The 54,487-nt window shown below is 38.8% G+C and overlaps 1 protein-coding gene across 1 annotated transcript; it reads right to left on the minus strand.

Annotated features, from left to right (window-relative positions):
- Positions 1-2,916: 2,916 nt before the first annotated feature.
- Positions 2,917-53,275, minus strand: CPPED1 (calcineurin like phosphoesterase domain containing 1). Its single transcript, XM_086759793.1, has 4 exons — positions 52,978-53,275; positions 41,900-42,118; positions 20,625-21,047; positions 2,917-3,739 (listed from the first exon to the last, which is right to left on the minus strand). The coding sequence occupies exons 1-4, from the start codon at positions 53,039-53,041 to the stop codon at positions 3,513-3,515; spliced, it is 933 nt and encodes a 310-aa protein (XP_086615919.1). The 5' UTR covers positions 53,042-53,275; the 3' UTR covers positions 2,917-3,512.
- Between the last annotated feature and the right edge of the window lie 1,212 nt (positions 53,276-54,487).

Raw genomic sequence — 54,487 nt, forward strand, 5'->3', positions numbered from 1 at the left:
GGTCTCCACCTCAGATTGTACTTAATTATGTTGTATTTGGTTACTTTCACAGCTTGCTCTGGTGTTCTAATATGAATTTTCCACATTTAATGAGAGTCATCAGGGGTTATTTCAGCCTTTTAGCTGCCCACAGGAAATCAAAATGAATTGTGGTCACTTCCCCCCATTTCTGCCCAGCCCTTTGAGGCCACAGAAACGCATAAGGCCTCACTTCTCCATGGCATCAGCAGGTTGAACTTTTAGTGACATCTTGCTTTAAAGTCAGCCATATGCTGACAGAGAGTTACAATTACCAGCCCTGCTGGAGATGATAAAAAAAAAAAATCATGTCCTCAACATCAAAAGATGTTTTCTTAAATGATAATTAGAGTCTCCATGGGTGGATTGTTTCATAATTTAACATAATGTGAACTATTTTTCTTTACATAGACAAGATGAGGCACTGTGACCACAAGGACCTCTGCCATTTCAAATTAGTTAAGGAATCAGTATTAATTCTAAGTAGCTAATTAAGCTAAGAAAAGTAATCAAACAAAATTTCGTTTATGCGTCTAAAAAAGCACATTCCAACACTTTTTTTTTTTTTTTTTTTTTTTAACTCTTTGCTGCATACAGTAATGTCCAGCAACAGGCTATGGCTAAAAAGCCATCCCACGATTGCATTATAGAAACGAGGATGTGTTTTCATCTGAGTTATACATGACTGCATCTACTTCATACGAATGAGGAATTGGGTGGAAGTTCTTATTTTGATTGACAATTCAGAAATGTTTTGAAACCACGTGCATTCCTAGAGAAATAGATTTTATTTATTTTCCAGCTGTCTTAGATAAAGAGTTTAATAGGTGTGCTAACTTAGCCTACACTTGTCAAACGAAGACAATGGCAAAATGAACAACTAATGAAACCCTGGATACTCCTCCCCCTTTTGGGCGAGTGCAGGGAATTCCTAATTCACTGAAATGAGGCGTGGGCTCAGAAAGGTCAAAGCACCACAGCAGCCAGTCCCTCCTGTCAGCTAACACCATGTTCATCAGAATGTCATCCAGGCTACAAAGTAATAGTTACGCACACAACTTGCTCATCTCTGGCATTTTAATTTTCTTCCTTTTGAAAACGTGCAAGGTAAGAACTAAAATAAATGTGTTCCATGTTTCAGATATAAAACTCGGAGAATATTTTTTTTCTTCCTGTGAAGTTAATTACATTTGTCATCAAGTCTTTAAGAATATACCTGGGTTCTTCTACTTTACCGTCTGGTTCAGGAGACAGTAACAGAAAGTAACAGAAAGCACACTGCTTAGTGATTACCTATCCTCACATCAGGCGGGGCAAAGCCAGGCCAGAGCCTACGTAACCTGTGCAGCTGCACACCACCAGAAGCCTGTACAGGACAAGAAGGCATTTAACAAAAATCAGCAGCCAGCTTTACTATCTTACAGCACTCCAAACTGAAGACAAATCTGGTAATGTTTTTTTGTTGTTGTTGTTGTTTTAACACATGAATATAACAAGTTACTCTTAGAAATAACTAAATCAAGGAAGAATTGGGGATATAAAGAAACATTTTTTTTTAATTGAACTTCAGCTTTGTACTTATGTGATAATTTCATGACAAATGCCATAGAATTTCTTATGATGAAATAACACTCAAAAAAGTGGAAAAAAAATCTAAAATAAGAATTAAATTTATGCTTATATAAACATTCATTTTGTATATTGGTACACAGTAACTCTGAAAATAAAATCTTAGAACACTATATACCACTACTGTTAGCTGTTTGATACTGTGGAAAGACTTTCACCCGAAGTTACACGTCCATCTCCCAAGCTTCACACATTTAGTGTAAATTATGTCCTTTAATAACAGGCATATTAAGTAACTGTTTGTTTAACCTCTTCACCATTCAGCGTTACAGTATTGCGCTGGAGCAGAAAGACTATTCCATGCTCAGAGTATCTCGGGTCCCTCTGTTGATCTGCAGTCTTACAATTTAAACTAGCGTAAAAGGTTTAAGTCTCAGAAAGACTGTTCTTCCCTCTGCAAAACACAAACTCATAAACGAGCATCATAGCATTCTTGAAATTCTTAAGTAGCTGTCATTACAAACTAGCTCGCAGCTATACAAGACCACATTTTTAAAGTGGTCAATGGCTTAAAAGATATCTAAGTACACAGATTTTTAAAACCAGTATCTGAACTAATGGGTGCTTAACTTGTACTGAAACTGCCATCTGGGTACTTAGGTACCTACCTATTTCAGAATAATTTAGCCTTAGATACTCATTCTCATTTCCCAGATGTTCCCTTGAAAGTGAGACTGTGAAAACGTTCAACTAAGTGAAACTAGGCAGAGAATAACAGCAAAATGATTTTATTTCTTTCTGAATCAAACATTACCTGTGCTGGGGTTATTGTCATGGGACAGTAGTCCACCTTTGGTCCTGTCCATCTGCAGGTCTGCTGTTTCACTGGTGCACGGAAATGCTATAGAAGTAATTTTAGAATCTCATGAGCCCCACAAATCAAGCTTTAAGGAGCCTCCTAGATAAACTGTTGTGACTAAAATGTAATGAAACCGGCTCTTCAGCATAGCATTTAATCTCTCTCTCACCATATTTAAATATCTGTAATATCCTTTAGGGATTTATGTTTGTGAGTATACAGAAGAACTGACAGAATGCAGTACTTTTAGAGGCAGTATTGTTTCTGTTCTTCCCTCTTCAGGTGTTAAGCTGCGCTATCTCTATTTCTCAATAACCCATGGCAGGGATTAGAATGTGTTCGACTAAATACATTAAAAAAATAAAAAAAAAGGTATGTGTTAATTGCAGGAAGACTTTTTGTTTTAATTTAACAGGAAACAAATCAGATCTACTTGCAAAAAAAAAAAATATGTGGATTGCAGCACATCATTAATTTTATATCATTTATCTTAAAAGACTTATTTCAGTGAAGAAAAGAAACTTTTTTTAGGATTTTCACCATTCGCTATTGTATAGTATTACATTAAGGCACACTTAAATTGCATTTGAGAATCAAAGCTCTCCCGTTGTCTAGGAATCAACGAAAAAATGCCACATTTATATTGAGCAGACTGTAACAGAAATGACTAAATTTATTGATTTTTAAAATACCCTCTGAAATATAAACTAAAGTAGACTTGAGTTAAAGGGTTATCTAGAAGCTACAACTCTCACTATGTGATACACTTTCTCTCTAATAAGAAAGTCTTACCTAAGAGCAAAGTAAAAATTCTCAGAACAGTTTTTTTCTAAAGATACATTACCATATTAGTTCTGCTATTCCATAGTCCTCATAGGTAATTTTAAAAAGGAGGAATATGTCAATGACCTTCTTGTTATTTAGGATGCTAATACATTGAGAGCTGTTCTGGGGCACAGGTCACCATCAGAAATCTGTATCTTCAGCTTGGGGAAACTTTCTGAAACTGTTTCTATATGTCTAATATGGGAAAAAAAAATATCACATCATTTGACACAGCCTAATTTTACTTAGCAAGCATAGCTAGCATCTCTTGCTCTATGCCTTGGCTGCTCAGTGCATTTAAACTGTAGTATCTATGAACAATCTTTTCATCTGTGACAACCACCACTCGAAGGCCATGCGTATCTTCTCCCAGCTGGCATCCTATTGCTGATGAAACCACCATTTCCAGTCCTTTGTAGGACCCTCCAGCATTCCTGTGGTAATGTCCAGAAAATACAGCTTTAATGCCTGTTTAAAAAAAAAAAAAAAAAAAAAAAGAGGAGTATATATTTAGTTAGTAGTTGCACTTTATCTTTAAAATATGTTTACAGTAAAAGCTCCTGCTGAGATTACCTGCTGAAGCTTACACAGCTGCTGGAGTTGTAGAGAAAGCTGAATAGCACATGCAGCTACAGGTGTCACATTTACCTTGTGTCCTGGTTCTGGCTGGGACAGGAGCTGGAGCTGGCGGCCCCTGTGGCTGGGGACACAGCTGGGGTAGGTTACCAATTAGCCCCCAGCTGGGACAGGTTACCCAAATGAGCCCCAGGGCTGCTCCACACCCTGTGACCCCCCTGCTCAGTGCATAAAGTGGGGAGGGGGCTGAGGGGAGGTTCCTGCTGCTGGGGAGGGAGCTGGGCATCAGGATCCGTGGTGAGCTGTTGTACTGTAAGTTACCTGCTTCAGTATTTGCTGTTATTAATTTTGTTTGTTTGTTTTCCATCTCGTTTTTGGTTTCTTCTTTTGTTCTCTTAAACTCTGCACGGCTTGGTCCCGAGCAGGGCTAAACTATGACACCTTTGTTCTTTAATGGTTCATAAAGCATAATATGAAAAGTAAACCCATTTACCTAAACTTTTATTTTAAATAATTAGTAAACAGCAATAAATAATTCTAATAGTAATAAATAATTAGTAAAAACTTGATTCTGCTCCACTAGCTCTGTTTAGGGTTACTGGATTCCAACTTCTTCATGCTTACTCTAAAGTGTGTTTGTCATCTTGTTACTCCTTTGGCTAGAAGGACGGAACACTTTAGATGACACTGATTAAAATTAGAAAAAGTTTCAGTAATAGGTAACTGCTACCAAAACCTGAGTTGAAAGCCAAGGATTGTGGAGCTCTATTTGTCAATTAACATGCAGAAAAATCAGTAAGAAGAGCTTAAACATGTTTATCCAAGGCTAGTGACCTAAAAAAAATTAAAACAAACCTGCAAAACAAACAAAACCCAAAAACTTGCAAGACAAACAAATAAAAAACATAAATGAGAAGATAATTTGTAATCTTTTCTCAAAAACTTTGGGGTGTTATCACAGATGGAATACAGCCAGGTACATCAAAGAAACGGAATAAGCAGAAGAAGTTGTGAGTTATAATAAGAAGAGGAGAAAGATGAGAGCAGCCAAAAAAGGAAAGGCTGACAACCTGCAAGAGGAGTCAGGCTTGGTAATGACATGAATTAACATTTAACCAGTATGGAGTACAAACAAGGCAGGTTTATTCTGATTTCCTGTGTATTTTTAATTACTTAAGGCTGTTTTGGTTCTTTCTTTTTAAAAAAAATAGATTATTTATATTTTGGACTGTATTTGGGTTAAAATTCAATGCATTATAAACTTGAAAGAAATATATGTGATGTGCTGCAGGAGACAACACTGTGCTATATTGAAAATTTCTGGGTGGGTATCATCCAGGCTTGGTCAGGAGCAGAAGAAAAGCTGAATGACAAGTAGCAGCAGGTAAAGAGGACAAACATCCTTCGTATTTAAGGCTTTATAATGTACTTTGAAATCCTTGGCTGAATCATTGTTTAACTGAGTAGCCAAACAGATGTTTAAATAAGTTCAACCATTCTTCCCCTTCTCTCAGAATACAATAATATAAGAAAAAAATTAAGTTTGCAAATGCTGTTTGATTTTTGACCCAACTTCTAAAGATGATCCGTGTGCCAAGTCTGCTTTCCTGCCATGCTGCTCAGTAGCTATGGGATTTTTACAGAAATTTTGGAACAATTTCAAATTAAATGCGATTGTGTCATCTTCACATCCAAACCAGTAATTTCTACTTTTTGTTTCTTCTTCCTTGAAAATATAAACAAATAAGTTGGTAGAACCTGTGTTCACTACTCTTAATGGCTTTTCTGATTGTCTTTACAGGTCAAACTCATGCTACCAAATAGTTTATTTTCCCCTTCCCGTTTAATGTTTTATACATTTTAATAAAATGGTTTTATGACTACAAAATAATGAAACCTTGTTCAGTCTCATGAGTCGCATGCAAAGTAGGTATCTTTCCTGTCAAAGTTTGTGAAACTATTAAAAACAGAGTTGAAAACCTACCTTCTTCCTAGGAGAGAACCTAGTGTCACAGACAAGCATTCACTTCCAGGTTATGCCAGCATCCTTCACCATTTAGCTGTTCTATGTGTTGCTGACAGATACAGCTGACATCATAGTCAACAGCATTTGTAGTTCAGCAAAAAGTTATTAATCAGCTTTCTTGCTAATTTAAGATGGTGCATATTTTATTTTGAATGAAAATATGGGGTCAGTATAAATAGCTAGTTTTATAAACAGGTTTTGGGATTAATTTTTGGCATGCTCTGTCTAATATCCTTGGATTTCAGACCATTTCAGCTTCCTGAAGCTGCAGCTAATGTATTTTATGCTGTTGTGAAACAGAAAAATTACTGGACCAGATGTCTGAAAATACTAGGAATTTTGTTGCTTATCCAAAACATGTACAAAATATAAAACTAATGTACAGAAAGTGTTTAGATCTGGTGTTGATTTACAATACTATTAATGACAATTCAAAAATGTTCAAATGCACCTGAAGGATTTAAGTATAATTTATCTACTGAAATACAATAGGTTGTGTGCTCCTTAATTATAATAACAACTTGACAGTTCTACATAAAGTATCTGAAAAAAAATTTTAAAACCCCACTAAGTTTTCCCTGGCAACTATGGCTAGATAGCCAGCAACTTATCAAAATAACAGGCTACTTTATGAAACTGAATTTTTCCTATTAGTTTGCTACACTGGCTAAAAATCTGCTGTGCTATAACATAAAAATATTTCGCTGGCACTAATCTATAGATGCTGTACCTTGCTGAACATAATTTGTGTTTATATTGAAAAGTAAACCAAGAAGCCAAGGTCTAAACACTTGCCTGTTCCTGTGGAGGACAGCAGAGAAGAGTGAGCCTGGCACACACGGGGACACGTGCCAGCCGTCTCGGGCTCCCTGACGGCACTCCCTGCCTCTGCACGCAGCCAGGGTCTTGCTCACCACCCCAGGCTCAGCACTATCCTTAAATACGCAGCACTGAGCATTGCCTTGTCAACCATTATTTTTATCATTACATGATAGTGAGAAAGCCTATAAAGATACACCGGGACAGACATTGTGACAGCCACACCAAACCTCATTTGTTATTTTTCATATATTCCAGCAATCTGCCATTCTGTGCTTAATACAAGAGATAACGCAAGCTGAGTCCTCTTTAGGTGGCAGGCCAGAGAATGGGCAATTTGTGAGGTACTATCACCTTAAATGACATCATTGAAAAACAAAAGTTAGCAACAACTGATTTTTGCCTTCAGACAGCAGAAATTCTGGGCAAGACCGAGGCAATTTAAAGGCGGAAAGCTGTGATTGGGAACACGCTGTAACGTCACAAGGAAATCTTTACTTCTCTAGCCAGAAAAACCTTCCACCCTTTCTCCTGCAGTAGACTTGGACCTCTTTCACAGTGATTAAAGAAAAGGGAAGTAGGTGAACCTGACTTTAGACAGTTGGCCACATCAATCCTTCGCTTTTGTGGGAAGGAGTGATTTGAAGACTGATATAAAATACATAAACTAGGCTCAAAGTATAGTTAAAAATTAAGCAGCTTGGAAAGCAAAATATGAATTATTCTGCTATGTGCCTCGTAAAAGCTACACAGGCTTTCATATTTCAAAATCCAAACTTTTTTTTCAAATAGCAAGTGGCTCAAGGTGGAAAAAAGAGAATGAAGTTGGAGTAGTGCTAGATGGCCACTGTCAGCTAGAACTTGTATGTTATCCTTTTTTAGTTTATCAGTACTAATTCTCTTTGCTCAGTGTAACTTGCTCATCTGTCTGGTGTATGTTACACTCGTAAGTCAGCATAATAACTTTAACAGCTTGAACCTAGCACAACAGTTCAGTTCTAGTGGTTTGTGGTTGTTTATTTTTTTTATTTTTTTTTTAAATCTTGCAAGAAACCCAATCAGGATCTCTCCAAGGTGATGGTGGGATATAAAAGCCCTGTGGCATAATGGGCTCTTTGCAGAGATGCTGTACATTCTAGATATTATTTGGTTCCTTAAAATCATAACAAAGATGTTTCACAACTCATGCTACAGCCAATTTGAGAGTGAGCAGTCATTTCTCAACTCCTACCATGTTGCAGCTTGTTACAGTGACTGTCTAATGTAACATGCTTAAGCAGTTCAAGCAGCAGCAGTTTCTTTCTCGCTATACGCACAACCATCCAGACCAGAAGGCTGCACTTGCCGCTTCCACCATCACCCTCTCTGCAGTGACACGCAGAAGGTGTCCAGCTAGAGCTGCTTATGGCACAGCTGGTCATTCTCTTCTTGTTTGCTAATACAGAGAGCAAAACCAAACACTGTGAGACCTCTATGTATGACATCCTGCTCATTAAAATGGGAGCCACCTTGCCTTGTGGCACTAGCTGTAAAATACCCTTACCAGCTTCCAATAAGTGACAGTGCTACTACAGTAACAATTTCTTTTCAACATTTTCCACTTTTTTTTTTTCCCTGCAAGTAAGCAAAACTACTTTAGTCTCTGAAAAAGTTAGGGAAAAATAACAATCATAAAACCATAGTGAGGTGTAAACCCAAGTAAGCGACACACTTTCAGTGAGAGAAATAAACGCTTCTTAAGGGAAAAGCTGCTTTACTGGAAGCATCTCTGCTCCTAAAGTAGCATCTTCCCACATCCAGAGACTTTAACCTTTGGAGTTAAAGAGGAAGAGAAGCCAAGACTTTGTGCCATCATATATGTAAACCAAACCCTGACATACAGTTTCAGTGTAACTAGAAAGAGGATACAAAAGTAATAAAGCAACTTTAGTTATGATATAAGAAAAACAAAGCTCCCCTTGCCTGAGAATTCAAGAGAAGATCTTGAGAAGCCCATCCTAGACAGCAGACAGACACCAGGTAAAAAGTTTGTCCCACAAATCATGCAGCTTTTTTCTTTGGCAAATAGTGCACCTTCTCCACAGTTACCTTTAACATCTGCTAACCGCCAGCATTCATAAAGGTGTTTCAGTATGGAACTGAAATAAGTGATTTGTAAGCAGTGCAAATACGATACCTGACACCAGGGAAGTGATTTAAAACCTCTTTTATCTCCTCTTGGCTATGGGAGGCAGAGTCTGCCTAAACAAGCTGATGTTTATGGGTACTCTTCATCCAGATTCCCCCTTTTAGCATATGTGTGTCATTCAGATCCTAATTGCACCCGACAGGTGTTCAGTGCTGAGGTGCCCATGTGGATGTAGCTGCTCAGCATCAGCCTCTGCTAGAATTCTGTATCTGCTTTAGATACTTCCCAGTGAAAATTCTGCCAGATGTCAGTTTTCAGGTACTTATTTTCAGTGCTAGTATTAATTCTTGTTATTGTTGTGTTAGAATATGTTACATCCTGAACAAAGGAACAAACAGGTCACTGTTGTGTATTAACAGAAGTCTAACCCATGTTGTTTTTCTTCAATAGCACTTTTTTGTTCACTCAACTGTATTCCACTCCCCTTTGTTAGTTAGCATAAGAAGGAAATCTGAACCAGTCAATGTAATAATACAAAGATGACAAGCAGGCAATTTACTTTGCTCTTGCTTTTGATCTTAAACATAAAAAGAATCTTAGAGATGTATGCACTCAAATTTAATTTATTCATTTCAGATGTTTTCCTGAAGTAGTGCTGTCAAGTTGCTAGCAACCCCTCCCCACCTCCCTTTTTATTTCCTAAATTCTGTGAGAAGAGAGCAGTGTCCTGGCAGGCCTCGTTTTTACAGCCTGCTCTAAGGTATCCTCAGGTCAGTTAAATGCATCCAGCTTTACACAAAAAGATACAGTGCCTTCCCACTTAAAAAAAAAAACAAAAAAAAAAACCAAACAACCAAAAAAACCCAAAAAGGTAGAGTAGTACTTTGGTTTCAATCCCTGGTTTCTGAAATAGCAATTGGGAAAAGCCATATACACAAAAGCTGTATGAAATCCTGAAAAACTACTGTGCAAATAAATGTCCAAATGATGGCACCTTCACAAGCATTCATTACTTCATTTTGTATGAAATACGTTGTGATTTGAATTTAAATGTGACTGGCAGTTTCACAGTATCCATCAACCAAAAAAAAGAAGGCTCCATTACTGCAAGACATTATTAGCACCTAATGGATTATTCATTAAAAGAAAAAAAAAGGGATGAACATCAGAATAAAATAAAAACCAAACAAAAACGAAAAAAACCAACCCAAACCTGTGCAGATAGTTACTATTAAAAAAAAACCAAAACAAACCACATGCCCTGTCTCTGTGATCATCATCATCTGATGTCAGACTGCATAGCAATACAACAGTTAACATCTACTGGGGAAAAAAGGCCTGAAACGGCAACATTAATTTTTGATCAGAACAGGACTGGAAGCCTCAGGATGGGCACCATCAGTGCTGGGCACCAGGTTTTGCTCTGTTCTAAAACTGTACTTGGATCAGGGAAACACCTCAAACCAACAAGGTTCATGCCTGCACACCAAACATAAGCTTTCAGAATCAGTCTGCAAAAAAATCAGTGTCATTAAAAAAAAAAAATGTTTAAATACAGAAATTGATTCTGATTTTGTAAACCAAAGATGTTCTGCCAGCATGCAATGTAACCATCGTTCTCTGATCAAGCACAAAGAGTTCTTTTTCGTTCTGGTCTGACAAAGCTGAATCTGAAGGTCAAAAAGATTGACTGTTTCCAAAGATCTGATCATAACTCTTTCCCTGTAGATTAACGCATTCCTACTAAACAATGAAATACCTGTTACGGTACAAATACTGTGAGTCCAAAGCAGCCTGTTTGCCATAAATAATTCATGACATAACAACCAGCCAACGCATGGATTGGTCAAGAGTCAGCTCAAGAGATGTAAGATGTGTTGATAAGCCTTAGACTCTTCACTAGCTTGACCATGAAATGAGTTAAATACTTTGGTTTTACGTTAATTCACACACTGCACTATGTTAGTTCAGACTGTAAGGCTACACAGGGGCTTTGGCAAGGCAAGAGGTAAGTGCTGAGGAGGGTCATTAATAGCTCATGTAATGCAGCATGCTACCTTTGATGCTATCATCTGTATGTTCGTTCATAAGAATCTTTAAAGCACAACTCATTTTAAAAAAAAAATTCAAACAGAATTAATACTTTAAATTGGATACTTTTTCCAAGTCAAAAACCATGATACTTTTTGTTCATGGTATTTTGCAGACATTTCTCAACAGAAAATTCAAACACACCTCTGAAGACTTCTTCCCCTGCCTCCCTTATTTCCAGTGTCTGCTTTCCAAAGCCAGCTCACCAAATAAGTAGTCATCACAAGAGCTTCAGCAAGCTCTTGCTGTTTTTCTTTCCAATTTTCTCTTGGTTCTCTCTTCAAGTGTTGTGAACCAAACCAGGACATGGTATTAAAAAGGGCTTTTCCTAGAGAGGTGGTGTCATTGGTACTGTTGAACTGACTCACTGGCCTAACAGGGAGAGCGATTTAAACAAGTATCTGAGATTTGCTTTGGATGCTTCATGGAAAAGATTGGTACAGAAATGGATGACCAGAACAACCAGGTCTATAGCAACCACATCTATACAACCATCACATCCTTCCAGACTGCAGTAGCTCTGATTTAGAAGAAATTATTCTTTGTAAGGATGACCATTTTATAGCACTTCTGAGTTCCCAAACAACCCAAAGCAGAAAAATGTTCTGAAAGAAACTGAGTCCTACATGAGATTCACCACCTCTCTCAGGTCTGGTGATACTGCATAAAAATGTAAAAGAACATTTTATCCTAGTGTTGTTAGCATGCTGTTGATTTTACTTCTGACAAGACTTGGATGAGAAAATAAACAGTTCGCTACATGAAAAGAAGCTACATACTGCCTATCCTCCACAAGGCAGACCACAGTTGGTCTGTTAGCAGGAGAATCTGAGGTTATTTTACGGAATTTTAGAAGTGTAGCAGCTTCTTGTCACAAATTATAGTTTATCACTCACAGAAATCCTTCTAAACGATAGTTCTGTGGCACCAGGGAAAAGGGTCAGCATGATTTTGACATAATTGCACTGTAAGAGAACAAAGGCATTTAGCTGTGTTGCATGGATAATTCCCCGAGAGTGATTACATCCCAGTCTTGGCTTATTGTGCAGTGGCAGTCCCGTAATTCCCAGGCTCTTCTCCCTTACTTTACTTTGTACTCTACTGCTGTTGTATTCTGTAGCACAGAAAAATACAAGGATGTGTTAGACTGGGCATGTTTTCAGCTCCATTTGGGGCAGAAAAGAAAGGGGACTATGGCCTCTATGGCCTGCCTTCTCTGTGTGGACCAACAGCCACCCACATCTTTTTCAGTCACTGTTTTGACCAGCCTTTATCTTTAAGGAACAGTGAAGTAACTTAAAAATGTCTCTAATTTACAAGTGAGATGCTAGCCAAGTCACCTTCTTGCTTTATTAAACAGACAACAAGGTACATCCTGTAACATGCTACTGAACTGTAAATTTTTAAAATTTTTTTATTTTTTCCCCTTTTTCTCTGTGTTCTGTTCTCTTACCATATAAACGTTATTCTTAGAAATACAATGGCTGGCATTCTATCTGTCGCTGTTAAAGAAGGACTGAGGGGAGAGAACACCTTCATGTATGAGCAAGAGGGTTGGCCATGTCCCCTCTCCCTGTGCGAGAAATCACCTCCAGGCAACCAAGACCATGTCTGTGTAGGGGCATTTGGGATAATCTGACACCTGACCCCAGGAGAGGTGACAGCACGCATAGGATGCATGTGCTTTCAAAGATCCTGGTTTAAAAAAAAAAAAACAAAAACAAAAAAACCAACAAAAAACAACCAACAACAAAACAACAACAACAAAAACCCCCAGTAAAATCAAGTGTGCTCTTTGGAAGATCACTCAGAAAGCTTACGCTGTTGAAGTATTGTCATACCACTCCGTCTTCCCACAGAGTGGTATTTCAATAACAATGTGAAGGAGAGCTTTGCTTTTTGCTGGCAAGATTTCCTCTGCCAAATTGTGAATGTTGTCACAAGTCTCCAGCTTCTGGTACTCTGAGCTCTTACAGAGGCAGAGTTCAACAGCTTATAAGAATAAAAGAACTGTATGCACTTGCAGTGATTACAAAAATCCAAATAGGTTAAAATAGGATGGAAAATAATGCACCCACTTTTATCTTGAAATATTAAAAATAATTTCATAAAGAAACATGCACCTAGAAAACAATTTCTCACACAATCAGATCATAAGGGCTGCAATTCAGACGTGAACTAGTTTAAATTCCAGAGGTGTCTAACTCTAATTTCTACAATTACACTCACTTAACATGGCTTGCTTCTAAAAACCCCTGGATTCAGAAGAAGCCGTTTTCCAGCTGTAGTTCCTAACGTACAAAAACCGTTTTGAGACAGGTTTGCTGTGTCCAAAATGTGACTGGCCTAGCCTCAGTTGGAAATCAAACTGCTCAACCCAGCACTATGGACAGTGTAAAAATATGGGAAGAAAATTACCAATATAAAAATAAACCGAAGAAAAGCACGCAGATTTTCCAAATTAGGAAGAGAATGCCTGGAATAATCAGCATAGGCAATCAGTAGCTGTTTTATTTAGACTGTGCCTTCAATTAAATAAATGCTTTTCTCAGCAAAAGCAAATGAGACTGTAAGAGAAGGAGAAGGCTAAATTAGTGCAATATGAATGATATAATAAATATGTAATGGGTACAGTACAGACCTTGCTTCTCCTCCCATGAACTCTGTAGAGAATTTGGGGAAAAAAGTGGTTCTGACTGAGCAATGAAATTTATCACATGGTCCAGACTATCACCCTTTAAGTGCTGAGTAATGAACTATTTTTTTACAGTAACTGCAGACATGAATCAACGTTCAGTGCATTTCATGTACAGATTTATGGCTCTCAATGCAGACTACAGGTGAAGGTCAAAATAAACAAAAGGAAGCATTTCTTCACATACCTGAAGTGAAACATGAAACTCCCTCCCACAGACCATTGTGAAAGTTGAGAGTTTTCAAAAATAACTGAACAAATCCACAAAAGAATCAATAAATTGCACTATACTTATAACATTTAATATGATACAGTAAGTCCCCAAAAGAAAAATTCTTGGAAATAGGAAGAGTACTTGGAAGAAATACCATTATGCGCATTTCTGTCTTGTGCTCTTCCCAAGGGTCTGGCTAGTAGGAGAGGCAGGAGACCGGGCTATAGGGATCATCATTCTGGTCTAGTTACTCTGCTTTTATGTTAGCTGTTCAAGTTTAATGATAAAGTTAGGTTTAGAATTATGCTTATGTAAAAAACACTGCTTCACTGGCCAAGCCTCTCATTCAGTCAAGGACTGAAGAAAGGATACACTAGGAAAAGCTGATCGTGTGTATATATATACACACACACATATATACACACACACACACATATATGTGCCCGAAAACTGCAGGAGGTGGAGAGGAGCAGCAGTAGAGCCAAAATGGAAGCAAAGACGTAGAGAAGCAGTTCTGTATAGAAATGAAATTGTATTGAAGGAAAAACCTGAATGTTACCAACACTACCGTACCTTTCAGAGTTTTCATAGAACAAAATAAGTAGTATCCAGGCACAGGGACATGCTACTATAACAGACGTGTGTGTGTGTGTTTGTATACCCACACACACGTGTGTAGACTTATTTTTTAAAAGGCAATGTTTCTGGCAAATATAACCATTTAAGTCACAAGGATAAACTGATCTTGAGCACTTCCCCTGGAGTATCAGGCACCAACGGGCTTTTCTTTCTTCCTTTCACTTGCAGCACACAGCTGCTTTCTGAAGTGCTGAACAACGTGCTCAGTTCAACAGTATACCTGTTCTCAGAACTATTTTGCGCTCCAAAATGATGTTCTTTCAGCTTCTCTACAAGAACACACATTAACCACTGGCTTTTTTCACCATACCTTTTTTCTCCCCTGGACAGGTGGTGTATGTAATTTTTTTCAAGAGTCCAGTGCTACAAAGCGCATGGTAATATTTAGTAGTCTTTGTAAACAAAATCTCTCTGTGGAACCGAATTGGTTTTATCTCATTGCAATTTGAGAGTGTGCACATCACCCCATCTGCCAAGCAGGAGTTAAAGCAGCAAACAAAGATGTGAAAGCATCAGTCACAGTGCTGTTAACAGAACTGTTCAGTGCTCAGGTAATTCTCAGACCTCGTTCTTCAAAAAACCCCCAATCATTTCCCACGAATGGAGCTCCAGTAGAAGGAAACAGTCCCACTGCTAAGTGTTGGGGATCAACACCCTCCATTTCATAACCTCTTCAGTCAATCTTAAACAACAACATTATAGAATTATTCAGTGTAGCCCTCTGGAAGCTCTGTGTTATCCTACCTTCATCATCAGAGCAGTTGTGTGAATAAAATAGAACTGAAAAATTAGAATTTACAGCGCATAGCACCATAAGCATCTTAATAAAAATAACCCTTTTACTGTTGTCTGCAAACTTGATCTTACAAACTTGCAGGAAAACTCTTCCTTAAATTTGCTTTGTAGACTAAAGAATGCAGAGGTTGATGCAACTGGCAGCCAGTGTAAGTGGGCTGACAAGACACTAGTTTAAAAAGCAAATCTATGTCAAAAGTATTTCTATACAGGACAACCCTGAATACAGCTCCATAGAGAAGGATCTTAGTCTCTGTTGTTTTTCCTGTATAATCAGAGGAGAAACAACAGGCACAGCCAGAGGGCGGCTGCAGATCACCTAATCAAAGAGCTGGTCTAAATACGCCCTTAGAAGTGCTCTCTGCAGAAGGTCACTCTGTGCTTCAAGTTAATTTTTGTGAATGCCTTTTGTGACCTTTCAGTGGAATTTATTTCCTGGTTTTGCTACTTTTTCTGTTTGAAAGTGAAGCTTTCTCACAGACCTGACACAAACCCCAAACAATCCTAATTTGCTGTGTGCTCTAAGGATCAAAAAGTTTTTATCAAACAAAACTACAGCCAAGTGAAGAAAATATTTCAAAAATTTCTCTAAGAACAAATATTACTGTCATTACAGACTATACTAAATAAAGGTATTTTGCACTTGTTGAATTTCTGAAAAAAAAAAAAAGTCTATTTAGATTACATATACCTGGGGAAGTCTTAAAAGCACCCATACTTCTCAGGTTCTTACACAGTGACATAGAAGATACCAAATTTGGTCACTCTACCAGTACCATGAGCGTGTGATTTCAAAGTTGAAAGAGGTTGATCTAAATCACTGATGTTGAAAGTATCTAAATCTAAATTATCTTAAATACTGACAAAGCCACAGATAAGCAAGCACTGAGATTACTCACTTGGTGTATGGGCTTTGCCAAAATCAAGGTCTCAATGGCAGAAGAAGAAAATATTACTCCCTTGTCAACTCTGATTACACAACAAAGAAAATCATGAAACATAGCATATGTTGTTCGGTAAATTTTAGAAACAACAGCTTTCAGCACTCCATGCTTTGATTTTGCATTCAAATATATCTCAGCTCTGGATGTTCAGAAAGCGTCTTCTTGCTTTAATACTACTTTCCTGTCATAACATTTCTACGAGGAGAATGTAGGTATCGCACTCTTTTAATGAGGAAAGGTGTTAGAAGTTACAGCACCTACAATCACAAATTCAGTGAAAAAATAGCCACTTAATAAAGTTAGGTTGTTATTTTTCCCCTTATGTACAAAGTAAGTATTTTAAAACACGTCTGAATAATTGCTTTGAAGACATTTAGATGAACTTAAAACTTTTTAATTAAAAAAAAGCTGGAGACTGCAGGGAATTTCCTTCTGTATTTCACATCTACTGATTCTCTCTTGGATACAAAATCTCTCACCCAGGTAGAGGACCTATACTCTTCACCTCACTCTGAGCTCTTAAACAAGTTCAGACATTTGCTTAAATGTTTTAGCTCATTAGGGCCATTAAGAAACATTTATTACTCTTTTGTGCTAAGTAAGTAATTTCAGTGTGTCAGTGATGGTACTCAGGACAAAAAGTCTTTAAAAGATTGTCCATAGCTCAACAAAAATACCCATACTTCTCATCAGGTCATAGAAAAAAGTCTTTAACAGCCTAAGAAAAATCATACTGGAATGAGAGATGTAAGAAAAAGTATGTCTTCTATTACATAAACTGCTTAATTTAAGAACTTATTTATTACTATTACTTACGTTTATCAAAGACAAATGACATGCAGACCAGATTTTTGGCTAGACCTCTACCCGGATTCTTTATTTTCCCTGCAAAGTTATGAGCAAACCTATTTATATCAGCACTATGAAATTCTTAAAAGCTGAATATGCATTTCATACAACAGAGCCAATTGACTCCAGCAGATCTCACAGATGAGAACGTCAGGTCCGCTCATTCACAGCTCTTGCACACAGGTTTTTCCTCTACTTACCTTCTGCATGTAGAGGAGACAGAGCTTTCACAACTGAGGCTAAACTTTCAGAAATTATACAGATATGCTTTCAGAAATATATTTTCACATAAACAATAAACTGTGTTCTCAACTGAGAGAATTTTCAGTGTCACTGAAATATTTTTTTCAAGGACAATATTTGTTATAATGCATTTAAAGAAAAAATAGGCTAGGAGGATTTCTTCGATGTGCAGCTTACAAGTATGGTTTAACTTTCCATAGTAGTAATACATATTTACAAGTGCCAGATTTTCAATTTATAAATATTTATCATAAGGACATGATTTTATCTTTAATTAGCCCAACTGTTAAGGACACTTCTAATGTGAGAAATGCAATTCAGTTTTTCATACCAGATGTAGCCTCTACAGCTAGTCTGTTATCTCTCCTTGTAATAAGCAGATACTTAAACCAAAAACATTTGTAATATGTAAGTGATTAGAAGAGAACAACTACAGAAAATCGGGGCTTTGAATTTAAAGTAATAATTTTCTGATGTTGCATACCTCACTTTAAAGCACCTGTGCAACACCACCATATTTTAAGTATCTGATTATTTCCTCCATGTGCCCACATGGATTTCTTTGCTCATGGAAAGACCTGAATTACGAGACTGTCCTTCCTTTCCTATCTCTAACCAGGTGAGTTACTGAAATATGATACCCATCTAATAACATCACATTGCCAAACACAGCAACCCCTAAAACATGCACGTTGTACTGAAGTTTTTTATAATTACACAACAAACCTTTGGAGTGGTTGGAAACACTGAATGAGAGTGAGAGAACAGAAGAAGGAAGGACGGGTGACAGGTTGGGGGAAGAAGAATAGCAGCAGCCTGGTGGACTCATTAAAAAGACAGATGTACTTACTTTCTTTTTCCAGAATAAATACTTACACCAAATTCCTAAATTAAGTACTATAAGGGGGTTAGCCTTTTAAAACTGCAAGTCATAATTAAAAAAAAAAAAAAAAAAAAAAAAAAAAAGCAAGCAAAGAAGCAAAGTAGATTGGGATTTCATTAGCAATATTCTGTGTTTTAATCCTCCAAGAATGTATGAATTGAACTGGAGGAAAACCAATTTCATGTCTAATGATATGCTGAAATTATTCTCTGGCAAAGCAGGGAGTCAGAAAATAAGTAGTGTCATTGCATATCTGTGCATCTATCCTACCATGATAACTGCCTGTTTGCAATCCACTGATAACATTTTGTGGTCTTACAAAGGCTGTTCTTCAATTGAATAATAAAATGGAAACAGAACGCATCCGTTACTAAGGAAACTCTGAGCCAACTTTTCATTCAGCTAATTTTTCTCAGCAGTCTGGGTTACACTGGGCTGCTTGCTCTCTGTATTCATTTAATTAGCAAAATGTTTGATTATTGGATTATGAATATTACCTATTGACTCATCTACTTATTGTAGAAAACAGGAAGCAAAAGATCAATGTTTTAACATATTCATGAAGGAACCAAACAACATGTCATTTTTGGAGGATGTTTAGGGATGGGAATGAGCGACACAACGGGGAGTGATGGAGAGAAAGTACAAATGGGATGTTGGCACAGAAAGCAGTTTGGCAATTTCTTCTGTAGAGTTGTCTTGTACTATTGGCTTCCCATTCTCTCTTCCTTTCCCCCATCATTTCAAGCCTACCCAACTTTTGTCCAAGCCTCTGGATACACATTAGGAGAACCAGTCTCAAATGTCCCTCTAAGAAACATGATAACTTAACAATGATAAATTACTTTTGGCAAGGCATGTAGTGATAGGGCAAGGGGTAATGGCTTTAAACTGGAAGAGGATAGATTTAGATCACATATAAGGAAGAAATGCTTTCCTGTGAGGGTGGTGAGGCACTGGACCAGGTTGCCCAGAGGAGTTGTGGATGCCCCATCACTGGAAGTGTGCAGGGCCAGGCTGGATGGGGCTTTGAGTGACCTGCTCCGGTCGAAGGTGTCCCTGCACGTGGCAGGGGGGTTGGAACGAGGTGATCTTTAAGTCCCCTTCCAATCCAAACCATTCTCTGATTCTATGATAAATGTTACAATGATAACATTTTTCATAATTTCTTTTACCTCTTGATTAACTATATTCCCACTACTGAGTGTTGCCAAATGTTAGTAAACCGTTTGGATAACAGAAAACACTAGAACAGAACTCCTTTGGTTTCCACATTACAGCTTATTTACAGGGATACACCTGTATGGCAATATCCTTCTGCCAGCAAGCTTTCCAATGAACTGGGCTACGTTTTTAGTCAACAGTACTGAAGCAGTCATTTAGCTGCCCAACTTCCCAAGAGCAATTATTCCCATTATATTAACACTAGCACAAAAATTTAAAAAGATATTATGAGGTATTCTCGGCATGTCTCCTTACGGGGAAAAAAACCCACTTATAAATCTTGAATCTGCATAGATGTCAGTCCCCTGGAGAGCCCTCGGATAGCTGTGAATTTTGGCCCCAGTGATTGGAAACAGTAGGAGACTCAGAGCTTGGAAACTAGGCTGATTTTGGATGAGTCCAGGCTTAACAATTATATGGTAAATTAGGAACAATATCATAAAGAATTTCTGTTGTTCAGTAATCTAAATAACATGCTCTCTTATAGACGCGGAGAAAATGACACTACAATGCAGCAATTGCAGTCTGGCAGGAAATTTTGAGAGACTAGCACACCCTAGGAACATGAAGGCAATTAACAGGAAACAATGGGAACAGCATGGATGAGTAGCTGCGTACTGTGTCTGTCTCCATGGCATTCAAGTTTCATCAAACAAAGCTAAGGGATTTGGTACAGTATACTTGTTTAGCACACGTTCCATCTGCCTTTCATCTCAGAAATGGCCCCTATTAGTAATGGATATGCAACGGATTGATCTTAGCAGAGCAGGACTCTTTTTTAACACTGAATAAATCTGGAGTACATTACACTCTTGGTTTAAAATTGGCTCAGTGTGGGAGAAAACAACCTCCAAGGTAATTCTGAATTCTGTTTCCATATTTTATGTAAAACATAAATTCTGTATTTTTCTCCTAAGGCAACACCTGATCTTCCACTCCTTGGGCAGGAAGAAGTCAGGTTGTCTTACATCTAACAGTACTTGCAAAATGGAATCCGACTTTTAGTTTTCTACTTTTCACGCAAAGTTCTAAATTTTGTTTGGTACTTTTTACAAGTTATTAGATTCAGTTGATGATTTTGACCTATGGAAAACAATGAGGCTTACAAACACAGTATCTAAAATTCCTTGGAAACAGCACCACTTAAGTTAAATGTATTTTGTCTGGTAGCACAGCCATTAACAATTTTAAACAACCATTTAAAAACAGGAAAATTTGAGAAAATACCTGCTTTATGAAACTTTTCCATTATCTCCTGACGAACTGATTTTTCCAAGTTAAAATAATCGTGGTCTTCATCAGGTTTTCTCAGAAACAGAGGGATGTGCTGAAACACTATTATATGCTTGCATTTATGTTTTTCAGCAACAGCCAGTTGCTCATTGAGCCACACATCCTGGGCTTGCTTTAACTCAGGGCATTTGGAAGAATCGAAGTATAACTGAGAATTCAGCACAAGAAAGAAAACACCTCCAACCCAAAAGCTGAAGTAGTCATCTCCCCAGTTCTTGCAATAATTATCTATTGTTTCTCTTGTTGGAGTATTGCCAATATCGTGGTTTCCACTGACGAAAACCAATGGGATGTCCTGGTCAGTGTTCTTCAGAACATTCTTTAAGTCTCGCTCTTGATCCTTTCTCCATTGAGTTCCTGTAGAAAAAAAAAAAACCAAACACACTTTAGCGTTCATGCTATCTTTCCCTACCCTCATTGTTAGCTTTTGCTTATGGAAATACACAGTGTGAAAATATTATATATTAGATGTGATCATGTTAAAATGCACGGATCTAGAATACATCTTCACTTTAATACTCTATGTCCTCTCAACCCTTTCCCTCCCACTTCTTTCTCTCCCTTCCTAAGTACTTCACTATCCCAGTAACTTGCCTTAAGCAAGGCTCTGGATAGGAACCAACAGCATAGCAGTGGGTGATGTAACGGTCAGTGTTTTGCACCAAAAGCTTTAGCAGGCTTATTCTTTTCATCTGTAGACTGATGATCTGGTGAAAAAAATGCAGCAACCTTGGTGTAACAGCTTTACACAAGGGTAAAAACCAGGTCAACTTCTGGTTCATATTTTAGGGCTATGTAAAGAAATTAAGGTAGGGTTTTTTTTCCATCACAAGAACTACTTTAACAGTAAAAATATAATTATTGTCTTGTGGAGACTTGTTTATATGATGAGTCTGTTTTAATGCTGAGTATGGCACTAATTTCAAAGCAAGATAATTGTGTACTTTGCTAGTTTTTCCCACATCTCTGTTTTTATATTAATATGCATACTGACACAGTTACTCTTCTGGTTGTCAGAAATTTGTCCTTGTCTAGGAAGGTTTATCTAATTGCTAGATTAATCTATAATAATGGAAAAAAAATAAACTTTTTTTTTTAAAAAGCAGGTATTTTATTCTAATGATGACAGAGCTTTTTTAAGTTTTCCAGAGAGTAATCTTTAATCAGAGGCCATTGATATGTTTATTATTCATTAATTAAATTGAACATTTATAGATTGTATTTTGTCCTGCAGTGTACAACATATGTCTAACATGGGCCCATTTCACAAATAATAACTGCATTTTTTTAATCAAGAAATTGTAACAGGATTTTTACAAAGAACTCTGGAATCAGGTTTATAATATACATTTGCATACAGGTCTATGCAAGTTAATCATCATGTATTTTAAAATTGTGTTCTATTTTTGTAACTACACATATGTATTATACATAGAAATGTATTAGAGGGGCTCCTGTAATGTAACTATGAGAGAAAAGATTTTTTTTCTCCATGTTTCTTCAAAATATTTATAATTAATATGTTGACAAACAATGCCCCTTAGTAACTATTCCCAGCAAAGATTTAAATTCCTTTTCCATACCCTATAGATACAGGCTTAAGTACCACATTATAGCTGTTCATAGAATTCTACAGCTTTAGAAAAAACACTGTGAAATAAACATACTCATATTATGCCTAAATTATGTCCAAATGTAAAGACAGATGTGAGATTGGACATGTGATGCATGAAGTCAAAATCCATAACTCCCTTGTCTTCAACTGCTGTACAGGGTAGAAAGCTATGGTAGCAGAACCTTTTGAGTAACCTGAGAAGTACTGGGCACACTGTGGGTATCAGTGCGGTCTAGGAAGTAGTGGACCGCAGATCAGTTTGTGTACCAAGACCATGGTCAGTTCAGGCTGTCCTTCCAGTTGGGGAAAACACCCTTATTAATCCTAGATATCATTTGCCCTGTTTTTTTCTATCTTGTTACTTGGAGCTGCTGGATTTTTAAAAATAAAACAAAAATCTAAATAAACCTGGCACACTGTTGTCCATGGGGTATGGACCCTGGCTGAGAAAGCTGCTTTTCCTTCCACTCTATGCAAAGAGCTGGAAATTTCAGGCTATAAATATGAAAATGTATGGGGGAGAGGTTTGGGGAAAAGCTCTGTTAAGATATATGTAAACACATTACACCATGTTAATCTCCATGCTATCACTTTGGGAAATTTAGCTAACAGTTTCAGAGTATAAAAGACGTTTATGCATAAGTTACAGAAATAATTTGTAGAATTATGTATACTTCTTCCCAGCGGTGAAATTCAGGCTCCAGAGACTAACACTTAGATTAGATTTGTCGACAGCAGGGCACTGGTTCCCTCATTTAATGCAATATTATTTCTATAGCAACAGAGACACATATTCAGTGTTTTATTGCAGGAAACAGATTGCTCAAAATGGAAAACAAGCTCTCTGCCCAAAGAGTCTAGGAAATCATACTAAATAAAGATTATTTTAGGACAATTCTATCTTGGCTTGACCTTTTCTTGGTAGAAGGTCAAAGCAACTTCAAAAGAAGATAAATCCATGGAGACAAAGGTGGGAAAAGGCGGAGTAATGTCCCTGTGCTCTTTGGGGGTAGCGCTGGAGAGGAAGGGCTGGGACACACACGCCAACCTGAGCGGCACTACCGCAGCGCGCTGTTTGTGCTACAGTGAGCCACAGCACTGTGCGGGGCTCTGCTGAAGGCAGCTCCCTCTGAATTTACAACTGAGGTAAGTAAGAGATAAAGACAATAAAGAGGAGGGGATAAAGAAGTGATAAAGGAAAGAAGGAAGCCACTAGGAAACTACAGTGGTCACTGCCATAGCATAAAAATTATTCCCTTTAATCTCTTCCAGGCACAGTGAGAGCTATAATATTTAATTATTCCCATTATTACAAAGGATATTTTTATTTGATGACATGAATTTCTTTAGCTTAGAGTTTTGTTGTACGTGAACAAGAAAAGAATATAACGCCAAGAGGCAATGTTAAAAATAATTTGGCAAGTGTCAGGGTAGATGTACCTGAAATTAATTTCTGTTGTTTATCCTGGCATCATGTGCAGTGACATTTTTAAATCCCAGGCTACAATATTCTGTCTTTACGTTGGGTTCTGTAAATACAGTCTTGCCCTGAGATAAATGACTTCACAAATTAATAGCCCATAAAGGGCTTTTATGAAAAACATGAAAGTGAGAACTGTTGCTAGTGTAGTTGCCTACAATTTTCTGCAGCTTCCCAGTCTATCATTTTTGAAAGCTGAGAGTTGTGAACAGGAGCATAAAGGTGCAATGTCAGTGTCTCGTTGCAGTACATCTTTCTCTTGAATGTTACATCACTGTTTGCCTAAACACTGCCAATATTGTTTCCTGCATTGCTTCAAGGAGTCAAGACAACCTGCCTTCGCTCACTGAAAGAGCAGATTTCAAGACAGAAGGTACTTTTAAAGCATTTTTGCTGAAGCTGGCTTCAGTCAGCAGAAGCAGAATTCACAGATCATTCTGCCACAGAAAGAATCCTTTAGTTACTAATCCAAAGCTACAGATTACTTTTGTATTCCACAGAATAGAGCACCTTTGAAACAAGGTGTTGGGTTTGTTTTTTTAATGCCCTAGCTATAAGAAGATCTTGAAGCACTGTTTACCCCAAAACCATATCTCTGCAATGCACGCTGATTTCAATTTTTGCATCTGAGGCAACTCTTCACTTACAGTAACCCCCACCAATACCGTAACTTCTTCCCCAAAAGTATTCCAAATGAAAAACTAGCAATCAATTAACAACAGAACCAACTTTTCTATTGATATGAATTAGCAGAGGGAAAGGTGGAGGTTATAATGGTATTATTAGGTGGTACCCCCCCCAGGGCAGGAGAAGCCTGCCAGCCCCTGCAAGGGGACACGGGCACAATGGGAATGGCAGCAGTACTGGCCTGGATCTCCAACTCATGCCATTTTCCAAGAGATGGAAATTCTAGTGAGGTAGTCCAACTTTTAATGATCAAAGCTATTGGTCATAAATTAACAGAGAAGAAAAGACTGTCAGAGGTCAATTACTCAATATTATGTGATGACACTGCATTTCAGAAAACTTTATACTCTCCAGAGGTCATCAGAGAAGTCACTTTCAGGGATCTGGCTGGAACAAGCTGACTCAGCCACAGTGCAGAACTGCCGCAGCTCAACCCATGATACTGATGCTGCTGCTGTTTCTGAACCTCCTTTTGGGAGTGGGCTTCCTCAGGAGCCAGAACAGTACCTCGTTTACTCATTCTGCAGATCTTGACACAGACACTACTGGTTTGCTACAGGAAAGGCTACAGACACAAAAAAAACTTGGCCCGAACTTTAAGTTTGGCAAGAGAGGGCCCTAACTGAGCTTGAGTACCTATTTACATCCCCACTGCTGCTTTGCACTACGTTGTGGTGGTCTCTGTCCTGCAACATCCTCACCCAGCTTAGGCCAAGGACCAGCACAAGCACTTTTAGGATGAAGTCACCCAAGACATCTTCAGCCAATTTTAGAACACGCAAAAATGTAGCACAGTCATTTCCTACATTTCTAAATTACTCAGTCTCTGTATTTCAATGTTTCTTAAAAGTGTCCCAAACTTAGAGGAGTTGCAAACATAGTTTTTAAAGGAAAGCACAAATTTTCAGTTTGGAAAAGAAGGAAGTTAAAAAGAAAATTGTTTAACTATGAGCTTTTATGCACACAACACTCTTGAAAAGGCCTGAGATGACAACGGCAAGCTGCTAAACATTTAACCCAAGAGACTGATTATCAAAGAACAACAGATAAGAGCTAATTTGTAGATTAAAATACTATACAAAACATCAAATAGAAATAGTAACTAAATCTGATAAAATGTCAAAACACCACCAATGAAGATGGAATTTACAAAATAATTGGGCCCATTCCTTCTGTAATTTATTATGATATCAGGAGAATTACTCTGACATCAAAAGACAAGTAATTCTTGTTGGAAGCAATCACAATTGTTATAAACAAAAGAAATTTGTGTATTTTTCTGGGCCTTACAGTGCATCACAATCAAAGAGTCTAATTACATTGGGCATTTTCCTGTTCTTGAGATGTTTGTCCTTCATTTGTTTTCATGAGTGTCTGCAGTTGCTCTACTCCTTTTGCACGCCATTTAGAGGACTTCCCCTAGTAGAATTCCCTAACTTTCTAGAAAAGAGGAGAGTCCGAGGCTTTATTCACAGCATGCTCCTTTTGTCAATTCCTCCACCGAAACAACTATAACTGCCTCCATCCCACTGTGAGAAAGTAATCTCCTCCTGTTCAAAACAGGATTGCCTTTCATCTCTGCTGTTGTTTTGGATACCTGGCTGTTGGCTCCACCTTACCAGGGCTACAGCTACGATCCTACAGCATCCGTCTCGGCACCTCTCAGCTGACCCCCTACCCAGTAACAGCCCCACTGCCGCGCTTGTCACTTGGAAGACAGCACAGGCCCAAAACCAACAGTATCACAAGGATCACGCAGTATCTTACAGGCTCCTTCTGTAATTACATCTTTACCACATCTAATTTTTATGCACTGCCATAAATAAAAGTTTAACTGAGCTATAAATCTTGTCACATCTCAAATACACAGTTTTCTCTGATCTTTGCGAACGCAACCCAGCATCCCCTCAGAGCACTGATGTAGACGGAGCTTTCCCACCCCAAAGCTCTGACACCATTCCTTGCTGTGCTCTGTGCTGCCTTCTTTCGTAACCCTCCCCATCTCATCAATACGTGCAACTGCTCTTTACTGTCATGGCCAAACTCCTATCCTCTTCTCATTCCTTTACATGTTACCATTCCATAAAAGCAATGATTCTCTCATTGTCCATGAAGTTAGAAGAAAACACCTTGCCTTCTTCTTCACCTTCATTTTTCCTAGAATGCTACAAAAATCTGATAATAGACAGGGCACTGGCACAGAAAGAAAAGATCTATCAGGCCACGCAGTTCTGTCTTACTGGCGCTCTTGTTAGTCTGTACTCTTGTTTTTTTTTTTTATTTTAAACTTGAAGGTTCCCCTCTAGCATATGCCATAATGAAGTCATGCAACACACTGCATCACTCCAAATAATTACATGCAAGAAAAAGCTGATAACATTTTAATAAACTCAGTATGGTCATGTTCTGAAATAGGTTTTTATGGCTTACTCTGTGTAATAGCTAAAATGTCTCCTCTCTCTTTAGACATGGCTATTTCTAATATTAAAATAGCCTGAAAACAATTTTATGATGTGAAAAAAATTATTACACAGTTAAAAAGAATGTAAATATGACTATATTAACTACTGGACAAACTGACTACTTAGTCTAAGTTACAAAGAATCTCATCTCATTAGTGCCACTGAAAAGTGGGAACTGAAATACTCATTTGTCTACAGCTGTAAGCGACTGCTTTTCAGTACATTAGAAACAAAATAATCTGTCCTGAGACACAAGAAGTGATCACACTAAAGAACTTCCCTGCATGAAAACACAAATTAAATTTATTTTATAACTTTGGGCATTGAAACAAGAAGAAAATTTAACTCCAGTTTTAGCTAATAATTAACAGTTATTGCACTAAAGCAATGACAAAACCCCAAAAGTGAATGAGGAAGCCCATTAGGGAATCAGCTGCTCCTAGAGTTTTGGTGCGCGACATTAACTGTAATGACTGCAAATGCCAACATTCTTCTGAGTGCCCGCTGCACAGGTGCCCACTGAACAACCTAATTCATGGCATTTACTGTCCCTCCTTCTGCTGTGAAAATAAGTATTATGCTTCACTTAAGCACAACTCTGCTGCTCTTATCCTTACTTATCTCCTAGCTATGCAGAGCATAGGTCATCACTACCTTTGGGTCTGTTCTTCTGATGAAATCATCACAAGCAGGAAAAAAATAAATCGCAATGTTACAGGAGTTACAACAACAAACTTAATAAAAACAAGTTGAAGGTACGAAAGTCTTGTTTCTAATAACTGTTTGTTTTTAAGAGACAGAGCAAGACTAATCTTTCACACTTCCTCCAAATTACTACCTGTGAGAATTGTAAAGCTTTTTGAGGCCTTCATCATATTTACAGTTTCATATTAAGTAGTTACAATATGACTAACAAGTCTTTGAAACACTAGTGCCTTAAGTCCAGCAAAATTCTCCTCACTGTTAAACTGAGAAACGCCTGCAATCAGTGGGTACAGTTATTTAGAGGTACTTTTCCTGATGTCTAAGGCCTATCTACTCTTACAAAGACATTTTTACCATGAAAACAAGTGCAGAATGAGAAGGCAGTTACTACCAGCCAGAGTCAACGGTTCAGGCAAACCACTTATTCCTTAGAATATGTTCTCGTAGCCCAAATCATCTTTTGCCAGTTTGTCTCTCTGTTCCACACTCATGTTGCCTACAGGGTGTTCAGAGAAGAGCTTACAATACAAACAGGCGACGCAGCATGGTCAGAGTGGTACGGCAGCTTGCTCGGAGCCACAGATAGGAACTGGGTGGCTAGCACAATTCCCTCCCATTAAAACCACCTTACCCTCCGTTGACTAGGTAAGAGTTGGCGGTTTGGAAAGACTTGGTTCAGCTTGATTAACTGAGTCAAAATTATGTGGGCTACAGCTTCTGCTACTGACGTACAAGGAAGAAGAGTAAAATCCTTTACAATTCAGAGGGATGGAAAAGCCTGTGAATGTACCTTTTAAAAAGTAAACACTTTTGAACTAGAAAGACAGTTCTAATCACCTCGTCTGACCATACTTGCATAATCCAAAGCACTGACTTTGTGGAAGTTACTCTTTACATATAGCAAATCAAATTCCAAGAAAACAAAGGAGGCAACAAAGATTCTAACGGAGATATATTTACTGTACAATGTGCCAAATAAATAACTCACTGTGGATGTCCACTCCATGTATACATTTTCAAATCTTCATGGATAGGAGTTGAATTGCTAAAGCTGAGAATACGATAAGCTAAACTGCAACCTTATGGGCTGAGAAAGAAGCAAGTAAAGAAATTATAATTGGACTTTGAGAAATTATGTTTTTACTAGAACATGGAGAAAAATCTAACTATGCTTCCATTTATATTTTTATATATAGTATCTAGTCCTTGCATTAGATTTTCAGCAGTAGTATTGAATCTAGTACTGATACTTATATGATAAAATTATATGATTTGAGACAAATGTATAATTAATTACATCTCAAAGATTTTCATATGGTTCTATATATGGAGACTTACTGTCAAAAGGCTGCCTTACTTCAACTGTGGACTGGACTAGAGATTATGGTCTAAAATACAAATAACTATTTACTTGCTGAAGATTAAATATTTGCTTCTGATGGCCCAGTGGTTTCTTTGCAATATGAGGCTGCACCGTATTGTCAAACATGCACAGAGAATCTCTCATGCTTCCCTACTCTTAGCCTGATTAGAGCAAATTAAATTTCACACTAAGCAGTTTGGAGGCTTTGAATGCTCCATTAGGTTTTACTAGAATCAGATAATTACTATGAAATGTTTATTTATGCAACCATAGTGATGTTTCTTGAAATAGGTATTATCAGATGTTTCAAAAATAATGTGCAACTTACCCAGATTCTTAGACATCATTAACTAACATTAGCATAGAGTTTGGAGATGAAAATAGACAAGAATTTTTTTTATTTGGGCTCCATCCTACCAAGCATAAAGTTTTTGATAGGCTGCAATAGCAATAGATGCAGCGAGTTGATTTAGATTAAGCTACCTCATTGTCACAAAATTAGGTCATATTTAAACACTGCTCAGATTATTTCAGGTGATAGCACAAAAAAGTCCCATTGTTCAGTCAGTGCCATATTTATAAAAAATTACCTTGAATTCAACAAATAAGACTTTCACGTATAGTCTGATTCAGTATAAATGTTTCCAAGCCACTGCTTCTACCTTGCACTTAAAAAGTCAACCTGTGCCTCTCCTACGTTGTGCTCTATTATAAATCTCCACTGACAAAGATTCAGGAATTGGGATTAAGCTCACAAATCTGCTGAAACCGCATGTGACAGTACAATACAGCTGCCTCCTCCCCAGCTGTGCCAGGCTGATGGGAGTTAAAACTACACAAACTTGCTTTTGTTAGTAAAGCAAATAGCCAGTTCAAATGATAAAAAAGAGCAAATACAGTAAAGATGACCAGCTTACAGTCGTTTTTGAAGCATATTTTAAGACATCATTTTTTAACCTGCTTGTTATATGGACAAATCAAATATCAGCATTCATGCTCTTGCCTTCTAGATGAGAAAGGCATTTTTTTTTTTTTTAAGAACTACTGTATTTTTAGTTAAAATTAAAACTTGATGAAATATCTCCTTACAGACATGCTTCCTTTAAGGACTAGCAGAGCAGCTTAACTTTATTTGGCAAGTTTTTTTTCCTACAATAACGTTCCTTTGTTTTAGCAAAATATGTTATTTAAAGGTAGTTTAAAAGCAATAATAAAAGCAGTTCACAGCCAGACTTACTGTGGTTAAATAATTTTTTGAGAAAGATATTAAGCATTATCAGGCATTTTTTCCTTTGTAGAATGTCTTACTGATTCGCTGTATACAACATTAAGAACTTGTATGGGACCTGACATTTCTCTCAAATGTATTCAGTTCACAAACGTATAAATGGCAGCTTGCACATCTGCATGCAGATTTCAGTATTACACTCATATCACATCTTGTCTGCAAAACGCACCAGCAGTAAGTCTCCAAATCTCCCAACAACTCAGTTATTGAAATGTGAACAAGCTAGTTCATATCTGATGTAATAAAGTACAAGTACAGAAGTCTGCTTCCTAGAAAGGACATCACGCTGAATCAACTGCAAAACAATTGCAAATTTACAAGTCTGTACATTAAACATCCGTGGAATATTTCCTAAGACGAGAACATATACATGCAAATGACTGTGGACTTTATCAAATATAGTAAGAGTTGTGAAACTCAGTATTATTTCAAGGTTCCTTTTTAGTGGATCCAAAACTGAAAGACAGGTAGGACTTGCTGGGAGGTACCAACTTCAGCTCTTACTGAAACCGACCTCTCACTGACCTTTCCTGGTCAAGCCGAAGACTGTTTAAGTAAGAGAATTTAGAACATGTACAATAGGTTTTAAACACCAACACTCTGACTAGGAACATTCGCTGTGGTATGTGTTTTCCCTTTGATTTAGAAAACTGAGCAAGTTAAAGAGTTTTCTGAGAGTTGCCCTGCAAGGCAGGTGTTTGTAATTATATGCTGCAGCCTCTGCTTTAAGATTTAGTATCTATAAAAACTACACTTTTGGAGGAAGTCATGTTAACAAACTCAATATTTAACGTACATACCCTCTACTGCAGCAGTTGCACATGAAATTTGGGCACAGGAAAGAGGCTCAAGGTAATCCAGTTAGTAATTCTCTCAGGAGAGACGATGCCTTCAAATATTGCAGAGACTATAAACAGAAATGAAGCCATACCGCTGTCTGGACACCAGAACCATCAGCTCTGATGTTCCTCAGCTCTGAAGCTGTCTATTCTGAACGTAAATAACTTCACTCTCTACAGCATTATGTGTCAGAACTTATAAGAGGTACTGATTGTATAAAAGCCAGTATGCCCAGCTCATCTTGTATCCTGATCATCAAATTGTCAAGCAGAAGTCAAACAGAGAAGGGCTGATTTGAAAATCATGTCCCTTAATTGCTGCCTAAATATGAACTCAGAATCTCAATATTGGGCACCTGCTTTTAAAAATCTTGGTGCCTACCATCGCCTTTATTATAGTATGAAAAAAATACTGTTTGCATGGAAGACAGCATAAGGAAATTTTCAGGAGACATAGCTTCGCTTTTCACATAAAGCACACAGTGATGCCCAAAATTGTAATGAGGTGAGGTGATACACTTTATTAAGGCTTTATAGAGAAGTTAAGAGTGTTTGCGAAACGTGCAGAATTGGTAGGGGAAAAAACCATGCAGAGCTGCATACACAGACAGAGCACTGTATGCAGTCATGGGGAGCTGGCTGGCAGGTGAGAAGGTCCCAGAAGAGTCGAGGTCCCTGGAAGCAGAAGGCAGAGGGCAGGACAGCTGCTAATCCCAACTGAGCAGACATGGGCACATGATGGTAGGAGCAAAGAGGGAGAGCAGGCAAAAGGAGAGAGAAATAGGGAGGGACACTGGAGCAGGGAGTGCACTTGCATCTCCAGCAACCTCACCGTGATTCCGTGACAGCGACAACACCCTCCCAAATTCATGAGGTTTTTTTACAGGATACCAGACTTTCTAGGTAGACCACACATTTTCACCGCTACATGCATCACGGTGCTCAAGGACACTGCTTTCCCCAGCTACAGCAGGTGCCCTGCCTTGCTACTTGGCTGCTTTTCCCCCTCCTGTTATGCTTAAAGCAGTCTTTTTCCAGCTCTCAAAGCTGCACTGCCTCAATGACCAGTAACAGACTGAGTGAGCTGCTCATAGTTTGGGCACCTCTGTTTTCAGCTTGTCTCTCTATTGTCAAGGCCTCTCCTGTCACCCCGTGTTTAAACTATTCACAGTAACAACACACACCGCCCCAAGCCCCAGTTTACATGGCAGGCTCCATAACAAGCTGACCACAAGCCCAGCAGGCCAGGCCTGCGGCACCGCAGCCAGCCTGCAGCACGCTGGCTGGTGGCCTGCAGATGGCAATACCCTTCTGACTGCGCTCCTGGGCAACAGTGGCATTCAGCCCCGTATGTGACCGTTCTATAATTGCCCAGGATAATTAATATCCTCTATACAAATTTCAGAGCTTTTGAGCAACAGGAAAGTATGAAATGGCATTCCCAAAGGATTAGGGGTTTACTGTGGATTTTCAATTGATACCAGCCAATTTACACCTGTAATCAACTGTAATGCACCTATGGAACAGACTATGGAAAATTGTACGTGTGAGTACCATCTCTCTGCAGAAGATCAGTGCATGTCACAATTCACTTTCTGCATCAAGATCAGCAGACAGTTGTTCCCTCCTGTTGAGTCCCTAAAGTTGTATTATAAATATGACTATTTATCTTCTGCATTGCCTCAGCATGTGGATCTCTGTTGGATTAAACAGCAGTTGTTGATACACTGCTATTCTTTTTAGCACATTTAAATTTTACAATACAGGAAAAAAAAAAAAAAAAAAAAAAGGAGCTGCCTCAACTGCAATTTAGACGTTCAGACTCTAACAATCTCCTTTAGTGGCAGCCTAACCCCATCCAGCTCCATAGGTGTGTCCCTGCCTTCTGTCTGGAAGTACTTCAGGCACTTTTTGTTGCACTCACAGCCTGAAACATACATTACATAGCACAGTAAAAACATGAAAATATGAAACAGAGACAATCCTGGAAGATCTTACAATCCAACTACGGCCCAACAGAGAAAGCAAGAGACAGGAAGCACACCAAGGAGCAGAAAGAAAACATTATCAGAGTTGACTGCAGCTCCGCAAAGCTCATTAAAACTATTAATCAGATATTTTAGCTTGTTCCATTTACAAAAGAGACATTTATAAAAGTATGTACATTTTTTCGTCCTTTAAGGTACCAATATTCTGACCAACTCCATGTTGTTACCCTACCATAGAGAACCATCCAGGCTTTGGTTGACATTAGTGGGTTAAACAAAAACTATCCAACTATCCAAAAAGTCAGACAAAATTAGGTTCAGAAGTTGGGTCTACCCAGTAATAGGCTCTGTAGACAAATAATTTTAAACATTGTAAAATTTGTTTTGTTGAAGAGCACAGTTAAATTTTTGATACCGGACTAGTTCAAACACCCCGCTGCACATGCAATGCCTATGTCATGGTTGGCAACAATTCCTTATGTTTTCTTCTGCTATGCCATGCAGGCTAGGACAGCTTTGTTTAAACTCATCAGCTCCAGTTTAATTCCCTCCGACCTCCTCTGTTCATTAGGGAGTAACTAGTTTGTGTCTGAAGAAAAAAAACCTATTAGGTTGTTTTTACTGCAGTGTACCATATTCATGATACTTAAAAACTTGAAATATATTTCTGCATACATGTGAATGGAGGAACACATGCAAAAAATCTATGTATTAGGATATGAAAACAAGGACAATGCTTACTCTACGAGGCAAATACTAAATATACATAGCAAACCTATCTATTGTTAAGGAAACATTTTTAATACTAGAGCACAAGAAGTTAATGAGACCTTGTCTGTAGCGCGGATACAAAATTCATATTGCGATTGTGTCCTTCCTCACAGACCCCTTTACTACAGCACTGCAACCACTTGAAATAATACTGAGTATCCTGGAAAGACTGCAAGTATTGCCAATATTCTGGGACAGCAGAAAAAGCCACTGTAAGAACAATGTGTATCAGTTAGATATAACGCATCAAATGAAATTTGGTCTTTCCCGTGCAACAACCCCCCCTGGAACCAGGTGTACCAACTTGCCACTGCTGATATCCGAACATCACAAAGCATCTGTAACTCCAACAAGCAGGAAAAAGTTCCTTACAGCTTCCCTCCCTCACCACAGCCTCTGCCTTAGAGGAGGGGGAAGGCAGCACAAGCAATTCAAGAGAGCTAAGAAAAGTAATTTAAAAAAAAAATTAACTAAAAGTGTCTGAAATTAGTATAACCACTTAAATATTTTTATCAGCTATAAAATGAATAAAAATCTATGCAAAAATCCCCACAACGCTAGACCTTGGGAATGAATAACAAAGCATTAATAGGCACAACTGCTTATCTTGTGATGAAGCTAGAAAGCACGATGGACAATTGCTTCTGAAGCTAATGAGAGAAATGAAAGTATAGGCATATTAATTAAAAAGGAAGAAGTACCATCATAATTAATTCACTAGGCATGTCAGAAGAGCAGAGAACAGAATTCTTGTATCAGAATTCAGTTTATTTCAAGTACAACGTCTTAGTCTCCTGCCATCACTTACACAGCCTATCTAGGTTGACTTGTTTTTTGCAAATGGATATTAAAAAAACCAAAACAACTGGATCCTTCAGAGAAAAGACCTTTGAAATACCAGATGCAAATGATGTGGGCATCCTCCTCCTTCCCACCTCTCAGCAAAACAAAGGAATTCTGAAGTAGAGCACAACACTCACAGCTCTGACCTCTCAGGTGCTGCTTTCACTCACCTTAGCAGAGCTAAAGGTTCCTTCACCAAAATTAAATGTTTCAGAAATGTGTTATAAATAACAGTTTGAAAGCCTTCAATTAAACAATTTACTAATATAAAACAAAAGTAGAAGAGGAAAAAAAAAACATTTCACTACTTGGACTTAATTGACTGAAAAGGCCGATGTCAGATGATATAGCACCGAATCACCTGGGCAGGAAATGTGTATATTAGAGAGATTATGCCTTCACTTCACTAAAGGAACTAGTGCAAGAATTCACAGCGTACTTCAGGTGCCATAATACTCAATTCCAGTGATTCTGATTTCTTCTAATATATACACACAAATGAATCTAGAACTGCAAGCATAAACATTACTTGCTCACTGATCCATTATCACACTGCTAACAGATCAAGCTTAATCAAGTTCTATCAGTTTTTTGATTATACGCATTATTGGACAAGTCTCGGTTCATTTAGTCTCTAAACAGCTATGTTTTATTACAGACAGAACTAAGTTTGCAGGAGACTTGCTGTCTTGTTCTTTGACTCATGTAAACAGAGCAATTAATGAAAAATAATTAAACATTTGGTCTAAAGCTATATCACATAAAGGACTTTGCCGGCTAGAACTGATGTCTATCAAGTTACTGACAGCAGTAGTATCATTAAAAAAAATGCAGTTTAAACAATTTCCTCCAAAGGACTTCAGCCACATAAAAATAGCTGCTAGATTCTCAGCTTCACAAGTCTCCATGGCTTCAGCAGAGTGACCTTGGCTGCAAACAGCTGAATTTTCTGCTGTTGTAATGAAAGGTGTTGAAATGCAGAAGCTGTTTCCTTGGACACCAATCTACACTCAAGGTATGGGATGAAGAAGGAAGCACAACGCTTTAGGAAAGTCAGGGAAGAGAGAAGGCAGGGGAGTTTGCCCTCAACACGTGGAGGGAGCTGTTCTACAGAACAGACACCAGGTTTGTTGAGCTTTTGAGCTGGGATCAGAGGAGGTCATCCACTAAAAGCGGAGTTTTGCTACAGACCACTCAAGAGGGGCAAAGAAGTGGATTAAGTCTTCTATAAGCAACCTGAAAAATTCTGCAGATCACAGGAGAGACTAACCCCCCAACATCTGCTGAGACCAATCCAGGAAGGAGTCTGGGACAACCTCTTGATACAGAGGGGCCAATGAGGGCCCACTCTCCAGCCTGTCAAGGTCCCTCTGGATGGCATCCCTTCCCTCTAGCGCATCGACAGCACCACACAGCCTGGTGTTGTTGGCAAACCTGCTGAGGGTGCACTCCCTCCCACTGTCCATGTTGCAAACAAAGATGTTAAACAGGGCTGGGCCCAGTACCAACTCCTGAGGAAGGCCACTTGTCACCAGTCTCCACTTGGACATCAAGCAATTGACTGCAACTCTCCGAGTGCAGCCATCCAGCCAGTTCCCTATCCACGAGTAGTCTGTCTGTCAAATCCACATCTCTCCAGTTTAGAAAGAAGGATGTCACACAGGACAGTGTCAAATGCTTTGCACAAGTCCAGGTAGATGATGTCAGTTGCTTCTCCCTTGTCCACCGATGCTGTAACCCCATCATAGAAGGCCACCAAATCAGTGAGGCATGACTTGCCCTTAGTGAAGCCATGTTGGCTGTCACCAGTCACCTCCCATGTGCCTTAGCATGGTTTCCAGGAGGATCTGCTCTGTGACCTTGCCAGGCACAAAGGTGAGACTGACCAGCCTGTAGTTCCCCGGGTCTTCCTTGTTTCCTTTTTTAAAAATTGGGGTTACGTTTCCCCTTTTCCAGTCACCGGGAACCTCACTAGACTGACCCAACTTCTCAAATATGATGGACAGCAGCTTGGCAGCTTCACCTGCCAGTTCCCTCAGGACCTGTGGATGCATCTCACCAGGTTCCATAGACTTATGCACCTTCAGGTTCCTTAGATGGTCCTGAACCTGCTCTTCTGCTACAGTGGGCAGTTCTTCATTCTCCCAGTCCCTGCTTTAGCCTTCTGCAACTTGGGTGATGTGGCTAGAGCCCTTGTCGGCAAAGATTGAGGCAAAAGTCATTAAGCACCTCAGCCTTCTCCATGTTCTGGGTAACCAGGTCTCCTGTTTCCTTCCAGAGAGGACCCACCTTTTCCCTGGTCTTCTTTTGATCCTCATCGTACCTATAGAAGCTTTTCTTGTTTTTCTTGACATCCCTGGACAGATTTAATTCTGTCAGGGCTTTAGCCTTCCTTACCTGATCCCTGGCCGCTCAGACCACCTCTCTGATCTTCCCAGGCTACCTGTACTTGCTTCCACCCTTTATGGGCTTCATTTTTGTTTTTCAGTTGTTTCAGAAGCTCCTTGTTCATCCATGCAGGCCTCCTGGCATTTTTTCCCAACTTCCTTTTTGTTGGGATGTACCGCTCCTGAGCTTGGAAGAGGTGCTCCTTGAATATCAATCAATTTTTCCAGGCTCCTCTTCTCTCCAGGGCTTTATCCCATGGCACTTTGCCCAGCAGATCCCTGAAGAGGTCAAAGTCTGCTCTCCTGAAGTCCAGAGTAGAGAGCTTGCTGCACGCCCTCCTCACTGCTCTAAGGATCCTGAACTCTACCATCTCATGGTCACTGCAGCCAGGGCTGCCCTTAAGCTTCACATTCCCTACCAACCTCTCCTTGTTGGTGAGAACCAAGTCCAGCGTAGCACCTCTCCTCGTTGGCTCCTCTATCACTTGCAGGAGGTTATCATCCACTCATTCCACATATGAGAAAACATTTCTAGAAATAAGTTCCCAGATTTTTTTTTTTAAATGCAGTGAAACAAACACATTATCCAATCAACAATATTTTGCATTTTGCAGATTACCATTTTTGCCATACTAAGTTATGGTACACTACTTAATGCAAACAAATGTCTTCAGAAGCAAGTCTTTCATTATCATGGCATATCTAGGTGTAAGTATCAAGTTTATAAAAATTCTTTGCAGTAACACAGTTGCACTATAAGGTACTGCGTAAAATTCTTGATTATGTACCACAATATTAGTGTTGCCAGGAATAGATATCCTATTCTTGATTATGTAATCAAGAAAAACTTCTGAAAATAATATTCAGAGTACAAGCTACTTTTAATCAGCAGCTAAATACCAAGATACTGGCACTGATTACTTCATTACATCTGTAATGGATTCCAAGAGCTGTGCCTGATTGCTTCCCAGCTGATCAGGATTCTGTTCATCACTTCTAGCTGCTGGAATTCTGAAATTTCTTGGAGTTCCTTTGCAAAAGGCTTCAATATTGCTTCAGCTAAACTGCTACAGTGCATGCTTTAAAGTAGTCATAATAAACTTTACACTTAGTACTCCACGATAAAATGCATTAAGAGAGAAAGATCTGGGGGCTTTCTTCCCCCTTTCTCCTAACAGGAATTGACTGCTGATACAGCAGAACTTCACTTGATCATAGCTTTCTTCGATAACCATGCTGCAATAGTAACGGTGATACACTGTCATTAACGTCATGTTTTCAGTTTTAATATAGCTGATATAAAGTGATTTAAAAGGCAATGTGAGATATTAAATAAGATACATATACTAGTCAAATTTGCAATTGTTAAACTTAATGTCTTGTCTCATGCTATTTCTAACATAGGTCTAAACATCCTTGGCTAGAACAGTGAAAATACTTAAAGTTACTCCAGGAAAAGAAATATTACTACTGGTCTTCAATTCCGCAAACGTTTATACAGCCAAATTATCTGAGAAGCTATTGGCTACAAAATTTCTTAGATTCTCCATTTGCTCTTTTGCATCAACGTAGTATTGCCAAAAGACTTCTTAGAGTTTCAATTTTTTCTTTTAACAACTAATGAAAGTGCTGGCAAATTTTAATATTACTCTTACAATTTTGAAATTAAACTCTTTCTAGAAGTTTAGAAGATTTTAATCAGTTGTTGACAGCTTTTATCTCATTGTGTCTTCACTTTACATAATCCATTTAAATGATTCTAATTTAAACAAGTATGAAATCTCAAGCACAGTATTAGTACTGGAATTAATGGAGAGAGACTTGTGCCATGTAACAGTGAAATATAATGGCTTCTGCTTTTTATCTGAGTCATAACTGGTGCAGAAATACACTAGCAGTTCAAACACATACCCATGTAAGAGAAGAAATTCAAGAATTCATTCCTCTGTGAGAAGGAAGTAACTTCAATCCCTAGAGTTTAGCATGGAATGTGGAAGAAAACTTGAGAATGTGACTGCAGTACTTCCAATTTTTCAAAAAACTTTCACTACAGGGAATGTTTCACTTCTAATATCAGATGATTTCTATTTTGATAAAAGAATATGGCAGCAGGTAAGTTCTTGTAAGGCCAGCATCTTGGCTTCTTAATGCCAATGTCTTGCAATGCCTCATGCAGTAAGCTATTAACAAGCCGAATTAAATAAATTGTCAGTAAGTATCCTGATAAGATATTTTAAAAACAGTTGTCTTTAAATCAATTTTTCTTTAAGTTTCTTTAACTCTTTTTGTGTTTTGAAGGAGTTTCTATTCCAAAAGCTAAGTAAGCTAGAGGAAAAGGTAGGAAAAAATTCTTTGAAAAAACTATTATTTCACTTAAAAAATAGACATTCATACAGTTTAAACTAAAGTGTTGTTTCAAATGCTTTTAAAAATACAGATTTAGATTTATCTCTATGAAATATTTTTCTGATTCCACACTTCTGTCTCCCTTGCTGTACCACACATCTCCCTGCCCTTTTAGGCAACTAGTCAAAGACTGCTAATCCACAAGTATCTGCACCGTAGATTCATGCCTCTCTCTCTCATCAGTTTAGATAGAAAGACAAATGGGTGACTGTAAAATTGTACTTATATGTAAAATTTTATTGTCAAATTGTACTTATATGTTTACCACCTCACAGCACAGCAAGCCATTTGTATAAATACAATGACAGTAATGAAGTAATTATCACAGTTGAATATTCTAAAATTTATTTTATTAGTATATTTCCTCAACTATTTTATATAACTACATGCTAACACAGGCTTAAAAAGTATTAAGGACCATACTTTCAATCAACAAGAAATTATTAGACGAATTCAAATATGGTGGCTCAAGTGAGCCACCATTTAGGCTGGAAAAGACCCTTTAAGATCATTGAGTAATGAACTGCTCCTTCTTGCAGTTTCTTGGAAATTGCACTAAGCAGCTTCAAATATTTATACAACGCACAGCACATACATCACACAATGTAAGTAATCTCAGCAGTACAATCTGTTCAGTTTCTTTTACATGTTTGTTAGCGAAATGAATATATGATAATGTTTTGCAAAACCCTGACAGGTTTGTATTTAAAATATTACAGAAGTCTGAAACATACACTCATAAAAGGGATGATACTGACTACAGAGATCCATTACTAGGAAAACAAACAAACAACCAACCAACCTATAAAACCTGCCACACACAAGACTTATTTATTTTATCTAGCCATTCAGTACCCAGAAGACAGAAGACTGCCGGCTCTCTGTAGTTGGCACATACTCTCAATCAACAGAAAAGCCTTAGAATAATATTGTTTAAAGTCAATACAGGCAAAAGTACTCAGATCTCTTCATTGTTTTATAAGCCTTTGAAAAATATCCAGGTAAAATGAAATTAACTTAGCTTCCTGGATTATTGAAATTTGGGAGTGAAAGATCCTTTTCAATAGGATGTAGAACACCCATTATTTGTCCTGAATTTTCTTCCTCTTACAAGGGATACTGAAGATAACATGTCTGGAACACACAAATTAAAAGCCCCAATCAAAATGCTTATTAAAACTCTGCTATAGAAAGGCCAGATTATTTTAGGAAGAGATTATTTTATGATTCTGGGTCAAACCTGTACTTCCAAAATTAACGGAAGAACATAAACCAATAACAAAATTGCATAATGGCAGGCTTTACACTATGATCAGGCTACTGAGGTTTTACACAGTAGATTCTATCAAGCTGAAATCTTTTGGTTTTTTACACTTTCCCACTCTATCACTAAAATCACGCTCTGGTCAATAGAAAGTCTGTAGCCTTTATATAATATCAATCAATTTGACTTGTCAATTTGACAGCTAAGGTTTTTAAACCCACTTTGCGGGACACGAGCTGGGATGCACCACCTCAGGTACAAGAGGAGTGCAAAGCAGAGCGTAGCATAAAGCACGCTGGACTCTGCAGGCTCACTTCGTGGATTGTTGTGCTGTCAGCATATAACTAAGGCTGTCTTCAGCTCTGCTTCTTAAAGCTAAGAAATATAAGACTCTGTGCTTAGATCTGCTTTTGAGACCACCTGTCAACTGGTAACATCACTTTTTCATTCACTTCCAAGAGTATTTATCCTCTTAAAATAAAAAATAATACCAGTCTGTTTTAAAGTTAGAACTGTCAAGTTTTGTAAGTAATTTTTCTAGATGGTCTGTTGTTCTTCCTCTGACTGTACACAGAAACAGACTGATCTCTGAGTCCCACAGCAAACAGGACAGAATGCTAAAACCTGAACTTGCTGACATTTGAAGAATTTAAATATTGAAGCAGTTGAATTTATTAAGCATTAGAAAGCCAGAAAATTCTGAGGTTCATCCACTTCAGACACTCAAAAACCATAGCTATTTTTTGTTCTTTTCTTGGTGGTGTTTTTCCCCAATGGCTAGAGTTTGTCTTCTCAAAGTAATTTTTTCAGAAAAAAAGAATTTTAATGTGTCTTCTTAGGACTTTTATTTCAAAGAAAATTGCCTCTGAAAAAAAACCACAACTAACTAACAAAAGAACATGCCTGTGAATGATACAGGAAGTCAGATGAAGAAAGCAGAATAATGTCTCAAGAGTCATCTACAAAGCACACTTTTTTTCCCAAACAGCAGCATACCAAATGCTATGAAAGGGTATTATGAAGTCAAGAAAATTAAATTAGCCTTGTTGCCAATCTGAAATATAGAGAAAATGGAGTAACAATCCCTATTCTACACTATTAATTGCCTTACCTGGCATTCCATGGATAAGGTCTCCGCACAACACAAAGAACTTGGGTTTAGGGTTTAATTTGTTAATGGCCTGCACCGCTTGCTCTGCTAATTTGATTTCTTCTCCCCATTCATCATCTCCATTGTTAGTGTCTCCAACTGCCCAAGCTTTCATCAGTCCAAACTGAGGATCTGCTCCTTGGATAAAGTAGAAAGGCCCCTTCCATTGGTACTCATCATCTAAGAAGAAAAAGAAGAAAAAAAAAAAAAGTTAAGCACTAGGGAAACATAGAAAGTTCCCATGCATCATTAAATTGATTGCTCTTCACCTAAGTAAGTTGAGGTTGCTTTAACGGAAGCACAGAATTCTGTAGTCATTCGTATAGAACAAATATAAAGGCAAAAGTACAAAATTTTCCTCTAATGGGTAGCTGCAATAAATGAAAGTATATTAACATTAACATATATCACATGGTAGTTATAGACTGATTAGAGGAAAAGTAGGTGAAGAATTCAGCAAATTCTTCAAATTTCTTGCTGGAAATTACAAGACAACATAGCACAAGTGTATAACGATAGATTTCAGTGGATTCTTTTAAGATTCCAATTATTGCTTTTTTAATTCACAAGTTAAAACACACACAACATATTTTACATTTTAAGGTTCCAGTAGACTTATCCTTAAATTATTAAGACGTTAAATGCTTTTTGTTCTTATAATTTAGAGAGAAGTTGGATGTAGCACATTCTTTGGAGTTAGAACTGACACCACTCAACAGGACCAAGGTTAGCAAACACAGAATACAGCAACATCAGAATTGTCAGTAACAATTAAAATCCTAATTTAAAGCTGCCACAACAGCTCTCGAGACCTATGATAAAAAGGTGAGAACTCAGAAACAAATTTCCATTGGTAGAGAAAGTGTAGACAGAGGGTACAACAGAATTTGTACTGCTACTATTTTCTTGTATACTTGTTTCTCTGATACTATAATAACAAGTACCACAGAAAGAACCGTGATACATAAGACTACAAGCACATTACAAAAAAAAAAAAACAACCAAACAAAAACAAACAAACAAAAAACAAAAACAAAACCAAAAAACCCACACTGGGCAAATAAAGCAACAGTTGGCTACAAATTAAAAACAAAAATGAGTATCCTGTTTCCTAGATTTACATCTTGGGTTGGAATTAAAGTACGAACATGAATACACTGTGGTTTCTCCAGCTATCTAAATGCGTTTGCAATGTGAATATTTCAGTTTTTACAGCTGTATTTGGCTTAATAAATTTAGTGTTATTGTTTTTTTTTTTTTAAAACAGCATTTAAATTGTTAAAACCTCACTGACTACATCAATCTATAGTTGAATCTAAAACAAAAGATACAGCAAATTATATCAAGTTAAAATATAATCCATAATAGACTCCCATATAATGTCAGTCTGATGTGAAATACAGTTTGAGGCAAAACTAATCTTCCAATAACAGTATATAAGCAAGTAGCATGGATTAACCTTTGGTTTTCTTTCAAGTGATCTAGAACTGGAGCTTCTTACGTTGCAAGAAAGGGAGTATGTTTCTTTCAAGGAAGGTTAGAAAACAGAGGTCAGAATTAATCTCTTGCACCATGGATGTGGATAGGGTAGAGTGGGGGAGAAGGAATGCAGCCAGCTCCCAAAAGTTGCTTGTAATTGTCATCTGTTGCTATGGCATCAGATCATTTCACCAAATGGAAGCTTCTACATTTTAGTTAAAGTAACATTTAATTTCTAAACAAAATTATTTATAGTCTCTTAACATGGTCTGTTAATTCATACCAGCATTGCCTTGTTCTACATAATAATGACATATTTTATAGAAACTTTTAGCCATTCATTAGCTTTTAATTACAAAACTTATTCAGAGAAGTGAAATGATCCATCTATCCAAGAGTTTGCAATAGAAGCCTTATGGAATCAGCTGAATGACACAAAGTAATTTAGGTTTGTATTTTACGTCTTGCATGGCAAAATATGAGTTCCACAAAAAACAGCTTACGTGCTGCATCAAAGGCACTGTTTGTGCAGAGGAATCAACTTAAAGTTTTTACAAGTGGAAAGCTATTAAAAAAACCAAAAACTCAAAAAAAACCCCCAACAAAAAAAAAAAAACCCAAAAAACAGTTAAGGAAGCTTGCATCAGAAATCCTATACAAAATAAAAATGAAAACAGGGAAAGTCTGAAAGAACAACTTGGTTTGGAGGAGTGGCACAATCCTCAAACTCATTAAATGGGAAAAAAGCTGAAATCTTTAAACAACGTGGCAGGATTTTTAACACCTGTCCTTCTTCCAGCAACTCAGTAGACAGTATTTATAACCAATGTTGAGCAAAATCCACTTGGTTTGTATTGATTAATCTGAAGCCAGTAAATTTTACCATAGCAGCCTCAGTAAAATACAGAGATATGTATTTATTTTTACAGGAGATACTTAGAAGAGACAGATAGTCTTTGTTTTACAAGACTGTGTTTCAATTATGGACATAAGGCGTTTCCCTCTCCAGAGCTCCAGGGATGGTGTCTGGTGGCCAAAGGCAGCTGAGCACCTGCAGCGGGCCAGGTAGCTGTCAGGCAGGCTGGCTGGCACAGGCAGCAGGACTGGATGAGGTCCCAGGTTACAAGGAGCTTCACATATAATGCTGAAGAGAGAGAAGTCTGGCAAGCAGATAATGCGCTGTCAGAGAGCATGCAGAGCTGATGGAAAACGGGTTGCAAGTCTGGACCAGGGGGTTATTCTAATATATGTTTCACAAAATATATTTTTTTCCTGCCTTATATTCATGCTGATACAGTAGCTCTCTACATTTTAAGTACCTGAATGTTTCCAAGACTGCACAGATGCTCTGGTTTGAGTGGGTGAGTGATGGTCATGTGAGGCAGAGAGAGAGACACTGATAAGATGAATCTGAAAAGAGAAGTTCAGTACACAGACAGAATCAAGAAGTGGCAGAAGAAAGGAGAAACAGAAGATGCAGGGGTGGAGGTGAAGAAGAGTAGGGAGAAAAGGAAAGAAATAGGAGGTGGAAAGAGAAAGGAACTGAAAATGATGCAGAGGTATATGCTATATTCCGCTGTAGGAAAGAAAGATAAAATTAAGAAAGTGAAACAGGGGCAACAGAAAAGATCCAGGAACCAGGGCTACATAAATAACATTTACTTTAAATGTTAGTTTCATTAATTGGTCTTAGTCAAATAATTTAGTCAACAGCTATGTTTGTGGTATTTGATAATTTATCAAACAGTTACAAAAAATAACAGTAAGGTTGAATAAATAATTTCTACCTTTGTCTTGTTATTTGATCACTCCAACTAGAAACCCTATTTAAAAACAAATAAACCTAGTACTTAAAACAAATTCAGTTAGCTTATTACTTATCAAGTGGTACTTACTGATTTAGTTTAGTACGTACCGATTTTGTTCCCCATGAAAAAAAAGAATATATGGGAACAAAATAATATATGGACACTCAGTTTAAACTGACAACTGAAGTTTCTGTTTATCAGGAGTGTGTTTCAATTACTATAAAGCTCTATAAATAAAAGCACAATATCATTAAGAGAATTGTATTGGTACAACGGCACTTCTGCACCAACTCTTAAGCCTGTTCCGAATTCAGTTCATCCAGGAAATAACTCTTCATTGCCCTCACTGGTCTGTCTGTAGAGGAGTTCATGTAAGTTTTTCCTCATCTGTGCAAGGCATAACATCAGTCCAAAGTTCAAAGTGTTGCAACTAGTGCAATTTGGCTAATTTTGCCTAGAACTTCAGGAGCACACCTGCACAAGTGCTCTTTCAGCAGACGAATATGACAAGAGGGTAGGCAACGAGAAACAATGTTAAAGTATCTTCCGCTGCCATAGATGGATCCAGAAGTCTTCTGCCTAACAATTAAATGCTTTATCTATGGACTGTGTTCAGATACTTATTAACAAAATTCTGTACCCTACTTCTCTCCCCACCAGCTGCTTGTTAGCACCCTCAAGCAGCACAGCTACTGTAGGCCACACAAATGAACCTTGTCTGCTTAAGCATAAGTCAGGCAACACAAAAAGTTGTTTGAACTATTTTTTTTAGATTTTGCACTGAATCACAAGAAGAGTGCTCAGACAAATCGCTCTGTTGCTATGCTAGGGGAATGCCAAAGTCTGGCAGAGGGTTAGTAACAAGCAGCATTAGGCACAAGTGGTGGGAGGGGGAACAGCTGTTTTTACAGTGATCATCTAGTCATGATCCAGGTCCTAGATGTTACTCCATAACATTTCAATTAAATAGCATGTACAGTTGTTTTCTTCCCTTCAAACACAGCAAGCAACAACTCTAATAGGAATGAGATCAAAGGCATCCTTCCTACTAGGAGTTTCAATTTTCAAGCCTTTAGATGAGCTATGTAGTTGTATTAGACAAAGTGCATGCTAGCTAAAGCAACAGATTAATATTCAATTAATAAACAATTTTTTCTGGCCTTCTCCCTTGCTTTGCAAAATTGAACAGAGCTGAGAATTCCTGCAAATAGGCCCTTCATCCCTATGAGCATAGAGGCTGTTCACAACTTTCTGAATTTACCGCAGCAATAAGAAAACACAAATGCGTCAGCAGATTTCTCGGATAATCGATGTATGTACAGTTTCCATTTCTGAAGGACAAATAATGTCTGTGGAGTTGCTCTTCACATGGAGCCATACAAAACTCCTATTACAAATCCATTTTGGTCCCAAGCCTCCTTAAGAGCTGCACAGTTGATCACCACAGAAAAAGTCTAACTGCAGAACACGCTGTTATGCCTCAGTTTCAGTAGCTTCCCACTCTTTTTCTGCTCACATGCATGCCAAAGTACGGAGAGAGGATCAATGCAATGTATTTTTAGTAGCATAGGCTGAAAAATGGTGCCAGCCTCTAATTTTATCTAAGGATTAATTCTGTGAAGGGCCAAAGTAGTCAGTAGCAATTCACAAGAGAAAACCTCAGCCACGTATTATGATCATCCACAAAAAGACACTTCAAGGACCTAAGTGGGATTTAAGCTGAAGCTCACCATTTCTAGAGAACAATACCTAATATCTTTCCATGCCTTTATTTCTTCCGCTTTTGCTCTTCCTAATTTCTCCTCCCTTTTCTTCCCCCCTCTCCAAGGATCACAAACACACATATATAGAGATTGCTCATATAAACCACTGGAAGCTGGCCTGTCAGCCACACAGTTCTGGTGGGGTTTCTAGCATTTCCCTGGTGGGATTTTTTTTAAAAGTACATTGGTTGGCTTCAACAGTACATTGGTTTTCTTGTTCCTCTACACTCTATGGCATTTCATGGAAGCAATTTACTTACGAAAAATTACTTCTGTCCATGGTCTGTCTATAGACACTATTGTATCAGAGGAGAATGGACATGGACACATGCCTGCTTGCTCAGTGTAACGTAGGCAGTGATAAACATGAAAAACACCCTCATTCTCATGTTGAGTTTGCCAGACGAATTAATTTCACTTCTCTGAAAGATCACAAAACAGCAGAAATAGGTACACGGTTCCCTACCCTATAGTCTCTGCCTATGAAATCTGCCTGTGACTCTTTTTCTAGGCAAAACTGAACAAGAAGCACAACCTTGGTTTTCTAAAGAAGCTACAGGCAGGAATTAAACTGGAACATCTTAAGTAAAGACAGTACTTATATATCATAAACAATACAAAACACAAAAACTTTTCCCTTGCAATTGTTTTGCAGTTTACCTTTAAAGGAATTTGTTTTCATCCCTCTCAGTGCTGGAATAGCTTGAAAAACAATAAAGGACTTGCACTACATCCTTAATAATTCCTTGTTTAATATTCAAACATTATCAATAATTATGGTTCAAAACCACCATCATTGTTGTATGTTCAAATACAAAATATTCCAATCTAATTAAATATGCATTCCTTTCAGCTGTACTTTCCATGTGTACCTGAAACACTACCAAAGATACGACTATTGAGGGTCCTGCTGAATGACCAAGGCAACCTGTTATGGAAGGTGCAATTTTATGCATCAGGGAAAAAAACCCTTCAAAATAGGAATCAAAATACGTGTTTCAGAGAGAAAATAAAACACTTTAAAAGAGTAATTAGTGTAGAAATTATGTACAGTGAGCCTAAACTACAGAGATAATGTCAGTAAAAACACTAACCGACAGAATTTAGTTTCTCGAATAAATTAATCAGGGCTACTATTTTTAAAAGATATACTTTTAAACTTCTTGGATATCTATCAAGGTAGGAAATGTTCCCTCAGATACAGTTTATCTGTACAGAGGGCTACAGAATGCTAAAAGTGTAGTCATGCCTTTATGCCCACCCCCAAGTTTAACATGTAAACTTATTACAGAAACTTTACAGCCCAAAACTGTAGGTGTGAAGGGGGGTGGCTTGCATAATGACAAGGTGAAGTCACAGAAAGTTGCTCAAAACCCACATAAAAATTTGCCTAATTCATTTGAGAGTTGGAGACAGTATTGGGAATGGAATATGCTAGCTGGGATGCAGTTCTAATCAGTGCTCAAAAATACTACTGTTGAAGAGCTCTAGAACAGTAATCATAGTGTGTCAAGATCCAAAACTCATGTGAAAGCATGAAAAAATAAGAAATCAACCACGGTTGTACTTAATTTCAAAGGAAGGAGAATTCTATGTAATTATGCTTTTAAAAAGTGCAAAAATCCTTGAAGGCAGCATGGAAAGTATTCAAAAACACTATCTCAGAGGCTCAGTCCACATGCACAGCATTTACGAAAAATTAAAAAAAAAAACCAAAACAAAAACAAAAAGAACCCAAACTGACTAAACAACAAACAGCAGCCATAAGGATGCTAGTAAGAGCAGTACAGCATCCTTCAAAATAAAGAAAACAGGAACAATTTTATACACTAGAAGGTTAGATACAAAAGTCCAAGAAGTCAAGCTAAAAAAGAAAGTGAAGAACAATTTGAAACAGCATAAATCTGAAAACTAATAAAGCCCTTTTTAGATGCATTAAGAGCAGGTAGCCTGTCAGACACTCGCTAAGGCCAAGAGATGTTCCAGACATGCAAGATGCACCCAAAGATAAAGGTAGAGCAGAAAAACAATGTAAATTTTTGTATCTATTTTTATTGTGGAGTAACTTGTGAAGACCTAATGCCAGGATTCTTCCTTACAAACAGTGCATCAGATCTGTCTCAAATACAAATACCAGTAGGTGATGCAGCAAATAGACACAAACAGTAACAAACCACTCAGATTCTGTTGATGCCACAGAACAACTCAAAAGTAAAAAAGAGCTAACCCCTTGGGAGTTACCTCTTGCTCAAAACTGCCTCTGCACCAGAGGAGCTGGAAGATGGCCAGTATCACACCTACATTTAAAAGGGTTTCCTGAGCAATCTGGTAACTACTGACTGCAAAACTGGCATCTGTGCAGGCAAGTTAATGGAAACTGTAACACTGCACTTACTGATTCTTCAGAAAGAGTAACTGACAGCTTTTATACGGTCAAAAGAAATCCACTTGATACCATCTACTTGAATCTCCAAGAGATATCTGACAGTTACTCACCAAAGACTCCTAAGGAAACCAAGCTGTCTTGAAATATGAAAGTAAGTCCTGACACGCTGTCGTAGTTTATCCCTGCTCGGGACCAAGCTACGCAGTCTCTCGCTCACACCCCCAACCTTCAGTGGGACGGGGAGGAGAACTGGTAAAGAAAAGAAGGCAAAACTTGTGGGTTGAGATTAAAAAAAAGAAGTTTAAGGGAACAACAGAAGAAAACAAACCAGATGGAAAACAAACAAACAAAACCTCTAATAACAGCAAACACTGAAGCAGGTAACTTACAGTACAACAGCTCACCACGGATCCTGATGCCCAGCTCCCTCCCCAGCAGCAGGAACCTCCCCTCAGCCCCCTCCCCACTTTATACCCTGAGCAGGGGGTCACAGGGTGTGGAGCAGCCCTGGGGCTCATTTGGGTAACCGGTCCCAGCTGGGGGCTAATTGGTAACCTACCCCAGCTGTGTCCCCAGTCACAGGGGCCACCAGCATCTGAATCTGTACGGGGACCTATACTGTTCAACAAATTCAAAATAATCTGTAACAGCAACTGAATAGCAAAGAAGTTAAATTTGCCAAAACTAAGCCATTTGGCAGTATGAAAATAAGGCCCAACTGTGAAGAACTGGGGACAGACTTCATTACACAGCGACTGTTCAAGAAAGCTGATGAACTTCAATGTAAAAAAAGTACAGGATAGAGCACATAGGAAAAACACCATATAAATAATGATAGTTCTAGTAAATGCTACAATAAAAGTCACCCCAACATTAAGTAATGGCAAAAAAGCAGAGATAGGAAAGGAATAGAGCAAAATAAAAAAAAAAAATATACGAGAAGCAACTGAATGAAGAGTTTGCAAAAAATTGGTGAGGAAGGCATGACAGAGGAACATAAAATCACATGTAGAACTGAGAATATGAGTATGCAATGCTGGTTATCTGTCTTTTCCAGATGAAGGTTTTGGAACCATCAGCTAACACTAGCAAAAGACAGGTTCAAAACAGAGACGTTTCTCAATCAGTTAAGCTGATGGTACTATCACTTGTTTAGTTACCTGAAAAAAAGCGCTCTACGAATTTTGAGATAAATTCTTTGCACAGCATGCTACTGGCACACTTGGGACAAACAAAACCCCAAACCAAAACAAAAAATCCCACAACTTTTTTTTTTTTGAGAAGTGCTGAAGACAGAATTTACCCAAACATATGGTCCTGTTCCTTCAAGAAAATACTAATAAAAGCAGTAGACATCTGAAGCATAATTTCCCATGGACAGAAAAGACAGACAATATATTAAAAAAAGTAAAGCCAAAGCACACAGAGATCTCTTGGCAGTAAAGTAGGGTATTTATGCACTGTTTGCTACTACGCTCCACTGACTACATGGATAATTTAGGTCCCCAACCTTGAGCTTCTAAGTCACACGTCACATACCAAGGCTAGATTATAGCAGGTTACAGGTATAACCTCCACATTATGTGAAAGCAGACTGAACAAATAATACTAGGGAAGAGGAAGTGGACAAGCGATTTTACAGAAAGGGTAGTAAGAGAGAAAGGAAGTTAAGCTCTCAGTGGTGACTCTCAGATTTTAAAAGGAAACAGTCTGCCAAGCCATAGCAGTGGTAGTAAATGTTTTGTGTAGCTACCTGTTCTAACAGAAGGACTGAAGCCTAAAGACTGAGGAAAATAACAAAACACAGATAACTGATTTGCATCTTAAACTGCAGAAACTTTGCCTCAGTTTTATCAGTCCTTGGTTCTGTTTTTTTTTCCCCCCACTCATTAAGTTATTAAAAGTTGGTGTTGAACTTTAGCCTCTTAAGAGTTAAGTAAATTATTTACAAAGAAACATTGTACTCGGAGATGGTCGCTGGACTATGATAGCCTAAAGTTCTGAACAAGATTAAAAACAACAAGTTCGTAAGTCTTAATTAATATTTAAAGAATAACAAACAAGGTCACTTCAGGAGAAAGAAACACACTTGGAAAACAGATCGCGAAATAATTTTTCTTCCATTTTTAAGGCAATTTTCAAGGAATACTTAAATAAAGCTTTTGTTCAGGAATTTTTACACTACTGTTGAACACTTCTTGTTACAATTCCACTATACAGTTGATAAGACTAGATAGCTTGTCTGCCATCTGTCCCCTCAACAAATGCTAGGCATTCTGTTCCAAACCAACCACACCATCTGCAATTAATAGGTTGCCAGAATGACTGTATACATATACTTCACATGTTCAGAGTTGGCGATTTTTCTTTATTTGGCAACAAGCAAATCAAATATTTCCAGTGAAACCAAAGAATATACCACAAAGTTGTTGGGATTGAATAGCCTTGTCCACCTCACCAAACCAACACCATTTGTAATTTATAAACAAGGAAATAAAATACCTTCCACATTTGTCAAAAGGAAAAGATTTCTTAACACAGAGCTAGTTACATGCCTGAAAAATCTAGGCACACTGCAGAACCTCCATCCTTGCGAGAATTTTACAAACAAGCGAGATACACATAGATATTCAACATACTCCTCTGTTGGTCCAGCCACAAGACAGGAACCGGCAGTCAGCAGGTGGCTGCCACCTTTGGCTTGGCAGTGGCCTCACTACCTTGGTCACCTGGGAGGAGGTAAGTCTAGAAGCATGTCTCCTATGGAGCTGACTTAGGCACCACCACTCAAGGGGCTTAACAGTGCTGTCCCTACACAGTGTAGAAGTGCCAGGGGAGGAACTAGCTGCTGACCTCCACCCAGAGAGAAGCTGAAGCACCTTGAAGACACCAGGATCTCATCTAGTTGCATCCGTTATGGTATGCCTGCCTTTCATTCGAGTAATGTAAACAACGAGCTACCTGTAACCTATTAAGTCACTCCGATATGTACAAACACATAAGAGTATAGTGCTGGCACCTACAGTTTCACAAGCTACGGAGATCAGGTTCAGCAGCACTGATGAGCATTTTAAAACGGATCTGGTGTTGGACACTGCTGGCATCTCGTTCACAGGAGCCACAGCCAGCCACGCTGCGGACGGGCGGCGGGCAGGGCCGCGGGGTAAAGGCTTCCCCGCCCCTCTGCTCTCCAGTCAACGCGGTAACGAACTCGTGAGGCTGCAGGCGCGCCCCGCACGGCAGGGGGGCAGCGGGCTGCCACAGCCCCGCGTCCAGCCGAGCTCCCATCGCCCGGCAGCTGCACGGCGAGTGCCGCCTGCTCCCCCGAGCACGGGGCTCCCTACCACGGGCGTCCTGCCGCCAGCAGACGGTCCAGGGCCCTGTCCCTGTTCCTCCGAGCGCCCGCCCTACGCCTCCCCCTCCCCGGCGGCAAGCGCGCTCCTCCCGCTGCCGGCGGGTAAAGGTCCGGGCCTCCCCTCCGCACGCCCCTCCCGCACCACCCGCCCGGCTGCGCGGCGGGGAAGAGAGCCCGCCGGAACCCGCAGCCCTATGCCGAGGTTCCGTCAAGCGCTCCCGCTTCGACGCGGGCCCCACGAAGCGTACCTTGGCGGAAGGCGGTCAGAGTCCTGTCCCGGGCTCTCAGAAACGCGTCCCCCTCCGCTGCCATGGTTCCCGCCCGCCGTGTGGCCGCTGCCGAGAACCGCCGCCTGCCCCTGTGCCGGCGAGGGGGCGGCACCGCCTCCGCCGGGGGCGGTGCCTGGGCGCGGGCGGGAGAAGCCCCGCCGAGACGCGGAGGTGGACCTGCACAGGGCGGCTGGCAGGGAGTGCGGTCGGGAAGCTACGGAGGGAGCGGCTGCCCTGGGGAGAGGCGGGGGCACGGCCCCGGGAGGTGGGGGGCTGCTGCAGGGTGGCTCTCCGGCGCCGCCATGTTCAGGGGGCCGGTGGGGGCGGCGCGGCGACATGGCAGCCGCGGGCGGGGTGGCTGGCCTGAGGTGTGTGCGGGGGAGAGCGCAGCCGCAGGGTGTGGAACCTGCTCTAAAGATGCACACAAGCTTTTAAATAAATAATTTTTAAAGTTATACATTTCCTTAATTTTCTACTTTTTCCTGACCTGCAAACTGAAGTAAACCGATGTCATCCAAAAGCATTGGCAGTCTTCCTCTGTACCGTGAAGGGATGTATTCCAGGTCAGATTTCCTCATGCAGTTAAATTGCACTCACAAAGTTAACACATCACCACCAACTGCTCTTGAAAAGGGGCAGATAAAGAAAAGTTATATGAAAAATGGGAAGGCACAGTGTTTCTCTGCCCCCACCGCCTGTTCTCACGGACCCCAGCCCAGGCGCCTCCAGCCTGGCCTTGCCTTACCCAGGGGCCTTGCCCATGGCTGCATTTTTCTCAGCTCCAGGCTACACAGTCCGGTAATGGCTGAAATATGTGGGTAACATTGCAAGGCAATGTTCTTGTAATCTATTCTGGAGTCCCTTTTTGACTTAGCAATACAAGAAGGATGATATGGTTGTGATTTTCCAGTTGAACAGCTTGGGACCCTGTTACTCTGCATCGTGTGACAGGAGTTCTGAGTGCCTCCCTACTCATTTCGTGAAATCTGTAGCAAAACACTAGGTAAGGTTCCTGTTATCAACCAAAACGCATTCTGGATTATTCTTCCATCTGTAAAATGGGGGCATTACTCACAAATTAAAACGGTTTCATTCCTGCTTGTAAGCTGCTTGATAATCATTAAATGGAAACCACTAGAGGAACTCTCTTTTTATTAAGTAATTTTTGTCAGTTCCTCCCTTTACGAGGCAGCATTTGGTACATTAAGCAAGTAAATACTACAGTGCATTTTTGACTCTTGAGTGCAACCTATCTAAATATGCTAAAACCACATGTGAACAGGTGATCATGGTCTAATGCTGGAACTGCTCATGCTAATATAAGAGCAATTGGCTGAACCATCCAAAGAGATTTTTGACCTTTTCTGTTTCTTTTCCATTTTCTTCTCATCTGCTTAATAGAGCTAAGCAGTCATATACCAGAACATATGACTGCTGCATGACTTCAACTAAACTCAAGATTAATTTTGCAAGTGAAATACCATCAAGA

The sequence above is a fragment of the Chlamydotis macqueenii genome, chromosome 15 (assembly GCF_036417535.1).
Source record: "Chlamydotis macqueenii isolate bChlMac1 chromosome 15, bChlMac1.mat, whole genome shotgun sequence".
Classification (NCBI taxonomy): Eukaryota; Metazoa; Chordata; class Aves; order Otidiformes; family Otididae; genus Chlamydotis; species Chlamydotis macqueenii.

Bases quoted from the DNA above. Each gene is read 5' to 3' on its own strand.
- CPPED1 (XM_086759793.1), bottom strand. From the start codon at position 53,041: ATGGCAGCGGAGGGGGACGCGTTTCTGAGAGCCCGGGACAGGACTCTG. The intron at 42,119-52,977 runs GTACGCTTCGTG...TTTTCTTCTTAG, and splicing joins TCTGACCGCCTTCCGCCAAG to ATGATGAGTACCAATGGAAG. The intron at 21,048-41,899 runs GTAAGGCAATTA...TTTTTTCTACAG, and splicing joins CCTTATCCATGGAATGCCAG to GAACTCAATGGAGAAAGGAT.